This window comes from Typha latifolia, chromosome 11, assembly GCF_019914945.1.
Source record: "Typha latifolia isolate L0001 chromosome 11, TyphaL0001v2, whole genome shotgun sequence".
Lineage (NCBI taxonomy): Eukaryota > Viridiplantae > Streptophyta > Magnoliopsida > Poales > Typhaceae > Typha > Typha latifolia.
Window position 1 is genome coordinate 2,687,233 of NC_133096.1, and position 72,089 is coordinate 2,759,321.

At 39.1% G+C, this 72,089-nt stretch overlaps 1 protein-coding gene across 1 annotated transcript; it reads left to right on the forward strand.

Moving 5' to 3' along the window:
* Positions 1-20,466: 20,466 nt before the first annotated feature.
* LOC140797972 (aspartic proteinase 36-like) lies at positions 20,467-55,072 on the forward strand. Its single transcript, XM_073151688.1, has 10 exons — positions 20,467-20,843; positions 20,930-21,059; positions 21,164-21,411; positions 25,532-25,756; positions 32,567-32,729; positions 32,806-32,876; positions 37,192-37,282; positions 39,165-39,240; positions 44,728-44,799; positions 54,723-55,072. The coding sequence occupies exons 1-10, from the start codon at positions 20,626-20,628 to the stop codon at positions 54,869-54,871; spliced, it is 1,443 nt and encodes a 480-aa protein (XP_073007789.1). The 5' UTR covers positions 20,467-20,625; the 3' UTR covers positions 54,872-55,072.
* Positions 55,073-72,089: the final 17,017 nt, after the last annotated feature.

Genomic DNA, 72,089 nt, shown 5'->3' on the forward strand with positions numbered 1-72,089 from the left:
TCATGTACTAGATAATTTGAATTAGACCATTATGCATAGTAAACACCTGGTACTCAATCTCAATATCCTGCCCATAGGCTCGAAGCATACCCTGCCATATGCTAAGGGTATCTTAGTCATAATCATACACTACCATATACTAAGGGTATCTCAATCATATAATCATACCCTGCCATATGCTAAGGGTATATCAAAATCCATCTAGATCAGGTACCCCACCAGTTAATAGAAATCATATGAGGGTAACTTGCCACACGCATGCCTTGGCGAACGACAGGTGTTCGATTGTCTATGCGCACAGACTCAACTGATCTCAAACATGGGCCACGAGATATCGCATATCAGCGACACAAATCATTACTCTAGGCACCCTCAACTATGGCGCCTACTCGGGTACCCTCATGCTTTTTCTATTAACTTCCTATCAATTAGATTTAAGCATGAAAGATTACGTGCATATATCCAATACTATAATCAAGTCAATGCAAATCAAGAATTTAGGTGGAAGATGAGTTAAAAGAGATAGGATGCTATGCCATCTCCAACCATTAATGCATACTTATACCAAAGATCATCTCAACATAAAGTCATAACAATATAGTCATCTTCAATCATCTCTATATATATCATCAGCCTACTCATATCCCAGATCAGTCTAATCAAATGCATCATAAAATATGCTCAACTGAAATCATCTCTAGATAAGGTTATATAATCATGCTGGATGCCAAAACATGCATATATATAATTATATAATAGATCCTAATTTGAGAAAAGCGCCTACGGGATAAGACTACTTATATCTGATCAGAAAACACAAACCACGTATCCCTCACATCTAACAACCGAGTGTCAACTCATTGCTAACAGAGCCCACGAGGTCTCACATAAGGAGTTCAAGATCTAAAAATATTAAAGTAATATAAAATTAGCCATTTATTTAATTAAAATCCGTTCATAGAAAATATAATAATTTATTAAGTTTTATAGTTTCTACTTATCCTTTAAACTTTTAATGTTAAAATTATATTATCATTATAAAAGGTCGGTTATAAAATGAGAATAAAAGGGTTGCTCCTTTTTAGATAAAAAAATAGTCTAAGTATGACATTATAAAATGAAATAAAATAAAAGGCTGAACAAATGAATACATACATATATATATATATATATATATTTATATAATAATAATAATAATAATAACAATAATAATAAATAAACATATAAATATAGAGAAAAATCTAATTATAAATAAATTATAGTTCTCTCTATTTTGATTAATTAGGGACTATGTAGTCATTACTTTATAAAAATAACTAAATAAATAAGCCTAGTATATCATTTATTACAAAATAATATATAATAAATTATTAGAATTGTTTAAAATGTATATCATATAAATATTAGTATACATCTATAAATCTAATGATTATAATTTACAATTCTATCTATTAATCTAATCGACACATAAATAAATAAATAATAAATATAAGTATTACCTATATTTATGTGTAATAGCTTGTAACATAATTAATCATTAATTAATTATAATTAATAATAATCATATGGATGAATATATATTATTATTAAAATAATTAATGTCTAAATTTATTTGTATTAATTAAGAAAGAAATACCTAAATAAATAAATAAACAAAGAAATAAAATAAGAAAATAAGGAGCACTACACTTTTGTAGAAGGATGAGGAGAAGAAGCTAAGGAAGAAGAAGAAAAAGAAAGAAGGAAGAAGAAGAAGAGAAGAAGAAGAAGAGAAGAAAAAGATGAGAAGAAGAAGAAGAAGGGAGGGGATTGGGGACCTAAGCCAATGGGAAGGGTATTGGCCGCTGCTGGCTAGTAGTGGTTGGCCAGCTAGTGGCCAACCTCTCGCCCGCGGCTCGGCACTAGTGAGCCCGAGCCCAAGGGCAAGAAAGAGAGAGGGAGAGAGAGAAAGAGAGAGGGGGGGAGAGGAGCTCATCGACGCTTAGTGGAGGTGGCGACGATGGGTTTCGACGGTGACACATCCACGAGAAAGAGAAGAGTGAGAGAGAGACCGAAAGAGAGAAGGGAGAGAAGAAGAGAGAGAGAGAGAGAGAGGCGGTGGCGAGGTTAGCTGGGCTGGCAGCTTGGGGCGTGTGGCACCCTCAGCCTGCCAGCCATTGCATGGAACAAGGGCGGCTAATTTTTTTTAATTTTTTTTCGAGGGTTAGGTTTTTACATTTTCCTTCCCCCCTTACAAAAATTTCAACCATGAAATTTAAAACACGCTATCATTGTAAGAAAAATAATATGCCTAGCTCCACTACCTTCTAATCACATCGACAATTTTCTAATCTCACTTTTTAATATTCATAACTCATAATTCGATTGCAAATGTACTCATTAACTCCTAACCTTACGCAACCATAAGTAACTTCCATATAAGAATAAATTTCTAGATCTAGGTCAGTCAGGTATTCACACTATATTCATAAACATCGATAATACTACTGGTTTGCAAGAAAGAACTTATAGTGATTTTGCCACATAGAAAGTGTTATCTATTAAGTGTATCATGCTCTACTCCAAAATATCTCAACCTATTCAGATCTCTCATTTCTTCTGCTAACTGCAACCATATTATAGTGAAATTATATAATTACCTATGATAAAACTAAATTATCTCCAAGATCTACATAATGTATACTTCGATCCCAAACATACTTAATGGATTATCCCTCAATACTATCACTAATACCGAGTACCACAATAAATACATAATATTTCAAGAACATCCGAAATATTTGACTCATATTTATCTTTCTAGACAAATTATGTCGCTAACCTAAATATACTCACCATCATCTGATATCATCATAAAATTTAGGCAATAGTATAAACTCTCTTATCCAAAGATACACTACTCATATAATGAAACCATTATGCACTTTATAAACAAATCCGAATGAGAGATCACAACTATTCGTATAAGGCTACTAAATCACAGTCTATGTTCATAATAAATTCTTAAAAATAACATATAGCACATATGATCCAACCTATTAATATTAATCATATTACAACATCAAATAAAAATTTATATAATCTTCCTATTCCCTATATTATCTTCCTTTTTAACATGCAATATCTAAATGATTAAATTCAGACTACCTCGAGCAACACACATGATAAAATCTATAATGATCTTTCTATCAATCATTTTCTATATCCAAACTATGTATTCCTCGATTCACATAATTTCAATTTGATCATTATCTATTTAATTACTATCACTACTAGTATATCTACCAAAATATCACTTAATGATAATGATGTTCAGATCTAAAAATACTATCTAGTGAGTTCTACAAAGTAATCCAATAATCTCTTTAATATCTTGACAAGTATAATACTCAGTTCATAATATCACTCCATTGCCACAAAGGTATTTCTAATCCATCATACTTTATCTTTAAGAATACATTAACATAACTTAGACAAATCCACAAAATATTGTACATGAATTAAAGCTACTAAGATTAATCTCCAGAATTGGTCATGCTATTATGATCTGTCAATAAAATAACTGGCATTAACTAATTCACATAGATTAGAAAACATCCAAAAATATAAATTACCACCATACTAGTATATCTTCTATTTTACTTTAGATCAACTCACAATTTTAACTTTGCAATTCATTAAAAGATCAAATTTTCACAAACTATAATAGTACCAATTATATAATCATTATCTCCCAATCTGATATCTTTAATTTAAGATTCAAATGCAAACCTGTAAGTCATTACAATTATTAAGATCAGTCTCATCATTCAAAAAGGCTTGCTCAATATCTTCTTGTAACGCCCCCGCACGGCACGGCACGTGCCCACACGGCACGCGCGACGCACGCGATAGATCAAGCGGGGCCCGTCACGCACAGATACTTTCCTGTGCACATATAATCATGACATCATCAAATAAAACCTGTTAACCTATCCATGATCACATAATCCATCACCAAATACATCATACTATCAACCAAATAAACTTGTTAACATATGAATATCCAAGTCCACAATAATATACACTAGACCGCTACATAATCTAGCAGGACCCACACAGGCCACAACAAACCATCAAGATACAACTAAAATAACTAATACAAGAGTACACTATGATTCGACCTGTATTATACAAATCATTGTTTAATACAAAAGAGTACAAATATCAAATACTAGTACAACTCAATTTCTATATAAACTATCATCTATACCATCTCGCATCTATAGCTCACCTCATCATCACTCTAAAATATCTTCTCAAGTCGCTATCACGTACCACATATCTGAGGGGGTTAGAAAAGAAATAAAGAGAGTCATGAGCAAAAGGCTCAGTGAATAGACCTTACCCCGAATCAGTGATGCCAAACAGAGAGTAAATCATGTACTGGATAATATGAATCAGAAAGCACCACCATGTCATGAATGAGTATATGAATATGTTAGGTTTTTATTTGTTGGCAACTGTGTACAAAATATTCTAAGTATATTTTTTCATGTATATGAGCTTTACACAAGTCTAGAATATCTCTGGTTTGAAGAATTGCAAGATTATTGGAGAAAAGCCGTCGAGTTCACACCGCGTTCACAAACGCGTTCGAACGCGGGTATTGCGTTCACATAGACAGAGAGCCACGTTCACAAACGCGTTCGAACGCGGGTACTGCGTTCACACAGACAGAGAGTCGCGTTCACAAACACGTTCGAACGCGGGTACTGCGTTCACACAGACCGAGAGCTGCGTTCACAAACGCGTTCGAATGCAACCTGAAGAATTCAAGCTGTCGCGTTCGAACGCACTCGAGCCCGTTCGAACGCACCAACAAAGTTTAAGAATATTGGACTTTCGTGAGTACGGATAAAATTAGGATTTGGCTCTATCTTGCACTTTCGTGAGTACAGATAAGATTTGGATTTGGCTCTATCTTGTACTTTCGTGAGTACGGATAAGACTTTGATTTGGCTCTATCTTAGAGATCATATATAAGGATTGTGATGCCCTATCTCTTGGGTGGTTGAAGAAGCATTATTGAAGGAGACTTCTTGAGGCTACATTGGTTCTTCAACTAACAAGGTTCCACTCATCTAGAAATCTTAATCTTTCGTCTTAAGGGCTATCTAGACGAAAGATCAATTTCAAGGGTTACTGAGATTGGACTTCAATCACGAGAAGCAATGAATCATGGGTTCTAGCGATCAAGACTGAGAGGAACAAAGTCGTTTGGATCGATGGGTTGTTTTGTGAGTCAGTCTTGTAACTGCTACTATTCTAGTGATTGGTTTTGATCCGAGTTTGGATCCGTGGTTTTTTCCCGTTTGGATTTTTTCACGTTAAAATCTTGGCGTTCATCTCTGCTTTCATTTTTAATATTTCTTCTAATTTTTACTTAAGCGAACGAGCGAGATCATTGCCTAGTGTTTAGATACATACGTGTGTCTAGGGGTTTTTTCAATTGGTATCAGAGCGGGTTCTCTCACCCTTTGAGAGAGATCCGATAGGCATGGATTTTCATAGAGATGGGCCATCATCTATTAGACCTCCTATTCTAGATGGATCAAATTATGGATATTGGAAAGCTAGGATGAGAGTTTACTTGAAGTCTATAGATGAACGAGTATGGTTTGCCGTTGTGAACGGTTGGAGTCCACCAATGTACATGGTGGATGATAAACTTGCTGATAAACCGATAGAGTCATGGGATAGGTCAGACTATGAAAAAGTTGGATGGAATAGCAAGGCAATAAATGCAATTTTTAGTTGTGTTTCCTCGAAAGAATTTAGAAGAATCTCTACTTGTGAGATAGCAAAAGAAGCTTGGACGATCTTAGAAACTACTCACGAAGGAACTATGGTTGTAAAACTTTCTAAACTTCAGAGGTTGACTACTAGTTTTGAAACTCTATGTATGGAGGAGAATGAGACATTTGATGAGTTTTATGCAAAGCTGAGTGATATAGTCAACTCCAGTTTCAACCTAGGAGAGAAAATTCCTGAAAACAGAATTGTCCGTAAGATCCTTAGGTCTCTTCCAGAGAGGTTTCAGGCGAAAGTTACAGCGATTGAGGAAAGTAAGGACATCGATTCTATGAAAGTTGAACAATTGGTAGGAAATCTACAAACATTTGAGTCCAGCCTTTCAAAACCGAGGAAGTCCAAAGGGATTGCCCTATCCATAGTTGAACAAAATTTAGATGAGTCTGATGATGAAGGTGATTTAGATGTTGAGATGTTGACTATGTTTGTCAAAAAGTTTAATAAATTTTTTCGGAAGCCAAACAAGTTGAATGCTGTAAAACTTGAGAAAAGCAAAGCCTTTGTGAAAAAGAAGAATACTGTGAGTTCAAATACAGGTGGTACCAATAACAATGTCAAACAGAAAAATAAGAGTTCTAAGAATAAAGTTCAATGTTTTGAATGTTCTGGTTTTGGACACATCACACAAGAATGCCCTAATCGTCTTAAGAGGAAGGGCAAAGCTATGAAAGTTACTTGGGATGACTCAGATGAATCTAATGATGATTCTGAAAAAGACGAAAAAAACTTTGTTGCTTTTGCCTCTTCTCTACTCAATATTGATTCCGTTGTTGATACTGATAGTACAGATGATCAGGATATGTTACCAGCTGAGGAAGATGAATCTAAAATTCAAAAGGCATATAATGACTTGTACCTAGAGTCGTTTAAACTCAAGAAAAGCAATCTTAGACTACATCAATGACTCAAGGTAATTGAACCAAAAAGAATTCAATTTGAGGAGAAGTACAAATTGGATCTTGAACGTGTCAAAGAAAAATAAAATGAAGGCTAATAAAATTGAACTAGAGCGATTGAATAAGGAAGTGACATTTCTAAAAGGGAAGAATAAACTTGATGAGATTCTAAAAGCTCAGATCTCTGGAAAAGACAGGTATGGTGTTGGATACACTAGTAATTCAAATAATAACAAAACTGCCTTTGTTTCTGCAGGTATACAAAAGGAAGAATACCTGAAGCCATCAACTGGATTTACAAAGCAATCCTGGATGAATGCTTCTAAACTGAAGTTGAATCTACAAACTAGTGAAACTTCGACGGTACCAAAGGTAAACTCTAGTCACACTCCTCGACAAAAGGTGAGTAGAAAAAGGTTTGTTTCGACATGCTATCATTGCGGCATTCTAGGGCATATTCGACCTCATTGTAAACTTTTGCAAAAACCTAGAAGTGCTTTTATTTATGGGATGAAAACAAAGGCCATATGGGTCAAGAAAAGTGATTTGAAATGTTATGTTGTACATATTGTCTTGAAAGCTTTAAATTCTGACTTGTGGTATTTAGATAGTGGCTGTTCAAGACATATGTCAGGCGACAAATCCTTATTTTCTAATCTCGAAAAACATGAAGGGGGAGTTGTGACATACGGAGATGGTAATTCATCCAAGGTAATAGGTAAAGGAAAGGTAAGTTTTCCGGGGATTCCTACTCTTGAAAATTTTCTTTATGTTAAAGGCTTGAAAGCAAATTTTCTAAGCATCAGTCAATTTTGTGATGAAGATTATGAGGTAAAATTCTCTAAAAATGATTGTACTATTCTAGATCATGGTGGTAATGTTATATGTTATGGATCTAGAACATCTGATAATTGCTATGTTGTTGGAAAGTCACATAAACTAAAATGTAACAGTGCCTCCTTCGACATTGCAGATCTTTGGCATCAACGTCTTCGACATGTGAATCACAAGGAATTATTTACTCTGTCCAAACAATAAGTGGTAAGAGGAATACCTAAGATGAAATAAATGTCAAAAAGTGTTTGCGGTTCGTATCAAATTGGAAAACAAACTAGGATTTCACACAAGAAGGTAAATGCAGCTACCACTGACCGTGTGCTCCAATTAGTTCACATGGACTTGATGGGTCCAACAAAAACGGAAAGTCTTGGAGGTAAATGCTATATTTTCTTAATGGTCGATGATTACTCCAGATATACCTGGGTTGCCTTTCTACGTGATAAGTCTGAAACCTTTGAAGTTTTTAAATCACTATGCTTAAAATTGCAGAATGTAAAATCTACTACCCTAGTTAGGATTCGTTATGATCATGGTAGAGAATTTGAAAATGAAAATTTTTCTATATTTTGCGATTCTCTTGGTATTCAACATGAATTTTCAGCTCCTATAACTCCACAACAGAACGGGTTGTGGAAAGAAAGAACCGAGTTGTGCAGGAAATGGCTAGGGTTATGCTTCACGCTAAAAAGGTTCCTCAAAGGTTTTGGGTAGAGGCGGTCAATACAGCGGTACATGTGATAAATCATGTTTATCTAAGACCAGGTACAAAATTGACTGCATATGAAATCTGGAAAGGTAAGAAACCTAGTGTTAAATATTTTCGAGTTTTTGGTAGTAAATGTTATATCTTGCGTGATCGAGAATATTTGACTAAATTTGACACTAGAAGTAACGAAGGCATCTTCTTAGGATATTCGAATAATAGCAGAGCCTATAGAGTATTTAATTTTAACACTTCTACTGTGATGGAATCTGCTAATGTAATGATAGATGAATCCACGACTGATTTAACTGAAGCTACTCCTATTTCTATTTCGGCAGCTACATATGACGAAGAAATAGGAAAGGAGCTTGATCTGGAAATTGAGAATCAGGACAAGGACAAAGTTGAAATAAACAAAGATGACTGCAACGTACCGAAACCATCTGCCAGAGTGAAATCAGATCATCCACTATCACAAGTGATCGGAGACGTAAATGAACCAATTAAGACAAGACAACAAATCCAAAGTGAGGTATCATTTACTTGTTATACATCTTTTGAACCTAAAAATGTGAAGGAAGCATTGTTAGACGATTCTTGGGTTAATGCTATGCATGAGGAATTAGAGCAATTTTCTAGGAATGGTGTTTGGTATTTAGTTCCTAAACCTAAGAATGTGAACGTCATTGGAACAAAATGGATTTACAAGAATAAAAGTGATGAACATTGCAATATAGTTTGAAATAAAGCTAGACTCGTAGCACAGGGATATACTCAGGTTGAGGGTATAGATTTTGATGAGACATTTGCTCCTGTTGCTAGATTAGAATCTATTCGTATACTGCTTGCTATTGCTTGTCACTTAAAATTTAAATTGTTTCAAATGGATGTTAAAAGTGCTTTCTTGAATGGTACCCTAAATGAAGATATTTATGTGGAACAACCGAAAGGGTTCAAAGATCAAAAATTTCCTTCTCATGTGTTTAAACAGAAAAAGGCCCTCTATGGGCTAAAACAAGCTCCAAGAGCTTGGTATGAGAAGTTGACCACTTTTTTAGTGGATGTGGGGTTCACTCGAGGGGGAGTGGACAAAACATTGTTCATTAGACGGTCGAACAGAAGTTTAGTTGTGGCACAAATATATGTGGATGACATTGTCTTCAGGGCAACGAGTCAATCGTTAGCTAAGGAGTTTGCTGATCTCATACATAGTCATTTTGAGATGAGCATGCTGGGTGAGTTGAAGTTCTTTTTGGGACTTCAAATTACTCAATTGGAAAGAGGGATATTTATCGCTCAAACCAAGTATGCTAAGGATCTAGTGACTAAATTTGGTTTAGAAAATACAAAACATGCTAGAACTCCTATGAGTACAACTACCAAACTAGGTAAGAATATTTCAGGACAAAGTGTTAATCAGACACTATATAGGAGCATGATTGGTAGTCTTTTGTACTTAACTACTAGTAGACCTGACATTGCATTTAGTGTCAGTGTGTGTGCTAGGTTTCAGTCTGAACCTAAGAAGACACATTTGTATGCTGTGAAACGTATCATAAAATATGTCGGTGGCACAGTTGACTTAGGTATCTGGTTTACTTATGACTCGGGAGCTATCATATCTGGATACACGGATTCTAATTGGGCAGGTTCATGTGATGAAGGAAAGAGTACCTCTGGTGGATGTTTTTATATTGGAAACAATCTGGTTGCTTGGCACAGTAAGAAACAAAACTCGATATCTTTATCTACTGCGGAGGCTGAGTAAATTACAGCGAGTAGTTGTTGTTCTCAGTTACTATGGATGAAACAGATGGTCAAAGATTACGGCATTGAACAAGATACTATGGTGCTTTATTGTGACAAAATGAGTGCTATTAATATATCGAAGAATCCTGTTCAACACTCGCGTACTAAACATATTGATATCCGACATCATTTTATACACGAGTTAGTTGAAGACAAAATAATAGCACTAGAACATGTTGAGACAAAGAAACAGTTGTATGATCTATTTACAAAACCTTTGGATTTACAGAGATTTGAGTATCTTCGTACTTATTTAGGCATTTGTGATTTCGATTGATTTTCTTTTTATTTTGGTTTGCGTGCTTTGGTTTGCATGTTTCATTTTTTACTATTTTCTTTTCGTTTTGTTTTAGGCTTTCTTTACTCTGAAATTTTCTTTTGTTTTTAGTTTCAGATTTGTCGAGAGTGTTTGTTATAAAAAAATTTTTTGATGCACTCCTAGATTCAATAATATACTCTTGACATATAAATATGATTTTTCTCTTTGATACCAGCTTGTTACGATCAGGCACGGAACTTTGAAATTAGATCCCGAAATATGCTGTCGTCGGATCAACGTGAGATTTCGATATGTTGTAGCCTCGTAAAAGAGCTTTTCAACAAATCTAGGTACAGGCGAATCGGAGTTGGGGATCTCGAGATATCGTTCATTTAGTGGACGAACATCAGGATGCTCTATTTTGGATTCGTGGATGGAGGCACAAGATCCTAGGGAATGGTGGATGGTGGTGAACTGGCGTTAATGTGGTGGCACCGGTGAAAAGTGATGGTGGAACGGTTGTGGTTGATGGAAGGATTAGGGCAAGTGTTGGATAGATTGGACGAAGGGGGAGAAGAGGGCCACCTCTAAGGGACTAGGGTGATTAGCCGGACGAGGGAGGTTAGAAGCGGCGTCGCCGGGGATTGAGAGAACGGGAGCGAAGAAGACGAAGGAGGCAAGGCAAAACTCAATCTCAATAATCAATGGTGATTTTGGTTGCCCTACACATCCTTTTATAGGCTAACCAACAACTCACATTAACCCTAAAACACAATTTTCGCCGATCGCGTTCGAACTCGCCCGACCGCGTTTGAACGCACCGAATTAGCTCTTCTGGATTTGCGAACGCGATGCAGGTGTTCACAGTGCGTTCAAAAGCACCGCGTTCGAACGCACAGTACATTCTCTTCTCCACGTTCACAACCCCATTCACAAACCGTGTTCGAACTCACTCCACCCGCGTTCGAACGCGACTTACAGAATACTTATTTTAATGGAAATTAAACACTAAAACATGAAATAAAAAACACTCCTAAAGTGAACCCATGCTCGAGACGACGTAGGTGAAGTCCGAATCGTATCACAAATCCTCAAGATCTTCATCTTTTTCATCAAAATTTTCACTTCAAACCCTTTTAAAGTCTTTTGGCCGAAACTTCAAGATTTTCTCCGCTTTTTGCGAGGTATGATCATTCATTAATTTTTTTATTTTTTATTCAATTAAGACTCTTTATCTTGATTGATTTGGTGCGGTTTTGAGTTTTGATCACGTTAAAGTTAATATCTTGATGTTTCTTGTGCGCTTGAATGTGATATCTTAGCGTTTTCAAGTGAAAGATGGGTTTCATTTAGGGCCTTCATTGTTTCTAAAAACCATACTTGACTCTGTGTTGATGATTCTTCATCGTCAGTTCCCTCCGAGTTCCTAGTCTTTGGCATTTGTGTCAAAAAGGGGGAGAGTGTCTAGTGTGTCGTGTGTGGTGCGAGTTTAAAGTTTTAGAGTTTACGTGTGTAGGGGGAGCATGGCAATAGGGGGAGTTTATTAGAGTCTTTCTGTCTTTCTAATCTTGCTTATAACTTTGGGGATTGATATGCAAAATATTCTAGTCTTGTTGATTGCTCATTTGAAGTCTGTGTAATATCATGTAACCTTGGTGTTTTGTCACAAATTGCCAAAGGGGGAGATTGTTAGGTTTTTATTTGTTGGCAATTGTGTACAAAATATTCTAAGTATATTTTTTCATGTATATGAGCTTTACACAAGTCTAGAATATCTCTGGTTTGAAGAATTGCAAGATTATTGGAGAAAAGCCGTCGAGTTCACACCGCGTTCACAAACGCGTTCGAACGCGGGTACTGCGTTCACACAGACAGAGAGCCGCGTTCACAAACGCGTTCGAACGCGGGTACTGTGTTCACACAGATAGAGAGCCACGTTCACAAATGCGTTCGAACGCGGGTACTGCGTTCACACAGACCGAGAGCTGCGTTCACAAACGCGTTCGAACGCAACCTGAAGAATTCAAGCTATCGCGTTCGAACGCACTCGATCCCATTTGAACGCAGCAACAAAGTTTAAGAATATTGGACTTTCGTGAGTACAGATAAGATTAGGATTTGGCTCTATCTTGTACTTTCGTGAGTACGGATAAGACTTTGATTTGGCTCTATCTTAGAGATCATATATAAGGATTGTGATGCCCTATCTCTAGGGTGGTTGAAGAAGCATTATTGAAGGAGACTTCTTGAGGCTACATTGGTTCTTCAACTAACAAGGTTCCACTCATCTAGAAATCTTAATCTTTCGTCTTAAGGGCTATCTAGACGAAAGATCAATCTCGAGGGTTACTGAGATTGGACTTCAATCACGAGAAGCAATGAATCGTGGGTTCTAGCGATCAAGACTGAGAGGAACAAAGTCGTTTGGATCAACGGGTTGTTTTGTGAGTCAGTCTTGTAACTGCTACTATTCTAGTGATTGATTTTGATCCATATCATATGATCATCATAACTCTCTATCAAATATGACACATGATACATGCCGACCATGGCGATGCTATGATATCAAATGCAACCATATATGATGTATATTGACCACTCAATAATCAGGTATGTCAGATAAAAATAAAATCATATGCATTTCTCAACATCACGATCATCACCGACATCTCAGTATAATATCATCATACTAGACCACTGTGCACAGTCAACACTCGGTACCCGGTCTCAACATCATGCCCGAAGGCTCAGAGCATACTCTGCCATCTTTAAGAAGTATCTCAAATATAACCATACCCTCCCATCCGCTAGGGTATCAACATCCATCCAGACTGGGCACCCTTCGAGCTGATAGAAATCTCATGAGGATAACTCGCCACATATGCCCTAGCGAACGACATGTGTCCGAATGTCTGCTGCGCACACAAACTAATGATCTCGGACGTAAGGCCAACAGGATCGTGACCATGTCGAGCGATCAATCATCCACCAAGCGCATCCTAACCCTCGCGCCCACTCGGGTATCCTCACGCTTTCTATCAACTACCATATCAATCACATTTCATGTTTTTCTTCTAAATGACAAATCATATGCATATATCCAGTACGATAACGAGTCAATGCATAACAGGAATTCAGGTGGAATAGGAATCAAGAGAAAATGATGCAATGTAGTCTCCAACTATATTGTCAACACATACATACTCATGCTATAGATCAACTCGGTAAACAATCATAACAGTAGAATCATCTCTAATTATCTCTATATATGTCACCAATGTACTCATATTCCAAATCAGCATAATCGAATGCATGATAAAATATGCTCGAAATAATCATCTCTAGATAAAATCATATAATCATGCTGGAGGCCAAAACATACATGTACATAAATGTATAATATAACCTAATTTGAGAAAGGCGTCTAAGGGATAAGACTACTCACATTGATCAGAAGATACAAACCACGTATCCCTTACATCCGCCCATCAACCGTGTGACACATCTCGCTAGCAAGGTCCACGGGGTCTCAAATAAGGGGTTCGAGATCTGAAAATGTTTAAGTAACATAAAGTTAGTTGTTTATCCCATTATAATCCGTTCAAGTAAAATATGATGATTTATTAGATTTTAGAATTTCTACTTAATTTTATAATTAGCTAGATTTTTATTATAAATAAAATATAAATATAGATAAAAACCTAATTATAATTAAATTATATCTTGATTAATTAGGGACTATGTAGTCATTATCTTATTTGTTACAAAATAATAATGTATAATAAATTATTAGAATTATTAAAAATGTATCTCATAAAAATATTGGTATATAAATTTGATAATTGTAATTTACAAATCTATATTGATAATAATCCTTGTGCACAAAATACATATCTCCATATGTTTATGAATTTCTGCACTTTATCACATCATATGAACATGTCTGCATCTTCAATATTATGCTCCACAGACTATAACACCTCGACGGCAATAATATCAATGCAATGATTTAGTAATATTTGTTCTTATTCATTAGTCGCTTAGATAAATTCTCAGTATACAAACATTTCAAATTATTTCTATCAATATCGTTAAGTATCAAAACTTAATAATCTTAACATTACAACCTAGACCTCTATCTCAACCAATTAATATCACACTCGTAAAGATCGACTACTAGCATAATCCTAAAATAAACCGAGAACTGCTATACTTGTTGGTTTGTAAGATCATCCTTAAACCTAATACCACCTGAATTATAACATCCCCACTCGGCATGCACATATGCACGCCCACACGCCCACATAACACGCGTGGCGTACGCGACAAGACGGACGACGCCCGTCATGCACAAATATACCTGTGGTCACATAATCCATCACTAAATAAATCATACTATCAACCAAATAAACCTGTTAAAATATGAATATCTAAGTCCGCAATAATATACACTAGACTACTACATAATCTGACAGGACTCACATAGGCCACGACAAACCATCAAAATACAACATATTACCACTAACACATGAGTACACTATAATTTGACCTGTATTATATAAATCATCGTCTAATACAATGTAGTACAAATATCAAATAATGGTACAATTTAATTTCTACATAAACTATCATCTACATCGTATCACATCTATAGCTCACCTCATCATCGCTTTAAATATCTTCTCAAGATAATTCAAGTCACTATCACATACCACATATAGCCCCGGAAAAGAGGTTTCCAACAAATTAAGTTTCAGACGAATCGGATGTAGGGATTTTGAGATATCGTCCGATTAGTGGACGAACGTTAGGGGGTCTGATCAGGATCCGTGGATGGAGGCACGAGATCCTAGATGATGGTGGTTGGTGGTGGACCAACGTTAATGGGGTGGCACCGATGAAAAGTGATGGTGGAAGGGTTATGGTTGATGGAAGGGTTAAGGCAAGTGTTGGATAGATTGGAAGATGGGGGACGAGAGGGCCACCCCTAATGGACTAGGGTGATTGGCTGGTCGAGGGAGGTTAGAAGCGGCGTCGCCGGGGATCAAAAGAATGGAAGCGAAGAAAATAAAGGAGGCAAGGCAAAAACTCAATTCATCAATAATGACTCCATGGTTGCCATCCACACCTTTAGAGGCTAACTAACAATTCAAAATTAACCCTAAATAGTGCATTTTCGCCGACCCCGTTCGAACGCACCCGATCGCGTTCGAACGTGCTTGATCACATTCGAACGCACTTATTTATCACTTCTCTGGATTTGCGAATGCGATGCAGGCATGTTCGAACGCAAGCGTTTGTAGGCGCGTTCGAACGCATAATTCACACTCTCTAGATGTACGAACGCGATGCAGACATTCACAACCGCGTTCGAACGCACTCCACCTGCGTTCGAACGTAACATACAGAATACATATTTTTTTAAGAATTAAACACTAAAGCAAGAGACAAAGGCACCCCTAAAGTGTATCCATGCTCGAGACGACATCGGTGAAGTCCGAATCGTATCAATCCACCACGCTTCCGCAACCTTGTCCTCAAGGTTTGAAATTAGGGAAGCGATCTTTTAACTCTGACTCAAGCTCCTCCATGATTTGATCCTCTCCATTGGTTCCCCACATATCTGAAAATAGAGGAAAGGTTGGTGCTGAAAAAGAGGCGAGCTCACTTGTGTCCGGTTGGCGCGAAAGGGCATCGATCGCTTGATTCTTGATCCCCTTTTTGTAGACTAGTTTGTAGTCATACCCAACGAGTTTCATGACCCACCGTTGCTGTGCTAGGGTGTGCACACGTTGCTCCATGAAGTAGGGTAAGCTACGCTGGTCTGTGCGAATAGTAAAGCGTTGGCCAATCAAGTAGGGACGCCATTTGGTGATAGCATGTAGAATTGCTAGCATTTCGCGCTCATAGGTGGATAGCTGTCTCGACCGGTTTGACAATGTCTTGCTCATATATACCATGGGTCTGCCCTCTTGCATCAAAACTGCTCCAATGCCCTCACCCGAAGCATCACATTCCACCACAAAGGGCTTGCTAAAATCCGGTAGTGCTAGAACTAGAGCGGTAGACATAGCTGTCTTCAAGCCTTCGAAGGCCTCTGTCGCCTTGTCCGTCCAATAAAACCCACCTTTTCTGAGTAAGGGAGTCAGCTGGGCAGCAATTTTGCCATAGTTGGCAATGAATCGCCAGTAGTACCCCATCAACCCAAGGAATCCCCTCAATTCCCGCTGATTAGTGGGAATCGCCCAGTCCACCATATTCCTGACCTTGCTTGGATCGACTTCTAGTCCTCTTGCTGAGATTATATGTCCCAAGTACTCCACTCGTGGCTCTCTCCAAAGACACTTGCTCATCTCGACTTTTAACTGGTTTTGTTGCAAGATATTCAACAACTCACGCACATGCCGCAAGTGCTCGCTCCAATTTCTGCTATACACTAGAATATCGTCAAAGAAGACGAGCACGTACCCACGCAAGAGCGGGTGGAAAAAGGTCATTCATCAGCCCGTGGAAGGTGGCCGATGCATTGGTGAGCTGACTCGGAACTCATAGTGGCCATCGTGAGTTCGAAACGCCGTTTTGTGCACATCTAACAGATCGACGCGGATTTGATGGTAGCCCGCTCTTAAGTCTAGTTTGCTGAAGTAAGCCGACCCTGTGAGTTCATCTATCAATTCCTCAATCATTGATATTGGATACTGGTCTTTGACGGTAATTGCATTTAAGACTCGGTAGTCGACGCAAAGTCTCCAACTCCCGTCTTTCTTCCAAACCAGTAGCACCGACGACGAGTAGGCACTTCTACTCGGTTGAATAATCCCTTGCTCGAGCATTTCCACCACCAATTTTATGTTCTCTTCCTTCTAGACATGCGGGTACTGATAGGGTCGGACATTTGCTAGTTCAGCCCCTAGAATGATCTGGATGCAATGGTCGTGCCAACAGGTCTGCGACAATCCTCGGGGTTCCTTGAAGAGATCCTTGAATTCCTATAGCAGCTCTTGCATGTCAGTGGCTATTTCCCTTGGTGGTTGATGTTCTGGTTCAGCAACAGCCATTTCCAGTAGTAGAGCTCGGTCGCCCGCACAAGGAAGGCCCAAAAGTGGTTGCAATGTCGGCCCTTGCCGTGGTTGGTTTCCATCCAACAGCACCCTTCGACCATTCCTTCGAAATGCTAGTGTGAGGTTTGAAAATCAAACGTTACGGGCCCCAAGCTTTGAAGCCATTGGTCCCCAAGACAATGTCGGCTCCTCGCAAGGCCAACGGATAAAGATCCAATGTGAAAGTTTGGCCTTGCACTTTCAATTCCACACCTCCACAAATAAAATCTGCTTGCAATCTGGTGCCATCTCCAATCATCACATCGAACCCTTCTGTGGGTTCCGACTCGAGCCCAATCTTCCTAAGGAGCCTCTTGCAATGAAGTTATGGGTGGACTCAGTGTCGATCAAGATTCTCACTGTGGTTATTTTGACTACACCGTTCACCCGCAAAGTACTTGGCGTAGCTATTCCTGAATAGGCGTGGAGGGAGATTTCAGCAATCATGTCCTCCACGGGTTGCTCCTCAGCTACTTTTCCTTGATGTCCAGCCACACCTTCATCTTCAGCTGCAAACTCATCCTCCACATCCTCCAATCCATCTATTTGCATCATCGATCCCATCGGTTTAGCGCAGCGATGTCCGGGTACAAACTTCTCATCATAACGAAATCATAGGCCTTTGGCCCTTCGTTCCTCCTACTTGAGCAGTGTGAGTGCTCGTCCCGGACCTCTAGGTGCTCATGCCGGACCATTATAGTAGCGCTCCTCGGTACGTCGGTAATATTTCCCGCCGCATACAAGCCTTGCTACCGCTGAACTTAGGGCAAGCAGTGGAGGTTGCCTTGCTTATAGAAGACAAACATTGAGCACTCAGAGTACATATGAAGCACCTATGGGGTAACAAGTAGTAGATAAAACTGAGCGGCCCCAGCCGCTCGGTTTACCCGCCAAGGACCCCCTAGGTACAGCTAGACCACGATGTTCTATTCGCACTTCTTTAGATGTGAAGACAACTCCTAAGGACCCTGTATGAACTCCCACACCTGTCCAGGTGGAGGAGCGAAGGGCCAAGGGGTTGTGTTTTAGATGCGATGAGAAGTTCATGCTGGGTCATCGTTGTGCACGACAAACCAATTTAGTGATGCTTATAGATGGGGAGGTCAAGGAGGATGATCCTATTGATGATGAGGGTGTTGCTGATATTGATGATGATGAGGTCAAGGAGGACATGATAGATGATAGATGAACAACATCATATTGAGGTGGAGGAGGACATGATAGATGAACAACATCATATTGAGGTGGAGGAGACTGAGGTGGAGGAGATTAGAGTGGGCATTTCTCTCCACGCCCACTCTGGATCTACAACACCTCAGAAGACCCATCATGTGGACTGTTTGATACGAAAGCATAAGTGGTAGTGGAAGAGTTATGGGTGATGGAAGGGTTAGGGCAAATGTTGGATAGATTGGAAGAAGGGGGAGGAGAGGGCCACCCCTAAGGGACTAGGGTGATTGGTCGGTCGAGGGAGGTTAAAAGCGGCGTCGTCGGGGAATCTAGAGAACGGGAGCGAAGAAGACGAAGGAGACGAGGCAAAAACTCAATTCATTCAATAATGACTCCATGGTTGCCATCGACACCTTTAGAGGCTAAGCAACAATTCAAAAATAACACTAAAACAAAAGACAAAGACATCCCTAAAGTGTATCCATGCTCGAGACGACATTAGTGAAGTCTGAATCGTATCATGCTTAGCCTCAATGATGATGCTTTTATGATGTAGTTGGCCCCTACTGAACCATTCGAGATACACATATCGAGCGAGTGGGCCGCTTCTATGAGATGACTAGGCTAAATCTCTAGAGCATTCAAAGAATTACCAAGCGCGTCCAAGGCCGAAATGGACACAACATATAAAATCGATTGTGTTGAAAAGAGTTGTGTGCATATTATTGTTTTGGTTTATACAAAAGTTGAACAGTTCAAGACATCATGTTCACTAGTTAATGAATAAATCTGATAATACTTCACTATGGAAGGTTCAAAGCCAAAAATTATCTATCCTGATGCGGTAACTTTTCATTGTACTCTCAATTAAGTCTGCATTTCATATGCATTTTTAGCCAATTCATTCATTTGGTGGATTGTTGATAATTTCATCTATTTGATATGAATTTTTTATTAACTTTGAGCTAAGTTTTAAGTGGGGCTCATACATTATTAATGATGGTTTAATGGTAGAATTAATTTAGCTCAAAGAGTACTTTATTGTCATATATTCACTTAGTCAAATCCATGAAGAGAAATGAATGAAAATTGACTATAAAGTGGGTATCATGGGAATGGAAAATAAAGAAAAATGAGTTTAGTACCATATTGGATATTTGAGAAATGTTAGTTTGATATATAAGTAACAAACTTTTTATGGGCTTTGGGCCCCAAAAGGAGTACTTATTTTGTGGGTAAAAGTTACTATGCAACTTAACTCACACGCGCGCGCCGTTCTAAGTTTGAGTCTACATTTGAGAGTTTGGGAGAAGCATAGTGTCCAACACTAGACTCGATTATTCAGAATTTTATATCCTGTAATATGTAAGTTTTTTTAATTTATTTATTTGATTATATTTTTTGTGACTCTTTGGAATCAGTTAGTTACTGCCATCAATTTATTAGTAATATATTTAAAAATTCTAATAGATTCAACTAAGTTTGTCTTTGTTTTATTTTTATTGTCCCACATAAAATGTTTATCAAATCAGTATCTTATATAAAGAAAATAATACTGAACTTGTTAGTGTTTTTTTTTCTTAAATATATTAATAGGTTAAATGCTTTCCTGACAACTACAATAAATATATAGTTTTTTTTTATAATATATTACTAATAACTATATTGAGTGGTAAAGTTTTGAAGCGCTAGTTGGTCAAAAACTCACAACGGTGTTACTATTTTTCCAACCTATTTGACTGCTTTCTCTGCCATGATTGCGAGGAGTTTAAACGAGAAAGAATTGGGGTGAAAATATCAGCAACTAGCTTAAAAGTTAAATCCTGACACTGTGGAAACCATTCCCCCCCGTCTCCCACCGTTGTTGAGGGAGAGGAGGAAGCAGCAAAGAGAAGTAATACAAGAAGAAGAAGAAGAATTAAGACTCCCTCTGATTCCAATCCTTATACTTGGAGAAAGAATAACTCCACTATTCCCCGAATAGAACACTCTACCATGGCTCCTCGTCTTCTCCTCATCCTTCTCTTCTCCCTCCTCTCGAACTCTCTCCCCCGCCAGTCCTTCGCCGCGGGGGTGTTCAATGTCCGTCATCGGTTTGCCGGCCGGAATATCACCATCGTCGATCTCGCGTCGCACGATCGCCGCCGCCACGGTCGCGTCCTGGCGGCCGTCGATCTCCCCCTCGGCGGTCTCGGCCTCCCCACCGCTACGGGGTGAGATACTTAGCACGTAATTCGATTATTTGGTTCTTTTAATTGGATCAATTTGATTAGTTACGGCGTTTCGATTGAAAAATTAGGCTCTATTTTGCTCAAATTGGGATCGGGACCCCCTCGAAGAGCTACTACGTGCAGGTCGATACGGGAAGCGATATTCTTTGGGTGAATTGCATCTCCTGCTCTCGTTGCCCGACAAAAAGCGATCTTGGGGTATTCTTCCTTTTAGTTTCTTCTCTTAGTTCACATCAATTTTTATTACTTGTTGGGATTTGATGGTCGAAATGAGAATTTGGGATTTGGGTATTGGAGTGCAGGTAGAATTGACGCTGTATGACCCGAAAGCTTCTCAAAGTGGGAGCTTGGTATTTTGCGAGGAGAGCTTTTGCACATCAGCATATGGGGGAGCGATCCCGGAGTGCTCGCCGAATGTGCCGTGCCAGTACAGTGTGACGTACGGCGATGGTAGCTCGACTGTTGGGTATTTCGTCACGGATTATTTGCAATATGACCAAGTAACGGGTAATCATGAAACGAAACAAGTCAATGCAAGTCTTACATTTGGGTGAGTTGTGTCTTTATTAATTTTTTTTTTTGGAAAAACAGAAAAGATTGTATTTAGAAATAAGTAGATGAGATACAAGCTCGCATCCAAGAGATAAATATTTCATGAAAATTCATTTTGGACAGAGTTTTTAGAATAACATTCTACGAAATTCTATCGTACGCCCAAATCTATCTTAACCAGAATAAAAGAATGCATGGGATTTTTATTAGTAAAGATAGAATGAACCACTTCCTGGGCCAAGATAATATTATCATGAATATGCCTCCTAGTTAGAAAAGTAGATTGCTTAGTGTTACGGACCAGGTCTGGAACGATTTGTATGCAGGATGATTATGAAAATTTAGTAGAGGTAGCCTCGTGAGATAGGGTTCTAATGGCTCTGGTTTCACCTAAATCGGAGGTTGGGATGAAAAGATAAAAATAAAATAGTGGAGATAGGTCAAGGAGGGCAGACCGGTAATTTCTAACGTTGTGGCGGTCGTTGGAGGGTGGTGGACGGCCGTGTAATAGGGTGGTTGCTGAAAGTAGGAGGTGGCTAGGGTTTGGATGCTTGAAAGGGACTTACGGTTAAGATCTACTTCTATGAAGATAAAGACAATCCAACAGTTAATGTAAAAAGACAAGAACGAAAATAATAACTAGCTAAACTCAGATTTCTCTCAATGATTTAATTCCATTCCATCCTTATCAATACATGTCCACTCCTATTTATAGAAATAAAAATCTATAGCAGATCGGATCCACATACTGATTATCCGATTTATTTGAAATTCAAACAACAAAATAAAGCTAGCTAGCTAACTAACTAAATCAACATTCTTTATCTTTCACGGATTAATCCTTCTTTTTGTGATAGATAGATTCCAAATATGGAGAAGTACCAAAGTTGTAGATCTGGAGGTTGGCGATCTTATCCAACTGATTTGATATTATTCGAACGTCTGTAGAATATTTTACGAATAGTTTTTCAAAACTGCGCAGAGTTGGATTTAGCTAATAAATAAAATCCTAACCTTCTAACTAAACCAAATAAGCAAATAAGATAACTAGACTCAATCTATTGAGTCTAATCTTCCCTTGATGTGATCCGATCTGACCCGGTTTGTATCACTCAGACCTAATGATATTTTGCAGAATAATCTTAATTCGATTATCCAAGAGTTTTAGCCAAGATGCTATACACAATGTTAAGAGGGCAATCAACCGGTAGCCGATGACCTTGGTCGGGCAAGGACACTTAGGGATAAGGGTTAAAAGCGTTTGACCCTAACTAAAAGGAAGATACGAATTAGTTTGAAAAAATTGAAAAGCTTTGAACAAAACATATTGAATAATATCCCAATAATTTTTGAAGAAATCATTGGAGAAACCATTTTGACCAGGCGCCTTGCCTATCGGCATCAACTAAACAGTCGATTTGACCTCAGCAAGTGTAATAGCCCTGACAAGGTTATCATAGCAAACGGGGTTAAGCCAACGAAGGGAGGGCCAACTTTCGGACTAATAGTACTGGCTTAGATGGCCGAGAGGAGGAAAGGGGTCTTACTTGGGCCAACTATGGCAGCATAGAGGACTAAGAAGACTTTAGCAGAAGCCTCTTTCCAACCCAACACGATATTGCTCGCCGCTTCAGTGCCAACAACAAAGTAACCACTCTAGGTGGGACACAGTCTACGAAGGAATAGAGAGGATTTTCTACTTGTGAGATGAGATTCAATCAAAACAAACAAATAAGGGTTATGCATATAAAGGAGACGAAGAAAGAAGGAGAGGCCTTCACTTTTGGCTATCCCTCTATAGTTTCAAGATAAGATTCTCATCGGAAAACCATGTCTTTAGGGTTGGAGTCCTAGATCTTGCCATCGTCCCCCAAAAGAGGCTTGTGGCCTTTGAAGTGGCCACGCCATGCTTTAGGCTTGAGGAGAGCAGCAACCTTCACATTGGTAGCCTACGGGGTAATCGCCCTACACTGCTTTAGGGAGGCTCCCGAGATTGAGGGAACCATCTCTAGATCTTGTGGCCTGCTCCTCAGCAGAAGCGAAGGCTATGATAAGCTGACTCACAAAAACCTAAGGATCCAATCACATTAGGGAGATAGAGTTAGTGGAATAGGGCGTGGGCACGGATAGAGGATGACTTTTGGGATAGAGGAGGGTGGGAATGGAGTCACTAGGAGCGAAATGAACTAAGGGGTGGCACTCATTGATTGTGGGAGGCTCGGTACCAGAGGGCGGGTGGAAGGTTTGAGTAGGGGTAGGTAGGGGATAGGACAGATGAACTGACGAATCGGGGTTAGATGATATGGCAAGCATCCGAGGGGATAGGAGATGAGGTGCAAATTTGTTCATTTGAGGAAAAGCCCTTCGAGCATGCCACATGGGATGAAGTGAAGGGGACGTTTCCTTTAATATGAGTAGTGTCATTTGATTGGACTTGGTGGGAGATTCGCCGATTTTTTCAACATTAAGCGACAGAAGGCAAGGCATGGGTACCCTCGGGGTTGGGAAAAAGCCTAAGACTCTTGACATGTGGTAGCGCTACTTGGGAGGGAACGGTGCTCGTTGAGTGATGAGCGACATGTGTTAGTAGGTCCCAAGCTACTGAGTCTCGAATCCCTATCACAGCTCGAAGTGCTTAGATTGTGCTTGGTGGCAACCTGCCATGTGAACGACCCTCTTTGCCCTCTTTGCACCCGCTAGGCGTAGCAACAGACTCCTAGCCTCTAAGGGCCTGGCCTGCCACCCTATTCGACTTAGGATTACCAGTGGTGATGTCAGTGGTCCTATCAGTAGGTAAGCAACTGCCCTTGCCTTTGGGACCAGCTTGACCTCTGACCAATGAGCTACCCCTACCACTAGCAACCCCTTCGTGTCTCTAAAGAGCCAAGCTATTGCGCGGCACTTTATGCAAGTGGGGTTGTACCCTAATCCAAGGATAAAAAAATGTTAGCTTCACTATCAACTACCTCCTGAGGAGTCACTCGTGGCAGCTGTGCCGAGTTGGCCCTCCACCCGATGGGGGCAGCTCTGAGGGAAGCTACATTATTCTCAGCCAAGAACTAGAATAGAGCCCTATCTGATGCCCTATTCGACCGTATTTAAAACAAACAGTAGGAATATTTTCATAAGCAACAGGTTGAAAGAATTGATGACTTGCATGGCCTACCTCTTTTCCCTTGTTTGAAGGGGGAAGCCAAATCTACCTCGATACAGACCTGGGCAAACTTACCTCGTACTCTAGCTTGGGTGTAGGCGTCGACCTTCAGAGGTCTACCAAAGTCTGTTGCTATTTGCATGAGGATTTCTAGCGGCCAGTAATCAAGTGGAAGACCGATGAACTGGACCCATATCAGTGCTGTGGTAATCTCCTCTCGAAGCGATTGAAAGTCTAGTTGCCATGGTATTAAGTTTAGGACAAGGCCTCTAAAGATCCACGGCCTTCTGGTGAGCATTCGGACCATGTCATCTTTGTTAGAGAATTTGAACCTGAAGAAGCCTATTGTCATGTCTTTGACCTGCATAGTACCAATGGGAGCCCATCTCTTGTTGGACACTCTGGTTAGATAGAGAAGAGGAGGACGACCTAGAAATACCTATAAGGTTGAATAGCCACTCCTCATGACTAACGACCAATAGGTCTGGATCAATAGTAAACGAGCCAACTGAGGCTCCTTTCACTCTCTGCAACAAGCCTGAGGACAGAGATGCTTCCTTCAGTGATTGCAAAAGTCAATCGTTCTTGAAAGCTGTGCCCACGGGACGGGTCCCAAATTACTGGCGTCCATGTTCCAACTGCTCTTGGCCTCCGAGGTTGTCATTTGTGGACGAAGCATGACCGGTGTGGGATTGGGGAGTCTATGGGGAGGGGGAGGGTCTGGGGTTGGTTGCTCAGACAACAAAGTATTTTTGGCAGGAGGGGGAGCGGAGTAGAATCGCTCATCTCAAATTTTTCCCAATCGATCATTGTCTCTTTATGATGCCCGTAATTGGGATTCATAATTGGTATGCTTCTTTATCATTTCTTTCTACTGATTTTCTTTTTTTTCTTTTTTTTTGTTCAATTTAAGTGAATTTGAGCAGCATCTGTTTTCTTAGGCTTCCGTTTTGTTTTGGTACAGGTGTGGTGCGCAGCAAACTGGAGATTTGGGCTCTTCGAGTGAAGCCCTTGATGGAATTCTTGGTTTTGGTCAGTCAAATTCATCGATGATATCACAGTTAGCTTCATCTGGAAAGGTGAAGAAGGTGTTTGCTCATTGCTTAGATACCGTAAATGGCGGTGGAATTTTCGCCATAGGAAATGTGGTGCAGCCAAAAGTGAAGACAACACCATTAGTACCTAATCAGTATGTTCTGTTATCCGAATGAATCTGTTCAATAATGTCTCTCATTGTTTTATATTTCTTATGATGGTCATATGCTTCTTCATTTTTTCCACTACATATTGTTAATCTATGCAGTCTCTTTGCTCTTAAATGCATATTGCAAATTTTTTATCCCATACTGACCTTACTCAAAGACTATGTATTTAATTGACATAATTCAATTTTATAACATAATCTCACTTATAAGAAATATATCTAGGGTGAAAGAAAGTCTGCATGCATTGTGTGACATCCTTTACAGAAAAGATAGTTTGTTTGATGAGTGATAGTAATGTAGAGGGTTCATTCTATACTTTGAGGTCATATATTTTGCTTGAATTATTTTGACATTTGAGGGGATTACTTGATGTGACGGTAAGTCTTACTGTTGCTTCAAAGAGATCGTGGGTTCAAGTCTTGGTAATAGCCTCCTTAGACATATGATGAGGCTATGCATACGTCTCCTCAGACACTGCATAGGCAAGAGCCCTATGTACTTAGACACCCTTTCTAAGTCTTATGGAAGTTAGGCAGTCTACAAAACTTAACATGGTCTCCTCAAATTAGTCTACGAGTACTCTAGTTGACCGCTTGCTTGAGCTCGGGTTACATACATAGTTACATACACAGCTGAACTATTAGACCGCTAGACTTATAGAATTTAGTGGCTTCTAATATCTAAGTATGTGAAGCATGATACACACACACATACATTATATATATATATATATATATATATATATATATACACATATGTATGTATATATATATATATATGTATGTGTGTGTGTATATATATATATGTATGTGTGTGTATTGGGGTCGAGATCGGCCACGAAGAAAAATTATATATATTATTGGTTGTATTAATCTTATTGGTTACTTGTATCGGATCAGACTACTTTTTAATATTACAATTTTAAATATTATTTAAAATATATAATTTTTTTAAAAATTGAGAAAAATAATTGAAAAATAAGAAAATAAAGATCAGTCATATATAAAGCCAAAAATAAAATAACTTAAAACCTTGATGAATTCTGAGCTGAATTTGATAAATTTCTATACTTGTAAATTATTTCTGTAAAAGTGAGATGAAGAGATTCTATAACAATAAAAAAAATAATTAAAAGAGTGGGGGAGAAAGTAAAAAAGAAATGAGAAAAAAAATAAAGAAAAAAAATGATCGCTCGAATTCACTAGAATGTAGAGTAGCTGGTGGGGCCCACAAGGATTGGTCGCTAGATGAGCTCGATGAAGTGTGAAGGGTGGGAGGAGAGTATGTGTGAGATATATAGTGTAAAAATTAAAAACTTAAAAAGAAAACAGCTAGGGACATCGATTACTAATGTCTCGGAGGTTAGATCTATTTTAGATTCGATCTGAACTTTTAAAATTTTTCAGCCGAGTTTCAACAAATATGACCAAAACTAGCTGACCTCGGACCTAATGATATTAGGATCCGCCGAGTTTGGGAACTATGTTACTAGAGCCATGAGATTTTGAGCCTAATTGAGTTATAAGCTTGAGTTGACCTGGTGATAAACTGAGTTGAGGTCATGTAGTATTGACCCTGTTGGAATTGAGCTCAAGCTTGGTTTCTATAAATTTTAAGCTGAACCAAGCTCTGCTCGCATGAGCTAGACTCATTTACACCCTATTGTAGTATGAGTCCTTTCGAATAAGATACTTATTTTTAGTCGAAAAAGTTGGTTGCTTTATTCACATATTCTCCCGTTATCTCTTCTATTTGCTCTTCTTTATGTACTTTTTAAATAAATGTGTCTTCCTTTTCTTGATTTATCCTAATTTTGTTTCCATTTTCTCATGATGCAAATCGGTCAAATCCTACCAAATCATGGGGATATTGAGCTTGATTGATCGAGTCTATTTACTTTTTTATTAATTCATGATGTAAATCGTCAAGGCAAGTCTAGTTAAGTCATGTGAGTCATTAAGGCAAGTCTAAATAGGTTATGAAAGTCCTCAAAGAAAGTCTAGTTAGATCAATTAAGTTTTTAAGACAAGTTCAATTAAATCATATAAGCTTTTAAGGTAAATCCTAATTTGTATCGTGTAAGCATTTAGAGCTAATCCTAGTAGAACCCATTATAGTTGATCTCTATATATAGGAAATGTTGGGCTCCTTTGTTTAATAATCCAACTAGTGGGAAATTTTTTTAGTCTTGAGTTTATTTTAGGTATAAGAGTAAGATAATCTATAAGCAGAAGTACATTAATCTCTTACTGCTGTACTCCATCTTTTTCCTTCACCATCACCACCACCACCATCCCTCCTACAATCAAAACCATCATCTTCCATCCACTCCAGCAACCATCATTCAACTTAACTAAAGCCTAGACTCTCTTGTTGCGGTTCCACTATAATTGGTCCGTTACAATTTAGTATCAGAGCTCAAGCGCCCCTAGGCAATTTATAACAATATGGTATTAGAACTGTCATTATCCTCGGACAAGATGACAACCATATGCTAAATGGCGGCAAGATTGGTCGCAGAGACGTCCACAACTAGGGATCCTCCGATTGTAACTAATGCGGCAATAGAGACTAGCAACTTACCATTAATACTCCACCTTCGCCGACTACCCAGTCGGAGGTATTGTAGACCTTGTGGTTACTAAAGTAGCCATGGCAGAAATGGTGTTCTCTATTCGTGAACTCTATGACGAACGGACACCATGGGCACAAATAGATAGGCGCGGGGCAGAATCATGGCCAACGACGAATGCATCTCTAGGACTGAGCCACTTGTAGATAGGGTTTGGTTTGCAATAGAGCAGAGTAGACCCTAGCATGAACCACCTGGACCAAGACTAGGGTTTGGGCGACTCTCAACTAGAGATTGGCCCGAGCCACTTGTGGCTATGTGATACATTTAGTTAGGGTCTTTTCTTATTGTATTAGTTGATTATTTTCATTAGAATAAAATTCTTGTAGGTTGCGTTCGAACGCGAAAGGGGTTGCGTTCGAACGCCCTTGCGAACACCTGCATCAGGTTCGCAAAAACAGACAACGCAAAGTGTGCGTTCGAATGCCTGCATCGCGTTTGCACATATAGAGAACGCCTTTTGTGCGTTCGAACGCGATTAGGCGTGTTCGAACGCGATCGGCGGGATTCCACTAGGATTAGGGTTAGTTATTGTTATTAGAGCTTGTTGGCTAGCCTCTATAAAGGTGTGGATGGCAGCCAAATTCATTATGCTATTAAAATATTAGTTTCTTGCCTCTCTATCATCTCTCTAATCTAATTTTCCTCCTCCCTCTTCACCAACCTACCACCTCTACCGTTGGCAAGGTCTCTCCTCACTTCTAATCTCCCTCGTCTGTAGAGTCCTCCTTCTTTGGGATCTCGACCACTTCTTTCCCTTCGTCTATATCCCTTAAATAACATCACCTATCCACCCTCATCTCCATTATCAATTTATTGTCCATAACCCTAACTTCCACTCCACCCGTCACCACCACCCTTATCCGCAATATATCGTATTTTTGTCCCAGTTGCAGTTCGAATATGCGAAGGATGTAAATACGAAAAACATAGATCAGGGAGTTACGGATCGATTCCACTTGATTTCATAATTTTCTGACTACGGGAGACTATTTGGTGAATATTTTTCCTCGGTTGCGCGGGCTGCTTCTTGCAATAAATCCATATCTTAAAGGAATTGTTCCGTAGCCCTATCACTATGGCAGGCAATGGTCTGAATCAATGGGTTGTGGAGCCGATGGCACATTGGTCCCCCCTCCACATGGTAGAAGGGACCCATATTGAGAACAAGGATATGCAATTCACTAGAATGGCTCTATCGAGCGGATCAGTTCTTAACCTACCAGGGGACCCCAAACCACGAGAAGGTCCTAATAGCTTCGTTCCACTTGGAAGATGTCGCGATTAGATGGTTCCAGACAGAAGCGTGGTGGATTGATGTGAACCAAGCTAGGTCCGATCAAATCATGGAGAAATTGGGCTCGATAGATCGAGTCTATTTATTTTTTAATTAATTTATGATGTAAGCTAAGACAAGTCTAATTAAGTTATATGAGCCATTAAGATAAGTCCAAATAAGTCATAAAAGCTCTCAAGATAAGTCTAATTAAGTTAAGCAAGCCTTTAAGGCAAGTTCAATTAAGTTATATAAACTTTTAAAACAAATTCTAATTCGTGTCGTGTAAAGCCTTTAGATCTAGTCCTAGTAGGACTCATTGTACCTGACCTCTATATATAGGAGCGGTTGGGCTTCTTTGTTTAATAATCCAAGCATTGAGAAATTACATTAATCTTGATTTTATCTTAGGAGTAGGAGTAAGATAATCTAGGAGTAAAAGTACATTAATCTCTTTCGACCGGACTCCATCTCTTTTGACCATCACTACCACCATCATCCCTCCACCACTTTTCATCCACTCCATCAACTATCATTCACCCTAATCAAAGCCTAAACTCCCTTGTTGTGAATCGACTATAATTGGTCCATAACATCTTGTTCCTTAAAATCTTATTGCTCAATTTACCCAAGGTTCTAAAAATTGATATCAAAATCGAAATCAGAATCAAAATCAACTGCTAGAAAAAAAACGACATGTATCAACTGTATTTGGTCATATTGGCCATCTATATTAGATCGGATATTTTTTCATTATGTAAAATTTTGAATATAATTTGAAAATCCAGAATTTTTTTTAAAAATTTAGAAAAAATAATAGAAAAATAAATAAAAATAAAATTAGCTGCATATAAGACCTTAAATTAAAGAAAAAACTCACTAAAAATTATAGTGAATTTCGAACTAAATTTGGTTATTTTTGTGCTCGTAAATTACTACTGTAAAAGTAAGATGAAAAGGGAAAGATATCTCTCTTCACTGTTACAACAATAAATGAAAAGGGAGTTAAAGAATGGGCGATAAAAGCAGAAGAAATGAGAAAAAAACCGTTCACCTTATTTCACTGGAGTATAGAGTAGTCGGTGGGGCTCATCAGATTGACTGTTGGATGAACTCAGTGATGTGTGAGAGGTGAAAGGGAAATGTGTGTGAGAGATAGAGGATAAAAATTAAAAACTTGAAAAAAGGCAGCTGAGGACATCAATTATAAATGTCTCTTAGGTCAAATCCATTTTAGATTTGACTTGCATCTTTTAAAAAATTAGTTTCGGTCAATCCAACTGATATGGTTGATCTTAGACCGATACCAGTCACTATGGGTTGGGATCCAACTAGAGAGGAGATATTAGGGTTTTGGGTTGATAAATTGCATTTGTATAATAATGAAATAGGTTGTTCTCCACATAAATATTGATGCTAACTCGACTTGGACTCAAATTAAGACTTTATTGCAATAAGTAACTGGCTAAGCTGAGTAGATAACCAACTAGGACTCTATTAAAATAGCAGGTGACTTATTCAACTGGGACTCTATCTAATTAAGCAAACAAATCAATTAGATAAAGTTGGCTCGACCTATCAAGCCCAATGTCCTCAGAGGTGATCCAATCAAGTCTAAATCACATCATTATCATAATCCCTATGTTAGTATTTCTATGTTAGAATTATGGTGAACCAATTAGCTGTCTAGTCCACACTGGAATTTTCCAATTAGTATTCAAGAGTAAGCTCCAAATTGTGTATATAAAATTCTAGAGTTGTATGACTTTCTCATGAAATATCCAATTTTAGTAGTTCAGGTGCAAAAAACACAAGCTGCTAGGATTTGAAAGACATGTAGTTAATAATCATCAAAATCAGAAAGTAACATGATTCGATATTGTTTATCACTTCAAATTGCTCGATCAAGTCGCTTTTAACTATACATGGATACTTTTGAGCTGAAATAAAACTTTAAACTGTAAGGAACCAGGCGATGCTGAATTTCTTTAGTTTGAAGTTTGAACATAGTGGAGAATAGACCATGGGAATTAGGTAGATGTTGTGACATCTTTTAGAGAACCTGTGATTGTAGGACATGATTCAATGAATAGCTGAACAAGATCCTTTTTCCTTTTCCATGTTATTTGTAACAGTTAGTTAATAGTTTGTTTGCAGAAGAAATAAAAGTTTCAGTCAGTCGAGGAGCAAGTCTCGGGATAGGATGTTTGAATGCCCTCAAGGCCATTTGAATGCCCCCAAGGCCGTTCGAACACATTTACCCGAGAGCCAAAAGATTAATTAAGCATTTGAACGCCCTTAAGGCCATTTGAACACCTTTAAGGCCGTTTGAACGCATTTTCGCGAGAGCTAGAAAATAAATTGACATTTGAATGCTCTCAAGGCCGTTCGAATGCCCGACGGTAAGGAACTCTAGTTTAGATATTTTACTTAAGTGTTTTTGTTTATGTTAGGCAATATGATTCGAGCCTGTTCGATTCTATTGTCAAGTCTAGTCGAGTTAGGGAGCCACCTATAAATAGATTTGGTGTGCACCTAGATAGTCATCTTGAATTATTGAAGTTAATTTGCAAGATCGTCTCCTTCCTTCTTGTTCGACTACCTCCAAGCTTTGGATTCCTAGCCACCATCTAGGATATTCATTGCTTCCTGTGAGCATCTTGTGCATCCTAGACTCCACATTTTTAGGAGCCTTGTGGACTAGGACTACCTTACTTTGTTCTAAATATTCGTGTGTAATACATTATTTTTGAGTGTTATTTAAGTACTTTAGGATGTAAATGTTCTATTTTTTAAGTGTTTTTTTATAAAGTAAACAATACCCTAATTTTCCTTACATATTGGATTTTGAATGTGTTTTAAATGATAAATCTTTCACTACCTCAGGCTACATTACAATGTCAATCTAAAGGCAATTGAGGTTGGTGGTACCTTTTTGAAGCTTCCAACTGATCTTTTTGTAACTGGGGGTAATAGGGGAACAATTGTTGACAGCGGTACAACCCTCTCTTATCTTCCAGATGCAGCATATAAGTCGTTGATGAATGCGGTATAACACCTTCTCTTTTAATTGCCAATTTCAATTATTATTATATGTTTAATCTTACTCGCTTCAATTTTTTTAGGTACTTTCCAACCATCAAGATTTGAGCTCCCGTATCATTCAGGGTTTCCAATGCTTCAGTTATACAGGAAGGTATATAGCATTGATTTACAATCTTCACACTTTCCTGATGTATTTTAATTGGGAGATTTAGGGAGTAATTCTTATTCTTATCTTGTCTAAAGTAAGCATCACTTCTGCTTCCATTAATAGAATATCAAAAAAAAAAGAGAACTCTATTTTTTTTTTAATTGATATGAAGCTATGCTGTCAAACTAATTCTTGCTTATAATTTCTGATAAAGTATGGGCCTCATGCAAAACATTTTTATGTAGTTCTATCATATGTATGTCATAGTATTGTTTTTTATATATATATACTAGAGTTCATAACTTGTGGGGTTGTTCTTATTTAGCTCTTTTTCTCATTTGTTCTTTAGAGGTGAAGAAATTATCTAAGTAGGATATCCTAATCTTTGTCCTTTCTCTAGCCTTTTTCCATGTTTAAAGTAAGTTTTGGAGGGTGGCTCATCAATTTTAGCCCCATATGACAACCTGTAGTGTGAATACTGCCAGTTGGCCTCAATGGATTCCTGGAAATTATTTCTTGTTTGAATTACTGTTGAGCAGGAATGCATCACCATATTTAAGATGATTGGTGTCAAAATTGATAGTCAAAAAATATGTTGATTCCTTTGAAGAGTTATCTGGTTTCCAACAAGATCCTTGACACTCAGAAGGTTCTAGTACCAAGAGTCTAGCACAGTGTTTGGTCTGTCTACATAATAAAAACCATAAAACCTGGTCTCTCTATTTAGAAGTGTGAAAGTACTGTTCTAGAGGACTGCTTCGTTGCTCAAAATGTCAACAAAGGTAGTGCTAGTTGAAAAATCTGATGTAAATCTAGTATGAATGCAATGTTTTGGAGAACAATCAACCCAAACAAGTAACTAAAATAAAATATAGTAAGCAATAACTGACAATAAGTTAATCGATTAAAAAGATCACTACTAGATGAAAGGAGAGAAAACAACTCAGATAAGACAATAACTTCTTCAACTCTCAAATAGATATGTTGACAGTAGAAAGGCCTAAAATATGGTGTAAGGAAAGACTTTAAAGTTTAGTTTACTAATAAATGAAATAGTAGTGCTTTTACTTTGAAACCAAGTCTTTCTTTTCACGTCCAGGCACTAAAGATTCTTTTTCACTACTGGACAACAATAGTAACCAATGAAAAGTAGAGATTGAAGAACGAGAGAGGTTTAAAGAGGAAGTAGAAGAGATTAGAGAAGAATCTTAAGATAGAGTAGGAGAGAAGAAGAAGACCGCAGGAGAGAAAATGAGAGATTTCAAATAATTCTATTTCCATCGTTCCTTATTTCTCATGCAATAACTCTTAAAATAGGTTAACAATTTTAATTCAAGCTGATTCTAATAGAAACTTATTTCCTAATATGACTCTAATTGATTATTTTACCTAAATTGACTAATCCAATTTAGGTAATAAATCAATGTGGATATTCCCCACATATAAGCTTACCATAACTATCAATTGAGATTCTAATAGGAATTCATTTCCTAATAGGATCCTAATTGATTAGGTCTTACCTAATTTGACTAACCTAATTTAGGTAATAACTTAATGCGGACATCCCCCGTATATAGGCATACCATATCTATTAATTGACTAATTCAATTGATTATTTGAATTAAAAATCAACTCAACAAATTAAATGTGAAAATAAATTGAGCCTAATTAGATCAATTAGACCCAAAATTGGATTCGAGCAACTTTATTTTGGTCAAATTGAAGATGATTCCCACATCAAAATTGCTCTTGGCAATTTACAAAACTGGTCCATCTCATTGACTAAATCTTGTGATGATCACCATCAATATGGAAGAGCTCAAGCTATTGGAGGGTAAAAGGGGAATTGACATGATGGAAGCACCAAGAAGGGAAATGGCTTGACATATTTTGTGGGCTGCAAGGATATTCCATTTGAATCAGGCCACAGTATCAATCGTTTCGTTATCGGGCTATTCTTAATTACATAATTCTAAAGAAATGATATAAAATGTTAGAAAAATCCTAAAAGAACAGAAAAATGATGGAAAAATAAGACAATTTGAATTACTCACTTAAAGTAGCGAGTTTGTGGAGAAAGTAAGTTGGTGGTCATCAATATTGCTAGCAGTAGGAAGTTGTAATATGGATGTCCTAAGGCGAAAAAATGGAGAGGAGAGCAGAGGAGAGGAGAATAAGTGAGACAAAGGATTAATATCATTGGGAAGCACCTCGACAGAGATTCAAACTCGTTGAATTCTGCCGTTCATACACAGAGAGAGACGAAATTGGAGAAGAGAATAATCTTGTCCAGGATAGGATTTTGGGTTGGTTCCAATATATTTGACCTGGATATGACCCAAACTGAAAAGGAAAAAGATGTATTTTAGTGGTTTCATCGGATTCGCAAGCTGTATCGGCCGACGTGTGGCTGCTGTGGCCTTAGCGCACTACCACAGAAACTATCAAGATTCCTAGTTTTGCCGGTGGTTTCAGATCAGTGGTGGCCCATACCAATACATATCGGTCAATACTTCAAACCATGGCAGGATGTCAACTGGGTGTCAGATGTTGTAAGGTTATGCTAATGGAGGAGAATACATGTTTCTTAAGTAATTGAGTTAGATAAATTTCTAATTAGATATTTCTCAAAAAGAAGATTTGTCTCGTCCAATCAAAACTTTTAAACATTTTGTCGTGGCCTGGACTTAAAAGAGGGACTTCACTCCCTCTAAAGTGACTGATACAAGCATAGTTTCTGACTGAGTATTCTGGGCACACATAAATTTTTAAAACTATTGCAACTTAACAAATAAATACAAATTTCAATTAATAATGAATAATTCTTTTACGATGAAAAATAAATGGGCATTGACTCATATTTAACTCTAGAAAGGAAAAATTAAGGGAACTTTAATTTGACCTAAATTCCTTATCCCATCCAACATTCATAATGATTTCTGAGCATATGACTATAGCAAAAAAAAAAAAAAAAAAAAAAAAAAAACTATTTAAAGAAATACGAATATCAACTTGTTTAACCTTGGTAGAGAGTAATATCTATATTTTGCTAAAATAATATTGTATGCCATTATTTGAGGGGAAAAACTCAATTCTCACTATTCATATAAATGATGATACATTTAATGTATTGTACTTGTCATACTCATATCAGTAAAATCAGTTAGAGATCTCAACCTAACCTTGATATCAAATGAAACTTAACTAATGGCCTAAGCTTACTTTTTTGTTTTGTTATCTAATTGCTTAAAACTTTTAGGTTAACTAGTTATCTAACTAGGTACCAAAACCACCTTTTCTAGGGGTCATGGGTTGAAAACTCATATAGCTCTATTTAATATCTATTTTGTATTATCTATTATGGTACAATATAGGGTGGCCATGCATTCTCATAACTATCATTTGTCCATGAGCGGGATACACATTCTGCATGTGAGATAATGTGTTAAAGAAATGATATATATTGATGGCCGTTACCTGATAGCTTAACTAATTACCTATCATTGAGCATGCCTATAAAGTCTACTTATAAAACTTTATAGTTATCTTGATAATTTTCTTTTTCTTTCCCTAAATTTTAACTTAAACTTTGGACTTGTGAAACATTAGATTTACACTTGGTATCTTGCTTGTTCCATCTATTGCTGTGTGTGAATTATACAATGCAACTTTGGCTTTTATTGCTAAGTATCATAGTGATATATATTTGGTAGTACTCCCACGTGCACAAGACATGATTACCCTTTCTTATGTTAGCATAAGGTCAAGCCTTGGATCTTTTGGACATAGACACCTTGACCAAGCTGAGGTCTTTTAGAGAAAATACTCATTCACAATAGACCAGTTTTTGACTGCTGAGAACAATCCTGTGAGCTTGAACATCAGGCATATACACAGCTGTTCTTTATGCTGATTTCTATTAATTTATGGTATTTGCATGTTTGTCCCGCTTCACAGACTTTGGTAGTTTAACTTGTATCTTATTGATGTCTAGACTTATAATCCCTTGCACAACCAACATTGTAGTCAGATAGATTGAGGACCTTTTATGCAAGAAGAATAGAGCATGAGCAGGTGAATTCTGGGATTTAGTATCCTTAGCTTCTTTCTTACCAGTGTTGCGTACAACCATGTGTTCTGATATAGTTAATAAGGCTAATAGATAATAGAGATTTCTGCTGTGAAAGTATTGGAATTAAAGATTACATTTGATCAAGAAATTGTACAACCTTTCATGTGGTAATGCTGTTTATATTAAACTAAGGTCAAATTTAGAATTTGTTTCTTACTATTGTTTTTTCTGCACATTTCATTGCAGTGTAGATGATGGTTTTCCAGAAGTCATCTTTCATTTTGAGAACTCACTTTCATTGAACGTATATCCACATGATTATCTTTTCCAGAATGAGGTAATTAAAGTCTTCCACATATAGATTTACTTGTCCTAGCACTAGGGTGTATTGGTGGAGACTGGTTAGGCCAAAACTTGCATGGTACATGCTGACACAGTTTCTGTGACAATACACCTTGGCACCCAAGTATTGCATGGACAGATGTTGCTGGACAGGCCTGCTACAGGGCTGGACAGGCCTGCTACAGGGCTGCAGCAGGAGGCAGCAGGTGGCTGCAGCAACCTGTAGCTGCTCTTGCTACAGCAAGCAGCTGCAACAGGTCTACAACAAAGGAGAGAGAGAGAGAGAGAGAGAGAGGAAATTTGATTTTTAGGTTTTATATATAAGTAATTATTATTTTCTTATAATTTTTTCTAAATTTTAGAAATTTCTCAATATTTTTAAATAATATTTAGAATTTTATTTAATTAAAATAGTCCGATCTGATACAGACGGCCTATACGACCAATATGGCCGGCCGATACGTATCTTTTTTCTGGACAGTGGATCTCAATCCCGGTACTAATATTTGGAACCTTGTTGTGAGTACATTCTTATTTCTGATTTTTGATAGAATGACATTAATCTTAATTTCTTATGACCTAAATTCATCTCTTGTTTTTCTTATGAAGTTTTTACTAGCTAAGTTTATTTATTCATGTAGCATATATCTCCTTGAACTTAAGTATCCGCTGTATATCTCCCAATAAGAACATGGTACTTGCTAAGATGGATCTTAAGGAAATTATGTTTCACATTCTCTTTTAGAATACAGTAATGTTAGACATTATCCCGAATCATGTATTCTGTATAAAGAGCTATATTAGTTTTGCCATAAGTTCCAATCCTTTAAACACATTTTCCTTTTAACTGACTTGTTTTTTCGAATTCTTGATTTAGATTTAAATTTCTGGTGGTCATCTCTTTGAGATCTTACATGACAAGAGAGTAATTTACCGCTAAATAATGTAGGCCTACGGGTTTTCATCTTTATATTCATGCTAAATAGCATCCTATCATTATTATCAGAGATGCGGCACTAAAAGTCTAAGTTAACTGCTTTCTTTTTCAAGGATATGTAAACAAACACCTTGCAACTTATAGGTTTTGATTTATTTTAAGCCATGGATTCCAGTTTTGGCTGGGTTATCGGCTGATACAAGAGTCATTTATGGCTGATCCCAACCCAAAACGAGCTGGGAGGGTCAGACACCCCAGTTCTTTCCCTCCTCTCTCTCTCTCTCTTTCTCTTTTCCTGCTGCTGCACTAGCAGATTTCTGCTGCGGCAACTGCAGCAGCAGATTTCTGCTACAGCAGGAAGAGAAAGAGGGAGGAAGAGAGAGAGGGTGAGGTATTATTTTTTAAGATTTTAGGCTTCATATTTAATCTTTATTTTCTTATTTTCTTGTCATTTTTTCTAAATTTTTAAAAGAATTTCTGCATTTTTAAATAATATTTAAAATTTTACGTAATTAAGAAATAGTTTGATCCGATATGAGTGGCTTATACAGTCGATACGTATCGTTTTTTTGACGGCCGATCGTGATCCTGAAACTGATTTTTGGAACCTTGTTTTAAACTCTATTAATTATAATATCCTAATTCACTAGCTTTTCTTTACACCTTCTGTATTTTTGAATCATGTGCTTTTAGAAACTAGTTTTTCTTCCAAAATATAGTCATCTGAGATTGAATTTATGCTAATCTTAATCTTTGCAATATGTAATGGAAAGAAGGAAATTACGGCTTTTTCTAGATGTAATTTCATAATCCATTCTTAATATGTTTGTGATATTTGAGAGAGTTCACTGGATCTTACTTCAAACACTCATTCTTTTATCTTCTATTTGTCATATTTGTGAGCTGTGTGAGATATATCAATGTTTGCTATCTTTACTAGGGTAATGTGTACTGTGTTGGCTTTCAAAATGGAGGAATTCAATCTAAGGATGGGAAAGATGTTGTTCTTTTGGGAGGTATGCAACTTATGAAGTCTTCTGTACTCTGAACTCTCTTCATGTCTGAATTATTTAGTGTAATATAATTATCTGGATACAAGTATATAGTCTTTAGTTGTCACCTTTTTTTCAGTCAATAGTCGAATTTCTGTTGTTTAAATCTAACTTCAGCCACAAATCAAACTCCCATCAAGGATGACGTGATGAGAGAAGTGGAGAACCAATTGAGGTTACATAAAGCTACTAGCCAAAACAAGCTTGTTTAGTAGCTTGCTCAAAACATTCGACAGTGATGAGGAGTTCACAAGTTGAACTTTTTGAGGAGAAGGATTTATTGTTCTAGACTGCAACATAATACTGGTCTTATGCTCTGATGAATCTATTAGATGAAAGAAAAATCAAAAGAGAAGATATGTGAAGCAATTGGGAAAAAGAAAAGATGGAGAGGAGATGCGGAGATGCAGAATTGTCACAGATCATGTACCTCTTCTGAGGCTTACTAGGGTTATTGATTCACTACACTACCGAAGATACTGACCAATAATTAGAAATTTTATTACAAAAGGATGTTATCGTATGCCATATGCCCCATGACATAGAGGTTGATAAAATCTGATCTAATAATTTGGTTGTCACTGTATAGCTTGACAGATTAAAATTGATGCCTTCGATATGATATATTTACTCTTATTGTCCAACTATGCCTAAACTGCATATCTTAGCTCTGCTCATTTGTAGGCTGGCTGACTGTTTAGTTGTTTTACTTGTCTTATTTCTACCCAGTTTTAATTCTGATAAACATGATCATTCAAGACGGTAAATTATTTAGTTGTCTCGCTAGTTCTTTAGTTGGCTTGTGTGACTAAAAGTAGTTCTTAGTTCTTACTCTCATAGAAGGATGATTGGATGTTATCAGAGATTCTCATGCTAAAGATGACCCATAAAAGGATAATACAAGAGTTCAAGTAGCTAATGCTAGTTATCATATACACATATATATCTTATTATCATTTCCATCTTTAATACTTGACTAAAATATGGTTTAATACTTTGATCTTAGCCCTTCCTGTTTGCTTCATGAATATTTTTCTCCTATCCTAGATTAAGGAACAGTGGAACAGTACTCTAGATTAAAAACCAAACATCAAATTATCCATTCTTTATATTAGAAGCACTGTTAATCCAAATTAAGTTTTATACTACATACAAGCTCAATTATAATTTTATTCTTGATTTGATTTAAGTTATTTCAAAAATTCTCCACTCCTACCACACCTATTTTATTCTACAAACGAAAAGTACCTGCTCAATTTTCTCATATATTTCATTTCTCTTAACTATCTGCTAATCTCCTTTTTTACTCAAATATTGTCACGACCCGAAATAGGAATCATGACCGGCCATGCATCTCAATATGCTTGAGATATATGAAGCTTTATTAATACTTTCTACGAGTACGATGGCAAATAAATAAATAAAATAAAAAATTGCTTTATTAAATTTCATACTAATTTCAATGAACATAAAATAATATTATTATTTTTGAGTCTAACAAAATAAATAAATCTTCTAATCTAAAACATAAAATCCAAAAGAGCGAAAAAGTAAATAGGTGAATCCTAAGTGGAGGTGGAGTACGGGTACATCTCGCTTAGTCGCTCCGCTGACTATTACCTGAGATAGATAAATAAATAAAAAAAAAAAGAATCCATGAGCCAACAACTATATCTCATTGAGTGGAATCCACTCGAAAACCAAATAAATTTTAAATCATATTAATGCCGAATAAAATTAAACTAAAAGCAACAATATTCATAACAATATGCAATAGGCATGCTCTTTAAATGATAACAATGATAATAATAGAGAGAGTCACAACTTGTAACCTTGCACGGTTTCAACATATTAACATCTTTTCAATATTTATATTGTCATATGTCTCACTGGGTTTAAACCCTGTGGATCCACATCAACTAGAAGTCACTTCGAGATGACGCTTGGAAATTTTTTTCATAGCTGATCCGGTTAAGGTCATCAGATGGTATCACTATATGATCAATACACTCTGTCTTTTTCACTAACCGTTGAGAGAAGTTAGAATCACCTAGGAAATTTTTCATTCATCCTAGGACTATTCCCTAACCCCGCCAGAGTCACCTAAGAAAGTCACCGCAGTGATCGATTTAGGACTTTTCCCTGAACTTTCAGATAGACTGGAGTCACCACGGAAAATCGCAAGCGATTTATACCGAGACTTTTATCTAAGACGTACCAATACTAGTCTCATTTTTCTTTTCACTAAATTTAATATTTGCACAAAGTATGGTAATGTACTTGAGTATAATGATTAAATGCACACAGAACATAGAACAATTAAATTTTTGTACATAAGGGTGAAATAAATAATTTGCACACAGAATTTACATGGTCTGACAAAGGTACGAAATATAATAAAATAAATATGTGAGTGAACCCACTCGCCTGAGTCTAGGCAAGACAATCGAAATATCAAATCTTTAGCTCACGTACTAAAAATCACCACCTTAAATAATAAATAATAATAAAATTTTTAATTTGGATAATATCAATATTTTTAAAATTTAAAAACTAAAGAACTAAAATGGGTTTAATTTACCCATTGGATTGGGCTGGGCTACTGCTGGCCCAGCCCATTTCAAAAAAAGAAGCTGGCCCAGCCAAAATAATGGATTGAGCTACGGGCCAACCCGCAACCCATCCAAAATTAACTGGTTCGGGTCGGGTCTGTGGATCTGAAATCGAAACCCGACCCGAACCCGAACTTAATGAAAAAGGGGTTGGCTCGGGTTAAACCCGAGCCCAACCAACCCCTTCTCTCCTTTCTCGCGACCGACGCGAGAAGAGAAGAACTGAGGGAGAGGGTGATTGCCGGCGACCCCCGCCGGCGGCAGTTCACGACCACCCTCAATCTCTCCTCTTCCTCTCTCTTTCACTCTCTCTCTCTCTTCGTCGTCCTCATGAAGTGGAGGAGAACTCACCACCGATGGCCGACGCCGAGGCAGACGTCGATTGGAGTCACGAGGGCTCCCTAGAAGACATCACCGACATCGGGCTTGGAGCACGAAGCTTCCGGTGACGATGCGACCCAAAGCCGCCGGCCAGCCTGATTTGCCGACGAAGCCGAATTCCACTAGAGGGATAAGAGAGAGCTCGTTGGGGAGGAGTGTGGTGGTCCCAATTTCCTCCGGCGATGCGCCGACGGGCCGAATCCACGTCACGATTCTGACGGTGAGAAAAAAAAGAAAACGAAGGAGGAGGGGGAGGGGCTGAGGGGATTAAGGGGAGAGAGAGGATTACGGTTTTAATATATAGATTAAGAAAAATCCAGATCTAATCCGATCCGGATTAGGTGCGATTTCTCTCTGCGCCTCGTCGCGTGCCGGAGAGGGAGAGGGGAGGGGCTGCACGTGCAGAGCACGTGTAGTAGGGGCTGTATCGGCTATAATGGCCGTATCAGCCGCTTGTATCGATCGGGATTATTTTAATTAAATAAAATTCTAAATATTATTTAAAAATATTGAGAAATTTCTAAAAATTTAGAAAAAATTATAAGAAAATAAGAAATAATAATTACTCATATAAAGCCTAAAAAGTAAAAATCTCTCTTCCTCTCTTCTTTCTTATCCCTCTAATTGTTAGTCTAAGATATCCCTCTCTCCCTCACTCTCTTCCTCTTTTCCTCTCTCTCCCTCACTCTCTTCCTCTTTTCCTCTCTCTCCCTCTCTCTCCCCTGTCAACAGCAGTAGCTGAAAGCCGCCTACAACAGTAGCCTGCTGTTGCAGGGCCAAAACCAGCCGGTCGGCTGGTTTTGGCCCGGATTGGGATCGGCCGAAATTAGGAACTATTGCTGAAACAGATCGGGATCGGCATCTTGGCTGAAACGAGCCTATCCCAGCTGAAATGGGTGGGAACAGGTTGGATCCGACCTGGATCTAACTCGAGGGAGTTTTTTCAATTTTTAGTTCCCCTAACCCCACCTACCTCTCTTTCTCCCTTCTCTTTTTTCTTTCTTTCTTTCTCTCTCTCTCTCTTTCGCATCGGCGACGTTCTCCGATGACCTCAACCTCTAGCGAGCTCGGGTGAGTTTTTTTCAATTTTTAGTTCCTTTTTTTTCAGAGGTGTTTCTGCGCAGCTACAGCTGTGCACCTGCTGCTGAAGCAGCAACACCTACTATTGCTGCTGAGAACCTCAGAGGGAGGGGTGGAAACTGGAAAGTGAAAAGAAGTAAAGAAAAAAAAATTAGGAAAAAAATTGAGAGTTTTATTTTCATAAATTTTAAATTATTTTATATTTTATTTTGATTTTTATTTATGTTTTTTAGTTATAGAGTTATAGTAAAATTATAATATATTAATGGCTCCAAAAGATAAATCATATGAAACCGATATTAGGTGGCAATATTACAACACTATTGGGTTAGATAAAAGACGTATTAAATACAACTGGTGTGGAAAGGAAATGAGTGGTGGTGTCAACTATTTGAAAAAACATTTGGTTGGAAGGCAAGAAAATGTAGCAGCTTGCACTTAAGTGTCCTTGGAAGTTAGAAAATAGATGTTGACTCATCTAATTGGTAAAAAGAAGGATAAATAATCTACACAATAGAAAGAGTCAATGGTTTTTGAAGAATTAATACATAATCTTATACACATTGATGATTATAGTAGTGAGCAGATTGTCATGAGAATGTTACTTCCTATGATTATGGTATATCAAATATTTATTGTTTCAAGCCATCACAAGATCCATATGCTAGTTATTATCCTCAGTATCTTTGGTATTCTCAGATACAAGATCGATATGTTGGTTATTATCCTCAGACACAAATCATACAATAAGATCCATACAATATGATTAGTATGACGAAATCACTTTTTATGAGCATCAGGTCCTAGGCTTCACTATTTACAAACTTATGGTGATTATGAGGATGAAGACCATAAAAATTTATGAAAATCAGCTCGGTATTCATCAAAGTTTTAAATTTTGTGTAAGTTAATACATTTTAAAAGTTTTTAGGCTTCATATGTGAGTAATTTTTATTTTCTTATTTTTCTATCATTTTCTCTAAATTTTTAAAAAAATTTCTGTATTTCTAAGTAATATTTAGAATTTTATGTAATTAAAAAATAATCTGATCTGATATGAATGGCCGATACGTATCATTTTTCCAGACGACTGTTACCAATCTCAATCCCTATATTGGGAACCTTAATTAGAACACCCTATTCTAATTTTAAGAATAAGAATTTAGAATAACTACTCTATATTTCTTCTTTAATCTCAAAGAAAATGGGCCTAATGTCTTAAGGAAAACATGCTTTCAATTGTACAATATCAATTGATTCTAATTTATGATGCAACGAAGAAACTTTGTACTCTAGTTATCCGCTTGACCGATTTCAGATATATTTTATGTTTCATTTTGTTGGATAATTCATAGTAATGCTTGATCTTATCTTGCAGATCTAGTCCTTGCTAACAAATTAGTTCTGTATGACTTGGAAAATCAAGTTATTGGGTGGACAGAATACAACTGTAAGTCATATACTGGACATCAATTTTCTCATACTAACTATTTTGAATGTTATCTTGCACTTACTTGTTACAGCATCTCAATATACTATACTCCATGAGTTATCTTAATTACGAATATTAACTCATAAGATTGCATTAGTTTTATGTTACAGCCCACTGATCATTTGCATTTTTGGATAACTTGATCTAGCGTTGTTTCTGTTTTATTTTAGGGTTACAGCCCACAAATGTCAACTCCCTAGATAAGTTTTTTTGTAGTAATTCACTCTGTATATTTATAGCTAAAGTAAAACTGAGAGAGTTTTCGTCCTAATAGAGCCTACCTAGATTACCAAAGTACCCCATTATAACAAATATAACAAATTAACAAAACCCCCTAATCAGTTTGTCTAACAAATATAGAAGGGCATTTTGGTAATTTAGGCAGGGCTTTGTCAATTAGAATGGGAACTCAAACAATTTTACTTAAATCAAACGAAGTGAATTAGTACAAAAAATTATATAACGGGTAAAGTAATTTTATGCATAACTGTAGGGGTAAAATGCATTTAACTCTATTTTATTTTATTGGAATCAACTCTTTTCTTGTAAATATTGGCCCTATTCTACGAAGTCATTATCATCTCCGACTGAAGGAACTTTTTCCTTTTACTTCACTTCTTGTAAATGAAGTCCATAAACAATAAAATAGTAAATATTGACTGCAGTTCTGTTTTGATGCAAACTATTAGAGTTATTAGAATATATATCATTTTAATTTATCTTATTTTATGGTGATCTTGTATAAATAGGGCTCAACCCTCTCTTTCATTGAAATCAAGAAATACTTCACCAAAATCCTCTTCACTCTTTCCCTCCTCTCCAAACCCATTCTAGGTTTGCATCTTTTATTTTTTCATGGTACTAGTGCTCTCCGATCTCTAAGTTTTTTTCTCAGCTGCCTTTGGGCTTCACCGTTCGAAGCGAGCATCAAATTTTTTTTTCTTCCACTAGAGGACTTCATCGCTGTTTGTCACACCTTCCTTCCAGTCGAGTGCATCGCTGTTAGAGGGGCAGCTCCTTTTCCTCACCGGTCGCCTTCCTCGAGCTTGGTTTTGACCAAGTATTTTTTTGCTGCCGCCGATGAGCTCTCTCAACTGCCTCCCATCAAAGAGAAGGTCATCACTCCCCTTTTTCAGTCAAGAGCGCAACCATTAGTGGGGAAGTTTGAGCTTCATCGCTTCCCTCAATCTCTTAGCTGCCACCTGTGAGCTCCTTCCTTCACTTGTCACCTTCCTCAAGCTTGGTTTCGACCAAAAGCTTGCTGCTGCTGCCGGTGAGCTCTGTCTTCACTCCACTCTAGTTGTCAGTGACCTCCACTGGTAGCCAACTTTCAACGACTATCAAGCTCTCCATTTGCTATAAGTGAAGGCGTCCTCCAATGGCTGTGCTACTACTCATCCTGACATCTCTCACTCAAGCTCAGTGAAGGCTACACTCTTTGCTTCCGATCATCCAAACAGTGAAGAGACAATTGTTGATTGAGAACTGAAATTAATATTTTCACACTCCAAATGTTCGACGAAAATCCTGAGTGGGAAAATCTTGAATCTCCCTCAAGGTGATAGATTTTCGTCTCTTCCAATGGTGTTTTATGTCTCGGTGTTGTGGTTTTTGATTTAGGTGCATAATGAAACCACTTCAATTTGTATCAATTTCTATTTATGTTTTAGAAAAATAAAATAGTTTCTGGCAGGTGCGTTCGAACACAAATGGATAGTGTTCGAATGCGGTCGCTAGAATGCCTGATTCGCATTCGCACATACAGAAGATGCGTTTTGGCTGTTTGAATGATTGATTGTGCATTCGCACATACAAATAACATGTTTTGGCCGTTCGAATGCGATTGGGTGCGTTTGAATGCACGACAGGAAAGTTAAGTTGTAATAAAATTTGTTTAGGGTTTTTGAATGTTTGGCTAACCCCTATATGTGTGGAAAAGCAACCTCTTTGAATTATTGATCATTGAATATTGGAATTGGTTTTCATCTAGGCTTAAGCCATCATCCGACATCTTCTCCTTCCTCCTTCCTCCCCCTTGGTATCCAACCCAAGTTCTCGTCTATGGCCGAGATTAATGCTTCGTCGCTTCTCCCTCCTCTCTCTAGCAACCAGGCATACCTAGAAGTTCCCATCTCCTCCCTATTCTAGTTCCAAGTACTAATCCATCCACCGTACCATAATCATTCTCCATAATCCTAACCACATATTCCACGTCCATCCTGCTATCTCTTGACTTTTGGTAATTGTTTCATATGTAACTTTCGATCTACTCATCCGATCATCGTGATTCCGGTTGCATTGTAATCATAACTCATAGAGGAACAACATATAATTTTTGTGCTAATTTCTGTCCAGATTATCAAATTGGATAGAAACTCATCTTCACCAAAAACGACCGTAACAAGTTGGTATTAGAGCCAGCTTTTGTTGTTACACATCCGCAAGGATGTCAACTACTAGATCTATGGTGGCCCAAAGAAGAGAAGAAGGGGAAACATCTACGCGCATGGAAGAGCAGATTTTTGTAAATCCATCATCAGGCAACGAAGGGCAAGAGGACCACGCGTAGAGCCGACGATATATGTAGTGCAATTCAGGTTCGAGTTTATGGTCATACCTTTGTCATGGAGTTGCAAAGCCTACCGCTTGTGACCTTTGATTCCATAGGCTGAGTAGTCTTATAACACCGCATATCATTATTCTATTCAGATGACACCTTTCAAATGCCTGATTTGCATTCGCACAAACAGAGGATGCATTTTGGCCGTTCGAACGTTTGATCTCGCGTCCGCACATACAAAGAATACGTTTTGGCCGTTCAAACGCGATTAGGGTGCGTTTGAACGCACAGTGGGAAAGTTGAGTTATGATAGGACTTGTTTATAGTTGAGTTATAATAGGATTTGTTTAGAGTTTTTGGATGTTTGGCTAGCCTCTATATATGTAGAAGAGCATCCTCTATTGGTTTTTGATTATTGGAGTTGGCTTTTATCTAGGCTTGAGCCATCTTCTCCATCCTCCTTCCTTCCTCTTGGTATCTAACCCAAGTTCTTGTCTACGGCCGAGGTTAATCCTCCGTCGTTTCTCCTCCTCTCTCTAGCGACCAGCCATACCTAGAAGCTTCTTTCTCCCCCCTCATTTACTTACAAGTACTAATCCATCCACTATACCATAATCATCTTCCATAACAGTAACCACATATTACACGTCCATCTCATTATCTTCTAACCTTTGGTCACTATTTCATATGTATTGTTCGATCTACTCATTTGATCGTCATGATCCCTGTTGTGTTAGATTCCTAACTGGCAGAGGAACAAAATATCCAAATATCATATCAATCCAACGGTTAGATTGACCCTAGTTAATCTGTCCAAATTATCAAAGCAGCTTCTTTAGATTATTGATTATTGAATATTGGAATTGGTTTTCATCTAATTATTGAATATTGGAATTTCGTGCTAATTTCTGTCCAAATTATCAAAGCAGCTTCTTTAGATTATTGATTATTGAATATTGGAATTGATTTTCATCTATGCTTGAGCCATCTTCTCCCTCTTTTCTCCCCCCTCCTTTAGTTCCAAGCACTAATTCATCCACTATACCCATAATCATCTCCCATAATCATCCCCCCTCCTTTCTATCTCGTTACTTCCTGACCTTTGGTCAATATTTTATTCGTAACTTTTGATCTACTTATCCAATCGTCGTGATTCTAGTTGCGTTGGATTCTTTAACTCATAGAGGAACAACCTACTAAAATCTCAGATAATCTAACGGTTAGATCGAACCCAGTTACCTTCGCATGTTCCGTGATGAATTATGTTTAGATTATCAAATCGGATAGAAAATCATATCCACTAAAAGCGATCATAACAAGTTGGTATTAGAGCGACCTTTCCTTAGCACACATCCACAATGACGTCAACTAGATCTATGGCGGCTAGAAGAAGAGAAGAAAAAGGGAAGACATCCACACACATGGGATGGTGGAATTCTACAAATCCTACATCGAGCAACAAAGGGCAAGAGGACCACGCGCACATAGCATTTCCTTCTACATCTACCATTGTCGACCCGAACATAGAAATGCTATCAAGGTCCATTGAAGCATTGGGACAAACCTTCTCCACTATCCTTGCCTAAACTATCGGAACCTTGAGTCGAACGATGGCACAACAAAATGTTGGGTTATTACGGGCGATCCGAGAAGGGTCAAATCGAGGACTAGAAGTACCCAATTCTTCCAATCCCGAAACCCCTATGATGGTTCCATTGGTTAACCAAGGATCACAGAGGAAAACCACACCGAAACTAAGGAAAGTGGAGCCACACCAACGAGCGTGGTTTGTCAATGAAGAAGATGATGATCCCTGAATTGAGAGGGAAGAGGAAGAAGATAACGTTATGGCTTGCGGCGAGAGGAGCCAAAGAGAGATGGCATGGCTCGAAAAGCATCCTTCCCTGATTAGGGCAGGAGCTCGCTTCAATCCAAACCATGGTACTGGTATTCGCGGGCGAACAGTGTGGTTGGAATCAATGATGGTTGTGCCACAAGCACGGACCGTGCCGATCGCCGTCGCCGTCGCCATCGGGTGCCCTAGCCCGAGGGAGAAGAGACCGAGAGAGAGAAACTGAGATCTCTCTCTCCCTCTCTCTTTCTCTCTCTCTCTCTCTCTCTCTCTCTCTCTCTCTCTCTCTCTCGATCTCTCTCTTACTCTCAGTTTCACTCTCAGTTTCACTCTCATTCTCTCTTGGTCTCTTCTCTCTCAGGCTAGGGCATCCGATGGCGATGGCAGCGGCGACGATGATCAGCAACAAAGTCGACGGCGAGCGGCGGAACTATTAGAAGGAGTGCCGTGCGGCACCCCTCATGCCATGCGTTGGTACGCCACCGACACGCCTGTGCCGGTAGGCACGGCCATCCTTAGTTGGAATTCTCCAAATTCAAAGGAGTTGACTTGCTGGATTGGCTTTACCGCGTCGAGCAATTTTCTAACTTCCATAGCACCAAAGAAGATCAAAAAGTGCTCCTTGCATCTTTTTATTTGAAGGACACGGCATTACGGTGGTATCGCACGGCAACGATGCATAGAGGAATACCGACTTGGGAAGAGTTTTACCATTTGATCTACAAACGGTTTGGATCGTCAAGGTATGAGGATTTTGATGTTTTATTGACGAAGACGGTACAGAAGACAACAGTGAGGGCTTACCAGGAAGAATTCAAATTGGTGTCTAGTCGTTGTGTACCACCTTGGATGGACTGGCAACTCAAAGCCACCTTTATTGCTAGATTGAGGGAAGAAATTCAGGCTGATGTTCGTGTCTTGCGTCTGCTGAACTTAGGGCAAGCACCGATCCATCTCTTTACTCCATTGATCCCACTTTTAGAAGTGTGCAACTCCATCAGATTTAGCAGCTCATCCATGGAGCTTTCAGCTTCATTGGCGTCTCTACTTCTACCTCTACTGCCTCTAGTATGAATAAAACCTAAATTTTTTATTCGAGTGCCTCACATCATATGACTGGTAACTTCTCTATTTTTACTAGCCTTACACCTACCCCACTCGCTCTTCCTCATGTTCACACAGCTGATAGGACCTATTCTCTTATCTCTCACATTGGTTGCATCACCTCATCCATGGGTCCTACTAGTCGTCTTACTTTATCTGATGTCTGGCTTATTCCTAGTCTAACCATGAGTCTTATTTCTATTATTCAACTTTCTAACTCTGGTTACATTATATCTTTTTTCTTCTATTTCTTGTGTTGTGCAGAACCCATCTATAGGCCAGAAAATTGGGATCGGTAGTCAAATTCATTGGCTTTACTATTTGGATCAGCTTCACCTTCCATCACCTCATCCCAATGCTTGTCTAATCACTCCTTTCTCTACTTCAGATCTATGGCATTGGCGTTTAGGTCATGTATCGAGTCAGCGTCTCAAGGCCTTGTCCCGATCTGAGTGTTTAGGCAATAGTTGTTTTTCCTATCTGTATCCTTGTACTAGCTGCAGGTTGGCAAAACACCGGGTCTTTCCTTTTGCTCTTAGTGAGAATATCTCTGATTCTCTTTTTCATCTTGTGCACTCTGATATTTGAGGTCCTGCTTTGCTCTCTTCGGGTCTTGGTTTTTTTATTATGTCTATTTTATTGATAATTTCTCTTGTTACTTTTGAGTTTACCTCATGCGTTAGTGTTCTGAGGTATGTCAGATTTACCGTGATTTCTCTTTCATGGTTCGTACTCAGTTCGGCTAATCTATTAGGATCTTTCGATCTGATAGTGTTCGTGAGTATCTTTCATTTGTGTTTAATTCTATTCATGCTTCTGTCGGCACCCTACCTCAGTAGTCATGTCCTTATACTCCTGCTTAGAATGGAGTTGCTGAACAAAAGCATCACTATCTCCTTGAGAACACTCGGACTCTCCTCCTTGAGGCCTCTATTCCTCGCTCTTCTTGGGCTAAGGCCCTTTTCATTGCTCTCTATCCTATCATCTGTCCTTGATAGTGTGACTCTATACGATCGCCTCTATAGTACTTTACCCTCGTATGGTCATCTTTGTGTTTTCGGGTGCATTTGTTTTGTTCTTCTTCCTTCAGGTGAATATAACCAATTGTCCCCTCGGACAGCTAAGCATGTCTTTCTAAGATATAGTTCTGAGCATAAAGACTATCATTGTTATGACACTTATGCTCATCGTCTTAGAATATTACGCCATGTCACTTTTTTGAAAGAGATATCTTTCTTCACCTCCGATGCTTTGGCTCCTTCAAACTTATCCTTTCTGGATATCCCCACACCTATCCTATCTTTCGTCCCCTCGGATGTCCCTGTCTCAGCCCCACCATCACCCCCCCCCCCCCACTTGCCTGATGCTCATTTTCCCATAGACATTCCTTTACTATCATTCCATTTGCCACTCCAGATTACTCTCTCGCTGAGATTCCAGCTCTTCCAAAGGAGTACCGGCCCTCCTATACTTCTACACTCGCAGGTCCTATTCCCATTTTACAACTGAGCCTCCCTCTGCTAATAGTATTCCTCTGACAGTCCCATCCTCTACTGTGGCAACTCCTGCACCTGGTCGTCGTTATCCAAAGCATGAGCATTGCCCTCCTGACTGGTATGACTTTCTCATGTCTTCTGCTGCATACTCTCCCCAGTTTTACACCTTTCTTGCAGCCATCCACTCCACCACTCAGCTAAGGTCATATTGTGAGGTTGTCCAGGTTCTAGAGTGGCAGAGCTTCAGGCTTTTCAGCAGATCGTACTTGGGATGTTGTCCTCGCCCACTAGACATTGTGTTTGTCAGCTGCAAATGGATCTTCAAGGTCAAGTGTCGACCCGATCGATCCATTGGCAGGTACAAAGTTCATCTAGTTGCTTAGGGTTTTACTCAAGAATATGAGATAGACTATGAGACCTTTGCTCTAGTTGCCCGGATGACTTCTATCTGCACTCTTCTTGATATTGCTTCTGGTCGCTAATGGCCTTTACATCAAATGGTTGTGAAGAATGTGTTTCTTCATGGTCTTTTTGACGAGGAGGTATACATGGACCCTCCACCTGGTTTCCTTCTTCCTCCAGGTCGCATTTGTTGACTGCGACGAGCTATCTATGGACTCAAGCAAGCCCATTGTGCCTAGTTTGATCAATTTCGTAGTGTTTTTACAGTCTACAAATATTGGAAGAGATCCTCTAAGCCATCTATGTTTTTGTGGTCTTCTACTCAGGGTCGGGTCATCCTTTTTTTATGTGTAGATGATATGATTATCACCGGAGATGACTCGGCAGTATCCGCTCTCTACAATAGCATCTTCAGCGTCAGTTTAAGACAGACATTGGTCCTCTTCAGTTTAAGACAGACAGTGATGATATGATTATCACTGGTCTTCAAATTGTCCAGTCGTCTCATGGTTTTTTGCTGTCTTAGTAAAAGTATATTACTGACATTCTTAGTCGTGTCACCATAACTGATACTCATCCTGTTGCTACCTCAGTTGAGCTTCATGTAAAGCTTCAGCTCGATAATAGTCAGAGCTTCTTCCAGACCCAACCAGATATTGTCAACTTGTCAGGGCACTCATCTATCTAACCGTTACCCGGCCTAATATCTCTAATGCAGTTGGTCTTGTCGCTTAGTTTATGCAGGCTCCTTAATCTGCCCATTATGCTGCTCTTATATGCATTCTTCAGTACCTACATGACACCATCACTCGCTCTTTTTCTCATATCAGTGACTTCTATCTTAGCTCTACGAGCTTATTCGATACAGATTATGCTTGTAGCAAGTATGATCGGAAGTCTACTACTGGCTTCTGCATTTTCTTAGGAGACTTTCTAATTTTTGGCATAGCAAGAAGCCAGAATGCGTTGTCTCTCTCTAGTACTGAGTCAGAGTATCGTGCTATGTGTGTGGCGACTAAGGAGATTGTTTGGCTTCGTCGTCTCGTTAGTGATATGGGTGTTTCCTTATATGTTCCAACCCCTCTTCATGTCGACAATGAAAGTGCTAAAAGTTAGCTGAAAATCCTATTTTTCATGAGAGGGTGAAGAATATTGAAGTCGATATTCACTATACTCACCAGGAGTACCGAGCTGGCATCATTTCGCTCCATTGCCTCAGCACTGAGGAGCAGATTGCCAATTTTTTCACGAAGTCTCTTCCCTTTCCACACTTTGAGCATTTAGTTAGCAAACTCTCGGTTTATAATTCACCTTGAGTTTGAGAGGGTATTAGAGTTATTAGAATATATATCATTTTAATTTATCTTTTTTTATGGTGATCTTGTATAAATAGGGCTCTGCCTCTCATTGACATCAAGAAATGCTTCACCAAATTCCTCCTCTCTTTCTCTCCTCTCTCCAAACCCATTTTAGGTTTGGATCTTTTATTGTTTCACAAACAAATCTGTGCAAGAAAATTACCTCAACTAGATCTCTTTCCGGTGGTGGTCCACATGTAAAACTCCTTGTAGACATTATTTATTGAAAGCTGGTACTGTAGAGCTCAACAATTTGCTTAAAATCTTTATTTTTCGCTTAGATTTTTTAATTGCTACACTGTTTCTGCCATCAGAGAGTTGCTGAAAATATATTACCTGTTACTGTCAATTAATTTTCTCACACTTCATCTCTTTGTGGATTTTTGAAATTCTTAACACTTTTGGATATGGACAAGTCAATTCATTTTCTTGACACCATCTCTTTGTGGATTTTTGAAGTTCCTAACACTTTTGGATATGGACACGATGCAACCGTTAATATAAATAATTTTCTGAAACTTCATAGTTTTTTCTTATCCCCATGCACAAGCTTATATGTTATAACTATAATAAACCTGATTATATCTGGGGCTATGTTTGTCAACTTAGACCAAAGTTTAGAGGTCTTTAACTGGTAACATGAAAGTATAGATAAAAATAGATAAAACCTTCAGAGTTATTTTCCTTATAATTGCTGTCAGTACATGTTAATTCAGAGTTGATAATATTAAAATCACTGGTCTTATATACTCAACAGTGCAGACTCTAATGTTACTTAGTCTGAATTCAAGATCTGGAAGCATAACAGAGATGATTAGAGCTCTCTTTATTAAAGTAGCAGATATGCTACCTATATAGTTGAGTTTTCATCAGAATTTGTTTCCATGTTAAGCAATTATCCATCTCATCACTTTGCTACATTGCCAAAGGTGGCCAAGTAGAAATGATATATCTTTTATGCAGTATATCAAAGTGATGGGACTTTCTATTTCTTTGATACAGCATAAACTGTATAAATGAAAAAAAAATCCTATATTATTTTGCTAAATAACAGAAACTTTATCCAGATAGCCATTATTTAGTTGCTTATTTTTTCTGGCTGGTTACAGGTTCCTCAAGCATCAAAATCCAAGATGACAAGACGGGAGCAATTTATACCATAGATGCTCACAATTTATCCTCTGGCTGGAGTTTGGAGTGGGGCAAGTCCGTAGCATTGTTGTTGCTAACAATAGTGTTAAGTTACATATATCATTGAATTATCCTCGATTACTGATGATGATAAGGCCGCAATGTAACTACATTAGTATTCTTTTTGTGGAAAAGGAATAACTCCTAGAACCGAGTTCTAAGGAAAAATTGTTTAGGAACCCCACAAGCTGCAAGCTAAATGGATCTCCGGTTCATAATGTAATCAGGATCTGGAAGTAAATATAAAGAAACAAGAAATTGTTTGTTAGGTTGTGTTGGTTGGTAGAAGGGAAAATGAAATAAGAGTTTTTTGAAAGTTCTTTTCTTTGTAATGTTTGGATGGAGAAACGAAGAAATGCATTCCTTCCCTTCCCCAAAACAGCTGGTAAAGAATGCTCGAAACTACTGCTGCACTAAAAAAAATTCTCAAAGTACAATACTATTTAAAGGAGTAATTTGTAGTAAAAAGCTTTTTAGTTTTCTAATTGGCAGAAATAGGCCTCCCATTTATCGAATTGCAAATTCAGGTCCTTTTTTTATTGATTTAGCCTAATTTACTCTTTTAATATCGATATGCATATTATTAAAAATTAGAGCATACCTTTTACATAATCGATGCATATAAATTATATAATTGTGCGTGGTATTCTTTTTGAAATTTCGATGCACACATCGTTGAAAATTACATCGTATATTTTGTATAGGCGATGCGTATTCATTACATAAATGATATGTAACATTTTTTTTAAATTAGTATATACATATTTTTATAGGCGATGTGTATAAATTACATAAGTAATGTGTGACTTTTTTTTTCAAATTTCAATACGTATTTTTTAAAAAATTAGAGCATATATTTTGCATCGTCGATGCGTATAAATTATATAGGTGATGCATGATGTTTTTAGGACATGGCAGTTTTTTTAGGATTTGTTAGGACCCAAAATTGCAATTTAATATATGGTGGGCCTATTTCTGCCAATTAAAAAATTGAACAATTTTTTGCTTCAAATTGCCCTTGTTTGAAGTATTTTTCAAACTACTACAAAAGGAAAATCATTCTTAGATTCTGTTACGAACCAGGTCTGGACTGATCTGGCCGTAAGAAAATTATGAAAATTTAGGTAAAGGTTCTAGTTTCACCTAAATTGAAGGTCGCCTTGTGAGTTTGGAATTCTAATGGTTGTAGTTTCACCTAAATCGGAGGTCGGGATAAAAAAAATAAAAATAAAATAGTGGAGATAGGTCAGAGAGAGCAGAATGGCAAATAACCGACATTGTGGCGATCGTCGGAGGGTGGCTGATGGCCAAGGGTGCTGGTGGATGGCCGTATTGTAGGGTGGCTGCTGGAGGTAGGAGGTGGCTAGGGTTTGAAAGGTTGGGATGTTTCTACGGCTATGATCTACTCCTAGAAAGATAAAGCGATCTAACGGCTAGATAAAAGATAAGGATGAAAATAATAACTAGCTAAATTCAGATTTCTTTTGATTGATTCAATGATTATTATCAATACATGTCCACTCCTATTTATAGGAGTAAAACTTCTTAGCGGATTGGATCCACATGTGGATTATCCGATTTATTTGAAATTCAAACAATAAGATAAAGCTAACTAACTAACTAATTAAATTAGCATTCCTTATCTTTCTCGGATTAATCCTTTGTTTCGCTGCATATAGATTTTGAATCTTGTGAATACCAAAGTTGTAGATCTGTAAATTGTCGATCTTATCCAACTAGTTTGATATTATTCTGACGTCTGTAGAATATTATGCGAATATTTTTCCAAAACTGCACAAAGTTGGATTTAACTAATTAAATAAAATTCTAACCTACTAATGCTCTAACTAAACAAAATAAGCAAATTAAATAACTAGACTCAATCCATTGAGCTCAATCTCCCCTTGATGTGATCCGATCTGATCCGGTTCGCATCAATCCACCACGCTTTCGACCACTTTGTCCTCAAAATGTCCACGGTGGTTTTCAAACCTCTGTTCGCTCTCGAACTTTATATTCTCGATCTTCATGTTGGTCTCATCTACCACGAGGATGAGGGGCCCATGGTGGGTGCTGCTCTAGGACCCACCGTTTTGAGCCATAGTCTGTCCTAGCCGCAAGTGGCTCGAGCCAAGGTCTTAGCACATGCGGTTTAGGACATGGCTCAGGTGTAGCTGATCCAAGGAAGGTGCTGACGGTGGTGGCTTGGACCGAAAGTACATGGATCATCACCGTTGGAAAGTTAGAGTTTTTGGCCCTAGCTTCCATCGCAGGTAGGGAAGACGGCATCACGACCATTGCTAGGGGTTGCTCCTGTGTTGGTACGATGGAGGCTTCGATCTGCAAGGATAGAGGGTGCTCCACCGTAACTAGAGAAGGGATGGTTGCCGCGATTAGGATGGTCTTTACGGTTTCACCATTATTGGTACTTGAAGGTGGAGGTGGCGCCTATTCCACGATGGGCGGCGACGCAGGTGGTGCGGGGTGGTGGAGGACGGCTAGTAAGATCTCTATCAAGGCCTGAAACGAGTCCTTGAAGGTGGTTTGGATTTCCTTCGAGTTTTCCTTCGACATAGCCAAAAATTCTTTAAAAAATGCTTTTGCCCACACTGGTGACTCCTCATCAATAGTTGCTGGTTGTGCCGAGGAAACCTCCACAGGGATGGAGATGAGTTCTTGGTCCTCCATTGCCACGATTTCCCCTAGGTTAACTTTGGCTCATGTGTTCACCATTGTCTAAAGAACATTGGCTCTGATACCAATATTAAGAACCAGATCTGGACTGATCTGGACGTAAGAAAATATTACGAACCAGATGGTGCTTAACCCTCTTAGCTTGAGCCCCAAGTCCAAAAAGGGATGAGCGATAAGGCCCAAACAGTCTCGGGCTAGTTTGCAATGTTTCAACACCAACCCTATGCAGGTGGATTTAGTTATAGATGTGGGCTAGGATACTAACCTGAAGAGGGGAAGTAGTGTTCAGCTATAAGGAACCTGGCTAGGTCAAATCAATTCGCCATTGCTACCGGAGCTAAAGGACTCACTTACTAACCCGATTGGGAGATTCGCTAATCCTAAGCCAGTTAGCTCTAAGAGTGTGTTACCACCCTAGTCTTGGGGTTGAGCTAGGTTCAAGTATGGAGGAGGATCCACTCTATCTAGTAGTAGGAGGCATAACTCTACTTTGACGGCTACAGCTATGGAGGTTGTTGGTGGTGGCCAAAGGTAGCCATGATGTCCTCACAGATAAGGTTGTCCATGCTCTTATGTGGGATAGCCAGTTGGAGTCTGCCTATTCAGAGGATGGGCTAATCTATCTATTCAAGGATGAATGTGAGGAGGGTACCCTCAACTAGAGTGATTGAAAACATGGTACAAGATCCAAGACTAGTGAAGAAAGCACCAAGATCATCAGGAAAGTGATAAAGAAGAAATCTAATGAGGAGGCACCCACACCTTATACGAAGCCTAGAATGGTTGCAAGTAGGAATAACATGGCAATGGAACTAACCTATCAAATTAGTGACCGATGTTAGTCATTGCTTGGAATTGTAGACATTTGACCAAGAAAGATACAAGGAATCAAAAGCATCGTAAGTTGAATATTTTGCTTAAAACTAGTATTGATGCTACTAGTGCTTTAACATGTCAATGGAACCAACCCCCAACCCCACCAATACTATCGTCAACTTTTCGTCCTGATTACATCTAGATATCATTTCTATCTGACAAGGGTTTGAATATCAAAGTCTAAAATCTGAAAGCTATGAAACTATTCTTAGTTTTGGCATCCATAGGATATTTAGCAAATATTCTACCTTAACTGTGTAGAACTACTTGCGATTCTGATTGTCCCCTTGTTAGTTCGTATCAAACTAATACACATGGTATTGTCAGTTTCTCTAAAGTGTATAAGAATATTTAGACTATTGATGGTCCAGCTAACATTAAGACTGATACGATTCGGACTTCACCGATGTTGTCTCGAGCATGGATTCACTTTAGGAGTATTTTTATTTCATGTTTTAGTGTTTACTTTTCATTAAAATAAGTTTTTTGTAAGTCGCGTTCGAACGCGGGTGGAGTGAGTTCGAACGCAGTTTGTGAACGGGGTTGTGAACGTGGTGAAAGAGAATGTACTGTGCGTTCGAACGCACTGTGAACGCATGCATCCCGTTCGCAAATACCGACAGGCGCGTTCGATCGCGCGTTCAAACGCCTGCATCGCGTTCGCAAATCCAGAAGAGCGAACTCGGTGCATTCGAACGCGGTCGGGCTAGTTCGAACGCGGTCGACGAAAATTGTGTTTTTAGGGTTAATTTGAGTTGTTGGTTAGCCTATAAAGGGATGTGGTAGGCAACCAAATTGATCATTGATTATTGAGATTGAGTTTTGCCTTGCCTCTTTCGTCTTCTTCGCTCCCGTTCTCTCAATCCCCGGCGACGCCGCTTCTAATCTCCCTCGACTGGCCAATCACCCTAGTCCCTTAGGAGTGGCCCTCTCCTCCCCCTTCGTCCAATCTATCCAACACTTGCCCTAATCCTTCCATCAACCACAACCCTTCCACCATCACTTTTCACCGGTGCCACCACATTAACGCCGGTCCACCTTCATCCATCATTACCTAGGATCTCGTGCCTCCATCCACGGATCCAAAATAGAGCATCGTGATGTTCGTCCACTAAACGAACGATATCTCAAGATCCCCAACTCCGATTCGCCTGAAACTAGATTTTTTGGAAAGATCTTTTCTAGGGATACAACATATCAAAATTTCACATCGATCCAATGGCGGCATATTTCGGGATCTTATTTCAAAGTTTCGTGCAAGATCTAGTCCAGATCTGAGAATCAGAAGAGATCGATCTTTAGCCCCAAAGGAGAGATCGTATCAAGCTGGTATCAGAGCCACCTTTCCTCGGACAAGCGCTTCCAATGACGACAACCAGATCTATGGCTGCACGGCGAGATGATGAAGAAGAGATTATCCCAATAGAGGAGAGAGAAACGGTTGCGGAGACTTCCACCCGCGGAACCGCCCGATCTAATCGGAATACGGAAGAACCTGGCGTTCAAGCCGTGTTGGGGTCTCTTTCCAAGCAGATGGCCATCAATAATCAAGTGATGATGGAGATGCTGCGGGAAATTCGGGCGTGGCCGAAACCTTCTTCAACAAGCAGGGCAATCACAAGGCAGCATGGGGAACCCTCTGCAACATACCCAACATCCTCTACGGCCTTCCCGTTCATCACAAAAGTAGGGGAGAGTTCGTCAACAAACTGTGAAGGGCTGGCTGCACCATTCCCGATCCCTACAGAAACGGCGAAGAGTCTAGCTTCAAGGCAGCAATTTCCTTTGGCAAGCTCGACGGTTGAAAATGTTCTTTTGATGTCAGAACGGAGTTCTTCGACGAGTCGACAACCGTGCGAACCACTGTTGAATGGAGGAAGACCACACGTGGCCGCTGGATATTCCTCATCAGGAATCCTCATCAGTGGTGAGGGAGATGATCCAGAACCGCAAGTTCCAGCACTTGGGCCGCCTTACACCACCTTCATTTGCAACCACAGCGAGTCAACAACTATGAAGAAATCATGTATGGCCTCTAGTGACCTTCCACCATTTTCCTCGGTCAATCGACAGTCGACTGCGATAGTGCCATCACCGGCGATGACGTTACAGCTCCCCGCCGAGCTACAACTCGAAGGAGAAGGCCGCAATCTTCCAACCACGGCAGCACCAGCCTCTGATAGCCTCGTAAAGACCTTGTGGGCTAATGATTTTCTCACCCAAACGATCGAAAGCTCCCTGCCATGGATACGACAAAATGAAGGAGATGAAGATTTTGTTTTTGTCAACCTCAGCCTTCCACAGCAGTCAACCGTCACCACCCCAAGAGGGGCCTCACCAAAGAACTATTGTAGTATTATGGATGACCAAAGGCTCCTTGCCATGGCTGCAACGGACAGAGAAGGACCTGAAGATTTTATTTTTGGGCCAACTTCGGCCTTCCATCGCCGCCGACTACCGCCACACCGTCGGGGAACCCTACTTAAGCAACTACCGGAGGTGGTCACTACTCAGCCAAGGCTACCACGTGCTAAGGCAACTCCTATGGCAATGGCTAATGGAGATGGAACTAAGAGAGAAAGATTAGGGATTTCAAATTTTTTGAAGACTCTAAGTGGTTAGAATTTCAAGAAGGCTACATTGTTGGGCTTGACCGGTGGAATTGCTAGACATTAGTTGGGTTGGACCTAAGAGCCAAAGGGGTCAAGTCAAGTGGGAGTCATCTCTGGACTTCGGGACTCAGTTAAGTCAAATAAGGGACATGATCAGAAATCCTCTACTTGACTTAAGACGAGTTTGCTTATACCAGGATACATTTGACTCGGATCCTAATCCATGGAGTGGGCAGAATGATTATGAGCACAACCAACAATTAGTTTGGCTAGCTGAACCTAACTTGAGTCACTGGGAGAACCTAATCTGGATCCACCAATTGCATCTAACTCGACCTCCCGAGCGCAATCGGATGCACCAGATTTCTATTGCTGAACTAACATTGAGTCAATTGGTTCGACCACCCGAGACTAAGTGGACTCAATGTAGATGGACCCGAATTTCACCTTGGACTAGTTGGAGTACGAGTATCCAAGCTCGACGGAGGATGAACCCCTTTGAGGCAGTTATGGTCGCACTACCCCTATCTTATGTGCCTACGAAAGACTCGCGGCGACGGATCGGACCGAGCTTGACTTGGAACTTGCTAATCGAGAATCGAGCGGCTGATGCCCTTTCGCGCCAACCTAACACAAGTGAGCTTGCCTCTTTCTCAGCACCAACATTTCCTATATCTTCAGATATGTGGGGAACCAATGCAGAAGATCATACCATGGAGGAGCTTGAGTCAAAGTTCAAAGATCGCTTCCCAAATTTCAAACCTTGAGGACAAGGTTGCGGAAGCGTGGTGGATTGATACGATTCGGACTTCACCGACGTCGTCTCGAGCATGGATTCACTTTAGGAGTATTTTTATTTCATGTTTTAGTGTTTACTTTCCATTAAAATAAGTTTTTTGTAAGTCGCGTTCGAACGCGGGTGGAGTGAGTTCAAACGCAGTTTGTGAACGGGGTTGTGAACGTGGTGAAAGAGAATGTACTGTGCGTTCGAACGCGGTGCATTCGAACGCACTGTGAACGCATGCATCGCGTTCGCAAATACCGACAGGCGCATTCGATCGCGCGTTCGAACGCCTACATCGCGTTCGCAAATCCAGAAGAGCGAACTCAGTGCGTTCGAACGCGGTCGGGCGAGTTCGAACGCGGTCGACGAAAATTGTGTTTTTAGGGTTAATTTGAGTTGTTGGTTAGCCTATAAAAGGATATGGTAGGCAACCAAATTGATCATTGATTATTGAGATTGAGTTTTGCCTTGCCTCCTTCGTCTTCTTCGCTCCCGTTCTCTCAATCCCCGGCGACGCCGCTTCTAATCTCCCTCGACTGGCCAATCACCCTAGTCCCTTAGGAGTGTTCCTCTCCTCCCCTTTCGTCCAATCTATCCAACACTTGCCCTAATCCTTCCATCAACCACAACCCTTCCACCATCACTTTTCACCGGTGCCACCACATTAACGCCGGTCCACCTTCATCCATCATTACCTAGGATCTCATGCCTCCATCCACGGATCCAAAATAGAGCATCGTGACGTTCGTCCACTAAACGAACGATATCTCGAGATCCCCAACTCCGATTCGCCTGAAACTAGATTTGTTGGAAAGCTCTCTTCTAGGGGTAAATCAAAATTTCACATCGATCCAACGGCGGCATATTTCGGGATCTTATTTCAAAGTTCCGTGCAAGATCTAGTCCAGATCTGAGAATCGGAAGAGATCGATCTTTAGCCCCAAAGGAGAGATCGTATCAAAGACTCAATCAACCCTCCATAAAATTGAGAGTTTTTACCATGATGAGCTGGCCAAGCTTTTTACTAGCTAAGAAATTAAGAGGTACCTTGAGGTCTATACCACTTGGTCGTGTCCCTGGTCCAAACGGATTTTATGCGGAACACGGAATCTCCTATGCCAATTGATTTTTCTTCTTCTTAATCATTAAATATAGATGCTCCAAATTACATCAATACTATCATCTTCTTCAAAATCAAAAAGCCCTTCTTGATGGAAACCATCATGAAATTTAATTTCTAATCTACTTCCAAATCTTGTGAATCAACCTCTACATGATAATTAATGTCTTACAATAGCAACTTGGTGATATATAAAAATAACATTATTCATTTGAAGATTTTTGATGCGAACCGAGTCAGATCGGATCACATCAAAGGGAGATTGGGCCCAATGTTAAATCTAATTATCTTATTTGGTTATTTCGTTTAGTTAGAGTCTTAGTATATTAGAATTTTATTTAATTAGCTAAATTCAGCTCTGTGTAGTTTCATAAAAATATTCGCAGAATATTCTACAGATATCCTAATAATATCAAACGAGTTGGATAAGATCGCCAACCTCTAGATCTACAACTTTGGTATTCATGACTTCTCCAGATTCAGAATCTATCTACAGCGAAACGAAGGGTTAATCCGAAAAGATAAGGAAGACTGCTTTAGTTTAGTTTGTTAAGGTTTTTAACTTAGTTGTTTGGGTCCCTAGGGTGAGCCTCTATAAATATGTAAAAGAAATCCTAATTGAAAAAGAAGAATCTGATAATTGAAATTGGCTTTGGCCTTTATCTCTCTCTCAACTTGTCTCTAGCCATTGGCGCCCTCTCCCTCCTCCCTTTTTCCACCGCTCAAGTCTTTGGTCGACCTCTTCCAGCTTCTAACCACCCTCTTCTACAACTTCTCCCCCTTCACACCAAGGAGTAAAACTAGCTTCTATCTAACCATTAGAGAGCTATCAAACTATGATCTAATTGACCTTCAGCCACTATTTGGTCGATATCTTGAGATTTAACCGTCCAAATCCTGTGATCTTGGATTCGTTAGAAAGCTATCTCCAAGAGTAACAACAAGGTGGATTGTGGATGTGGTTAAAGGATGTAAATGAAGGGAACAAAGTGGTCGAAATCTCAAAAAAGAGGGGTGGCTCGACAGTCGAAGGAGATTAGAAGTTAGGAGAAACTTTGCCAACGGTAAAGGTGGAAGGATAGTGAAGGGGGAGGAGGGAGAGAGTCTAGAGAGAAGATAGGAGGCAAAAAAATCAATATTCCAATAGCATTATGAAGTGGCTGCCATCCACATATTTATAAAGGCTAGGCAATAAGTCCTAAAATAATATGAAACCCTAATTCTAGAGAATTCCTGTTGATCACGTTCAAATGCACCCGATCACGTACAAACACACTAAAAGACGTTCTCTATATGTGCGAACGTGATGCAGGCGTTCGAACGCGGGCGTTTGAATTCACCCGACCACATTCGAACACACAATATGTGTTCTCTATATTTGCGAACCTAATGTAGGTGTTCACAAGGGCCTTCAAACGCGATCCTTCCTGCTTTCGAATGCGATCTACAGGAATTTTATTTTAATAAAAATAAACTCCTAACGCAATAAGAAAAGGTCTTAACTAAGTGTATGGCACCACGCTTCTCCCACCTTGCCCTCAAGGTGAAAAATCAGGAAAATGCTCCAAGATATCAGTCTCCAGCTCTCATGTTGCCTCATCAGATGGCTTGCCAAACCACTCGACTAGAATCTGACTCTAACATCCAGGTAAGGGGCTTTTCAAGAAGACGTTCATATAGGGGCTGTGGATCAAAATCCAAGTGAATGTCTAAGCACTTCGACCACACACCTTGGAGGAGACTTGTAGAGATGCCATACTCATGAAGAAGATGCATGAGGCCCTCCAAAGTTAGATAAAGGCTGCAAGGCATACAGAGAAAGATGCAAGGCATGATCGAATGGCTACTGTCAAAGACAATGGAAGAGCTTGCCACATGAGGCATACAAAGAGGGCACTAACACCCAGAAGATGATGGCTGATCTAACTTCATGTCCAAACAAGCAAGTTAGGGCTTACTCTCAAGGATGGATTCACTTTGGACCTTGGTAACATGATTGTTTCAGCCAATATCAGATTCTTGGTGGAGCGGATGCAACTTGAAGGTGTGAAGACGAGGATAAACCCCATCTTGCACTCCATGGTGGGGTTGTTTCAATCACCAAGGGCATAGGTGAAAGTGATGAACCAGCTAGAGGGCACAACCTAGGGCAAGTTAGGCACATTCTCTCGGGAACCTCAGACGGGCTCACACTAAGATGATCTGATCGACTTGGTTATATATTTGTGTCCAAATCTTCTTGGTCTTTCAGATCTGAACCAGCACCACTTGGAAGAACGAGATATGATTAAGCTCAAGCTAGAAAAAGTGTACTCGGACCTCTTTGGATGGATCAGCAAAATCGAGCTCCATGACCTCAACCCTGAGCAACGCAGGATGGAATCCACCATACCACACCAAGCTGAACATGCAGAATTTCAGATGTGGTGGATTGGACTCTAACTAAGTTCAAGAGCAAAGAGGGCAAGCCATATAAAGAAGGCGCAACATTGAGATAGAGTTGCTGCTCGAGTGCCTCGGCAAACCGATGGACAAGACCACCTTGGGAGTTGGAGCCAGACATCGTGGATCACCTTCACGACTGCACACCTTGAGGACAAGGTGACGAAAGTGTGGTGGTATGATACCAACAAGCCATGTGGGCAAGCACAACTCTAACCTAGTTCGACTCATAGAGATGGTCTGGGGCATTTACGTCTTTCTAGTCCTTTGCTTATGTGTATTAGTTGTTGGTTATGTGGACAAGTTGTTGGTCATATGAATTCGTTGTACTCAAGCCTATTCGATCTGGCTAATCAAGACAGGTTCAGGTTTAATTGTTTATAAGAGTTGTAATCGCTTAGACCTAGATGGTTTATTAGAGTTCTAATCTTGGATTTATGCATTAGGGTTAGTATGAGATGGTTGGGCCTAAGTGATACGAACTACCTCCGGATAGCGATCCATAGGTGTTTTCCTATTCGCACAAATGGTGCAAGTCCGAATATGGCCACTGATTCATGATTTGACCTCTGGTTTGGAAGTTAGGTCTACTATGAACCTTTAAGGTTAAGAGGGTCCTTAAGATTCAATGAATGGATTAGAATAATATTTTGGCATTTGATAGATCTAGGATGGAGGATCAAATCTATCAGGATGGAATGGCAAAAGGGTGGCCGAGTGATGGATGTGGTGGAGCTTAGCTAGGGTTAGTGAAGGTCGAGTAATGGTGGCATGTGGTCGGTAGGGGTGCTGTGCAAGGTAGAGAAAAGGAGGGAGGGAGTGGGTTGTTTCTTAGGGATGAGAGGGGCGACCAGACGAAAGGGGGAGGAGCTCGACTAGTATTGGTGGTCAGGTAGTTTGAAGGGAAGGGAGAGAGAAAGAGAGAAGAGAAGGAGGGACAAATCTAATAATTCAATCATGCCAAACTTGGGTGCACACCACAATATTTAATGGTGGCTCCCTAACTCGACTTGGTCAGCCTAACCAAATTTGGCTTAAGTCCAACCGACTCAAACCAACTGTAATACATCAATTAAAGATTAGGCTCTAGGCCTAAATGATTCAACTCTAATAAACAATTATACCTAAACCTGACTTTATTAGCCGAATCAAATAGGCTCAAGTTCAACTAATCCACATGAGTAACAACTTGTCCACATAAGCAAAGGACTAGAAAGCAAAGGCACCTAACATAGGGTCTAAACTGCAAGAGTCATCTAATAAGAAAATAAAAGCCAATTAAAAATAGATAGCTAGTCAAGTGAAAAGACGTAAATACCTCTGATCACCTCAAAGCACCAAATTCAGTGTGATTGAGTTCGCCCACATGGCTGGGTCGTAACAATCCACCACGCTTTCCTCACCTTGTCTTCAAGGTGATAAGTTGGGAAACACTCCAAGTGGGTTCGACTCAAGCTTGACTCGGGCCACCGATGTTTCATCCATCACTACCTCGGGCGAAGCTGCCGATGGCCAAGGCCTCACCAAGGCCTCACCAATGCCTCTTTCTTTTTCCAAGGTGGTTTGGCCTGACTTCAAATTCCTCAATACATTCTCCCCTCGAAGTGGCTCATGTCAATCCATAATTAGTTCTGGACTGAAATTTGGGAGAAACTTTGGAGGGGTATTCAGATGTTCTACCCGATAAAACCTCATGAAATTACTACATGTTATACCTATGAAAGAGAGATTTCCAATGAATCCAATATATTGATATTTGGATGAATAGATCTGGAGATATCATCAGATTAGTAGTCAGAGATAGAGATGAACAAATTTGCGGGTTAAGGTTTCGACGTGGTTTTGGGTCGAACTCAAGTCCAAGTTTGACCATATGGGGGTGTTGTTGCCGGTGCTCCATGTGGTGCATCCTCCTTTGTTTCATGTTGCCTTGCATGGCCCAAGCTTGATTGGTTTAGCCTACTCATCATCTTCACTGAACTGACCCAAATTTGCCCAATATTTGGGTTCGTCAAAATCTAGTTTAGGTAGAACCATGGCTTTAGCCTTGCGTCCCAGGGGGTTGGGCAACAAGGGTCCTTTCTAGGGAGGTGGAGGGGCTGGTGGAGCAAGGCTAGGTGGTGGTTGAGTTATCGTTGGAGGGCTCGGTGGTGATTGATTCTGGTTGGGTTCCTCTACAACCGGCTCATGGGTGGTTGCCAAACATGTCAAAATTCAATGAGAAGGGCAGAAAGGGATCTTCATTTTGGCGTGGTTGAACCTAGATGGTAGGAGCCGTGATGTGATTTAGACTATACTAAATCATCATGTGCATAGATACGACCTATGGACCCGTTTCTTGTTTTGTTTTTTTAGTTTTCTACAAAAAGTAAGAATGCTGGTTGTCGCGTTTGAACATGGGGAGGTCGTATTTGAATGTCTCATTCGAACACTTGCCACGTTCGCACATACAGAGAATGTGAATTGTGCATTCAAACGCGCTCGACGAGAATGCCTTATTTCCAAGTTTATCATTTGTTAGTTTTGCTTGTTAGATTAGCCTCTTAATATGTGGTAGACACCTATTTGGGATTATCAATGAATATTGTGTTTTCCTTCCTTCTTACTCTACTCTAACTCTTCTCCCTCCTCGCTCAAACCCTAGCTGTATGCCAGCTTAATACCGATTACTCCTAATCCCCCTTGACTATCGAGTCCTCCCCCTTGATACCAATTGGTTTTGTAATTTTTTTTAACTATAGGAGAATATTTAAATAATATTTTCTTCTAACTGCATGGACTGCTTCCCTACATCCGAGCTTGATTGGGTAGCGAACACTCAATTCATATCAAGTGGATCATATGCATATATCTAGTACGATAACAAGTCAATGCATAACAGGAATCTAGGTGGAACAGGAATCAAGAGAAAAATAATGAAATATAGTCTCCGATCATATAGTCAACACATGCATACTCATGCTATAGGTCAACTCGACATAAAATTATAACTGTATAATCATCTCTCATCATCTCTATATATCACCAATGTGCTCATACCCCAGATCAACCTAATCAGATGAATGATAAAATATGATCGACTGTAATCATCTCTAGATAAAGTTATATAATCATGCTGGAGGTCAAAACATGCATGTACATAATATATAATATAACCTAATTTGAGAAAGCCATTTATGGGATAATATACATATGTTAATATCTCAATCATTAATGTCATCTCGATATAACATCATCGTACTAAATCACTATGCACGATTGACACCTAGTACTCGATCTTATTATCCTACCCGTAGGTTGAAAGCATACACTGTCATCTGCTAAGGGTATCTCGGTTACAATTATATCATACCAAATGTATATTAGCGACCATAATTATCACATCAAGCACCCCTAATCTTGGGGCCTACTCGGGTATCTCATGCTTTTACTATTAATCTTTCTATCAATGAGAATTATACATTTCCTTCTATATAATAGATTACATGCATTTATCCAGTACTATAATAAATCATCTAGAGGAATATATGTGGTAAGAAAGTTAAAAGGAAATATGATGTAATGTAATGTCAAATCATATGTCTATCGCATGTCTACTCATGTTAAATATCATCTCAGACGTAAAGACATAATAATATAATCATCTCTAAATATTTATATATATCATCAACTTATTCATATCCAAATTATTCTAATCGAGTGAATGATTAAATATGTTCAATCATATATTTGATGATTAAATATCATCAAATATGGTGCTCGGCTTGGCCTAGCACCTGCTATGTTAAGGTGCTGGGCTGAGCCCAACAGTGTGCATAGTTTCTGTTAAAAAAATGTAAATATATATATATGCATATTATTGATTACTATTTAAATTATATTTGATTATGTTATTAGTTATTTAATTTTTTTAATTAATCTAATGTATTTAATTTATATTAATTAAATCTAATTATATCTTGTTTAGCAAAATACCTGCAACGTAAATTACTATATTAATCCTAGCTAGGTATAGTTATTAGGGTTAGGTACGTATATTCTTGCATAATTATTTTGCAATAACGTGATACTTATTTTCTTAATTATCAAAGAGAATAATAGGCAAATAATTACGTTTTAAATACACTATTAGATAATATAATTATGTTAATAAATAACAAAATAAATATAGGAATGAAGAATATATGATTACAATGAGAAATTATCTTTTAGCCGGGTTAATTTTAATCAATAGAAAGACTGACATTATATGTTATAAATAATTTCAGATTCTGACCCCCCTACTCAAGACCATGTGGACTTAGCTATCGAGGCTTGATCGTTGTCGTAGCAGCGCGAAAGAGTTGTTGTTTGGTAATTATAGTGGTAGTGAGTAGTCTTATCCCCTATACACCTTTCTCAAATTATGTTATATTATATATTATGTGCATGTATGTATTGGCCTCCAGCATGATTATATGACTTTATCTAGAGATGATCACAGTCGAGCATATTTTTATCATACATAGAATTAGGCCAATCTTGGATATGAGTATGATGATGATAAATAGAGATGATTAGAGATGATTATAATATTATAATGTTAGGTCCAGTTGATCTGTAGCATGAGTATGCATGTAATAGATTAGCATGAGTATGCATGTGTTGACTACCTGGTTGGGGACTACATTGCATTATTTTTCTCTTGATTCCTATTCCACTTAAATTTCTATTATGCATTGACTTGTTATCGTACTGGATATATATGCATATGATCTATCATTTATAAGGAAAGTATGAAATATGATTGATAGGATAGTTGATAGAAAGCGTGAGGATACCCGAGTGGGCGTGAGAGTTAGGACGTACCTAGATATGATTGATTGCTCGACATAGTCGCGATCCTATTGGCCTTACGTCTCAGGTCGTTAGTCTGTGTGCGCAGCAGACATTCGGACACATGCCGTTTGCTAGGGCATATGTGGCGAGTTATCCTCACGAGGTTTTTATCAACTATATGGGTGCCCGATCTAGATGGATGTTGATACCCTAGCGGGTGGCGAGGTATGATTATATTTGAGATACTCTTTGCGGGTGGCAGAGTACTCCGAGCCTTCGGACATGATATTGAGATCGGGTACCGGGTGTTGACTGTGCACAGCGGTCTAGTATGATGGTGTGATACCGAGATGTCAGTGATGATTGTGTGATACGATCACGCCTCTGGCTATGGAGCTCTAATACCAGCTTGATATGATCTCGCCTTTTTGGTGAAGGGTCGATCTCTTCCAATTCTTGATCTGGACTAGATTTGGCACGAAACTTTGAAATAAGATCCCGAAATATTCCGCCGTCGGATCGACGTGAAATTTTTATATATTGTAGGCCCGGAAAAGAGCTTTCCAACAAATCAAGTTGCAGGCAAATCGGAGTTGGGGATCTCGAGATATCATTCGTTTAGTGGATGAACGTCAGGATGCTCTATTTTGGATCCGTGGATGGAGGCACGAGATCCTAGGTAATGGTGGATGGTGGACCGGCGTTAATGTGGTGACACCGGTGAAAAGTGATGATGGAAGGGTTGAGGTTGATGGAAGGATTAGGGCAAGTGTTGGATAGATTGGACGAATGGGGAGAAGAGGGCCACCCCTAAGGGACTAGGGTGATTAGCCGGACGAGGGAGGTTAGAAGCGGCGTCGCCGGGGATTGAGAGAACGGGAGCGAAGAAGACGAAGGAGGCAAGGCAAAACTCAATCTCAATAATCAATAATCAATTTGGTTGCCTACCACATCCTTTTATAGGCTAACCAACAACCCAAATTAACCCTAAAAACACAATTTTCGTCGACTGCGTTCGAACTCGCCCGACCGCGTTCGAACGCACCGAGTTCGCTCTTCTGGATTTGCGAACGCGATGCAGGCGTTCGAACGCGCGATCGAACGCGCCTGTCGGTATTTGCGAACGCGATGCAGGCATTCGAACGCGCGATCAAACGCGCCTGTCGGTATTTGCGAACGCAATGCAGGCGTTCACAGTGCGTTCGAACGCACAGTACATTCTCTTCACCACGTTCACAACCCCGTTCACAAACCGCGTTCGAACTCACTCCACCCGCGTTCGAACGCAACTTACAGAAAACTTATTTTAATGGAAATTGAACACTAAAACATGAAATAAAAACACTCCTAAAGTGAATCCATGCTCGAGACGACGTCGGTGAAGTCCGAATCGTATCATTGTGATGTTGAGAAATGCATATGATTTTATTATCATTTGGTTACTTGATTATTGAGTGATCAATATGCATCATATATGGTTGTATTTAATATCATAGCATGGTCATGGTCGACATGCATCTTGTGTCATATTTGAGAGAGAGAGTTATGATGATGATATGACATGGAGATTTATTTTTATACATTGTCGAGGATTACATATTTTATCAATTATGATATGACATGTTATCTACTGTTCATTTATATTATTGATGATACATTTACATATTCATTCATGGCATGATGCTTTTTCTGATTCATATTATCTAGTAGATGATTTACTCTCTATTTGGCATCACTGATTCGGGGTAAGGTCTATTTACTGAGCCTTTTGCTCATGACTCTCTTATTTCTTTTCTAACCCTCTCAGATATGTAGTACGTGATAGCGTCTTGAGATATCTTGAGAAGATATTTTAGAACGATGATGAGGTGAGCTATAGATGCGAGACGGTATAGGTGATAATATAACCAGATATTGACTTGTACTAGTAATTGATATT

Coding starts and splice junctions, on each gene's coding strand:
- LOC140797972 (XM_073151688.1), top strand. CDS start 20,626: ATGGCTCCTCGTCTTCTCCTCATCCTTCTCTTCTCCCTCCTCTCGAAC. Junction 32,877..37,191: donor TGCTTCAGTTATACAGGAAG/GTATATAGCATT, acceptor ATTTCATTGCAG/TGTAGATGATGGTTTTCCAG. Junction 37,283..39,164: donor ATTATCTTTTCCAGAATGAG/GTAATTAAAGTC, acceptor TATCTTTACTAG/GGTAATGTGTACTGTGTTGG.